Source organism: Adiantum capillus-veneris, chromosome 17 (assembly GCF_014529385.1).
Source record: "Adiantum capillus-veneris isolate H3 chromosome 17, ASM1452938v2, whole genome shotgun sequence".
Lineage (NCBI taxonomy): Eukaryota > Viridiplantae > Streptophyta > Polypodiopsida > Polypodiales > Pteridaceae > Adiantum > Adiantum capillus-veneris.
The window spans coordinates 22,441,743-22,513,831 of record NC_140947.1 but is presented as its reverse complement, the minus strand read 5'-3'; the positions used below and the strand labels follow the sequence as shown (position 1 = coordinate 22,513,831).

At 40.5% G+C, this 72,089-nt stretch overlaps 2 protein-coding genes across 20 annotated transcripts; one reads left to right on the top strand and one right to left on the bottom strand.

Moving 5' to 3' along the window:
- The first annotated feature begins 8,304 nt into the window (after positions 1-8,304).
- On the top strand, positions 8,305-9,133 carry LOC147436913 (uncharacterized). 2 transcript variants are annotated; one of them, XM_086485800.1, is made up of 3 exons: positions 8,305-8,619; positions 8,739-8,823; positions 8,952-9,133. In XM_086485800.1, exons 1-3 carry the CDS (start codon positions 8,534-8,536, stop codon positions 9,102-9,104), a joined length of 324 nt encoding a protein of 107 aa, XP_086341926.1. In that variant the 5' UTR covers positions 8,305-8,533; the 3' UTR covers positions 9,105-9,133. The 2 variants fall into 2 exon arrangements, with proteins under 2 accessions (XP_086341926.1, XP_086341925.1); XM_086485799.1 differs by having other exon boundaries at positions 8,331-8,619; positions 8,739-9,133.
- A 32,637-nt stretch (positions 9,134-41,770) lies between these two features.
- On the bottom strand, positions 41,771-55,928 carry LOC147436912 (uncharacterized). Of its 18 annotated transcripts, none has more exons than XM_086486308.1 (7): positions 55,577-55,928; positions 55,337-55,415; positions 55,100-55,210; positions 47,156-47,985; positions 46,690-47,001; positions 42,706-42,801; positions 41,774-42,555 (listed from the first exon to the last, which is right to left on the bottom strand). In XM_086486308.1, the coding sequence occupies exons 4-6, from the start codon at positions 47,268-47,270 to the stop codon at positions 42,722-42,724; spliced, it is 507 nt and encodes a 168-aa protein (XP_086342434.1). In that variant the 5' UTR covers positions 47,271-47,985; positions 55,100-55,210; positions 55,337-55,415; positions 55,577-55,928; the 3' UTR covers positions 41,774-42,555; positions 42,706-42,721. The 18 variants fall into 18 exon arrangements, 10 of the variants coding, with proteins under 10 accessions (XP_086342434.1, XP_086342435.1, XP_086342433.1 ...); XR_015184779.1 differs by lacking the exons at positions 41,774-42,555; positions 42,706-42,801 and adding exons at positions 42,856-43,169; positions 43,273-43,400 and having other exon boundaries at positions 55,577-55,925; XR_015184778.1 differs by lacking the exons at positions 41,774-42,555; positions 42,706-42,801 and adding exons at positions 42,856-43,149; positions 43,273-43,400 and having other exon boundaries at positions 55,577-55,925.
- Positions 55,929-72,089: the final 16,161 nt, after the last annotated feature.

Here is a 72,089-nt window from a genome sequence, read left to right as displayed (position 1 = left end):
GTTTCATTTTGTAGCTCCTCTGCATGCACCCCATATAGAGTAGTAGCATCTTGATGTTCGTCTGGCACCACCGTAGCGGCTTCTGATTGAGCATCTTCTCTGATCTCCTCCATTGATGCCGTTGTGATTGGCACATGGTAGCCTTCATACGTCCTTGCACTACAAGGGGCTACCTCTATGACATACCACCAGTTTGATGTAGACTTTGTAGGATGAAATATTACCTGCTAGAGCCACATAACTTACATGAGAGCTTTCAAGCACATAACTTGTAAAAGGGGGATGTTAACTATTTACATACTTACTTGTTCACAATGCTCGGGTAGTACGAAAGTGTCTCTTAGGTCAGTCCATTTCTTAGTAGAATCCACCTCAAGAAAACCAGACTCTCCTCTACGCACAGTAGCGTTGCGACCCTCCATGATTATCTTGAACCATTGCACGTCGAACAAGTCGACAAAAAATCCTCTGTAATCGATCCTCAAAATCTCTTGTAGCGTGCCGAAGTAAGTGAGTTCCGCCACCAAAGGATCTGCATCAGAGGAACGTCGTTGACTAGACTGTTCAAATTTTGCCATGATTCCACAATCTTGAGTAAAACGCTTTTTGTCGATCCGTTCCACCCTAAAATATCGACCTTTACACCATGCTGTTGTGTATGACTTATACTACAACGAACAAAGATTATGAGTGGCTGTTCAAACGTTTAGAAATAAAGTCACTAGCTAGTCGTACATTGCAAACTTACCTTGGTCGTGCAACCCCGAGAGTACTCCCACTCTTCCTCAGTCACTTCGTCACCGCATTGTTGTGCGCTTTTCAATTGGTTGTGCAACCATCTTAAGCTCATGAATGCTGGTAGGCTCTCCAGAACCGTCGGATAGTGCATCGGTGGTCGTCTTCCCCGTCTCCACTCGATTCATGCCCTTTGTCGCTCTTGCTTTGCATCCTCATATTGTGAAATCCACTTTTGCATCACTGGGTTGTGAAGCATGCAAAATCGGTTGATTTTAGCCTCTAGATCTTCCGTCATCTTCTTCTCAACACTGAGATTGCACATGACAATCCCAGATATACGCTCATCATCTATGGTTCGCCATAGCGTGTCCCGGGCTTTATCAAATCCGTCTAGCCACTCTCCAATGTACACTAGGGACTCTGATACCAACCAACCTTCTACCATGCTACCCTCCGGACGTGCCTTTTGACGCACATATCCCTTAAGCGTTTTCATGAAACGTTCTAAGAAGAACATCCATCTGGAATGAATTGTGCCAGCTATTTCCACCTCATCAACTATGTGAACAAGAAGATGCACCTGAATGGTTAGCATGGTAGTAGGAAAATGTTTCTCAAACATGCACACAAGCTCCGCAGCATTTAGTTTGGCGAATGGTATGGAGTCTACGTTGATCTCCTTTTGTGAGATCCATTGCACCAGCTTTGCAAGTTTGTAGATTGTGTTACGGATGTCGAGAGACAAACATCCCTCAATGGCAACCGGTAAAATAAATTGTAAAGTATGTGCAGCAATGATATTAAAGTCCACATTTTATGCAATGATATTAAAGTCCACTATGAACGTACCTGACACATTTTATGCCAATCGTGTGACTTCAAACCGGTAAGCTTTCCTTCTTTAGTAAAACACGTTCGGAGCGAGTGCATTACGCCAGTGGGGGTCCGCAAAGATCGAATGGTCTCTTTTACTTTGCGTTCTTGGGCTCCTGTGAAAATCCATGGTGCTTTAGGGAGTTTTATCGATCCATCAGACGCTGTTTGCGGCCAATATTGCTCCATACGATCCACATTTCTAAGGTCAACTCTGGCTCCCAAAGTATCTTTCTTGCCGGTCAGATGGTCCCATAGTAGATTACCCACATTCTTGAATATGTGCATTGGATCGAGTAAGTGATTGATCATGAGTCGGGGCCAGTATGGTAACTCGTACCATAGAGATAGTCTCTTCATCCCTGGAGGCAATCCGTCATCGCACATCTCCTTCTGCTCTAACCATGCTTGTGCAGACATCCTTGGTGGCTCTCTTCCCAAAAAGCCGTCGCGTAACACATGATTCTCTGGAAGATACGCTTGATGACCTTCGTAGATTTGCTTCTTCAGTGAGGGCGCCCTACGTGCATTCAGTCTAGGTCCACATGTGACACATGCTCTGTATCCGCTTGTTTGAAGCCCTACATGTATACACATGATAATAGATCAACTATGGGAAAAAACAAGATTTACAGTGTCTGAGTGAGGAGTGTCAATAGATCACCTGAGCATTCTGTTAGCCCGGGATAGTCATGCATGGTCCACATTAGAATGCCTCTGATCAAAGCATTCCGTCGTCCTGTGTGTCGGCTCATATCCACCACCTCTATGCCAATCCACAATTGTTGTAGCCCTTCCAATAGTGGACCAAGATACACATCCATATTCTCCACTTTATATCGCCCTGGCACAATCAAGCTTAGCCATAGGTGCCCCTTCTTCGTAGTCAACCACGGGGGAATGTTGTAGTTGACGATGACAACGGGCCATACACTGTAAGATGTTGATCTTTGACCAAATGGATTTACGCTATCCATAGCCAGGCCTAAGCGCAAATTTTGAGCTTCCCTGGCAAAATCCGACCATGTTCCATCTATATGTTTCCAGGCTGCGCAATCTGCAGGAATTCGTAGCACACCATCCGAAGATTTATTCTCCTCATGCCATGATGCTAGGGCTGCCATGGACTTACATTCGAAGAAATGCTTGATGCGAGGAAGCAGAGGAAAATGTCGCAAAACCTTTTGTGGAATTTTTGTCCCGTGGAGATCTACTCGATATCTTTCGGAATCACATTTCGGACACTTCCCCATGTCTATGTATTCCCCTCTGAAAAGAATGCAGTCATTAGGACAAGCGTGGATAGAATTGTAATCCATCTCCAAGTTTCGCAAAATCTTTCTTGCTTCATCACGAGAATCTGGCATCACATTGTCAGCTGGTAGTATGTGCTCTTTAAGCAATCTACACAACATAAAAATACGATACAGTCGTGTAAAAATCTATCAGATCATTATACATTTAGAGTTTTATTAAAGTAAACTAATTGTAATAGATCACCTGAAAAGCGTGTGACGCTAGTGTTACTCCATCCAAACTTTGCCTGCATGTGGAGAAGAACCAGGAGTGCTTTCAATCTAGACATACGCGCTCCATTATACAATGGCGTATCGGCTTCACTTTTCATATCATCATAGATAAGCCTTTCTGAATCCATGATCGTCTCGATCATTTCATCAATCTCGGGCTCAAACATTGCCTCGTTGGGAATGTGCTCTGCATGATCATCCCCCGAGCTGTCAGAGGCTACATCTTGTGGCCTCACATATGCTGCTTGACCAAAGCGCCTACGAACACGTCTATTGGGTTGCAAGATTGCTGCTTGTTGGCCAGCGTCAGAGTCCGACGAGTTATGATTGGCAACAACTCGATCTATAATAGATGGATCAAACTCGCCAAATTCGCGAACATGCTGCAAAGAAACACGTCTTGTCCGTCGCACAGCATGCTTGCATTGATTACATTAAGGACATAAGACCCTCGTTGAGAGATAGGTGTTTCGGTTGGACGGACGAACATCCTCGTCACTACTCATAATGACGATAAAAATCTTATAACCTGGACAACAAATTTAATATTCTATTGGCATTCTTCGTCTTATCTCTCTCTCTCTCTCTCTCTCTCTCTCTCTCTCTCTCTCTCTACCTCACATTTTCTAGTCATGTCCAATCCCCGCACACCTCGGTCTAGAGGTGCACGGAGATCAGAACCACCGGGTTATAATCTCGTCTTTATTGGTCAATACCTATATTTGTGGGTACAAGAAATCTACAGACCCACGTCTACATGATACTGCATGTAGTGGACAAAACCCCTTTGCCTCTTCTCTAGCTGTAGCACTTCACAGCATCTTAACATCTTTTCACAGTAGATCTTTTCACTGTTCGTCTAACTCTAAACCCTAAACCGTAAGTAATTCTTGCGTGGACTCGATCTAACGTAAATAAGCGTAAATCTAAATAAACGTAAATCTAACTAAAAATAAACCTAAATCTAATTTAACGTAAGTCTACATCTAACCTAATCTTTAACGTCTTTTGGGATAGTTTCCTACGACGTTAAAACTCTCTTCTTCTTGTGTGTGTGTGTGGGTAAACCTAAATAAACCTAAGTCTAATCTAATATAACATAAATCTAAATCTAACGTAAATTATGTTATATTAAAAACAAAGAACTAAACTAACAGGGATTATAAGAACCTTAAAACTGATTTAACACATAATTTTTCACATAACTCGGCAAGAGTTGGCATTCTCATCACTAAAGATGTGAGAGTTAACTTCCGGCGGTGACGCTGCCTCATCTCCATCCACATCTGACGACAGCAATTGGCCCTTTGGACCGTTCTTGCTCTTGTTACTAACTTTGAAGTTGCTGTTGAATGACTAGAGGTTGTCTAGATGGTCATTGTCGAGGATGTAGTGACTCTTGCCGCCCTGAAGATCCGCCTTCTTCCCTATCTTCTGAAGATATTTCACCAGTACTTTTGGATCGACGGAGCCCACCATGAGTGAAGGCAGCAATACCCTATATTCCATTGAGGGCTTTCTTCACCCGCTTCATGCAGGCATCGCAGTCTATGGAGACCTAAATCTAATCTAATATAACATAAATCTAAATTTAGCGTAAATAAACGTAAATCTAACTAAAAATAAACCTAAATCTAATCTAATTTAACTTAAATAAACCTAAATCTAATTTAACGTAAGTCTACATCTAACCTAATCTTTAACGTCTTTTAGGATAGTTTCCTACGACGTTATAACTCTCTTCTTCTTGTGTGTGTGCGCGTGTGTGAATGTGTGTGCCAATAAAAAGAGATAAATGGTATAACCTTTCTATCACCCATGCCAAGTATGATAGATTGGTTATGCCATTTCCCTCTTGAATAATAGGTCTTGAGTTCAACTCCTCGTCGGCTAGATCTTTAGGTCTTTTAATTTTAATTAGTTTCCTACGACGTTGAATTAGTTTCTCTCTCTTTCTCTCTCAATGTGTGTGCATTTTTTTGTTTATGCATGTTTTCTCTCTCTTTTCCTCTCTCAATGTGTGCGTTTTTTGTTTATGCATGTTCTCTCTCTCTTTTCCTCTCTCAATGTGTGCGTTTTTTGTTTATGCATGCTCTCTCTCTTTTTTCCTCTCTCAATGTGTGTGTGCATTCTTTGTTTATGTATGTGTGTGTGCGTTTTTGTTTATGTTTGCTCTTTCTCTCTCTCTCTCTCTCTCTCTCTCTCTCTCTCTCTCTCTCAAAAACACTATGTGTGTGTGTGTGTGTGAGAGAGAGAGAGAGAGAGAGGGAGAGAGAAAGAGGGGAAGGGAACATGAGAGTGAGGAGAAGGAAGGAGCATACCTGGCTCTCCTTCCTCTCCTCGTGTGTGTGTCTGTGTGTGTGTGTGTGTGGAGAAGAAAGAGAGAGAGAGAGAGAGAGAGAGAGAGAGAGAGGGAGAGCGTTACCTGCTCCTTGCTTGAGGACGCCGAAAAACTCAGATCTGAGATCTGAGTTTTTGGGCGCTCTCTGTTATTTTTTTAGCCCAGCCAGCGTCGCTTTGAGCGTCGCAAATTTACAAGTAAATTTGCGACGCTCATAGCGACGCCGGGAATTTTTTTTTTGAGCGTCGCTAATATGAATAGCCTCTTGTAGTGTAGGTAAGCTTTCAAAGATCTACCATGGAGTGTGAGAACTTCATGTTCGCACTCAGATAGATATGACATTGTCAAGGTTTGAAATTGATTCTCATGTTCCAATGAGAATCAATTGCAAGATTTGATCAATATTATTGATTATCTTAATGTGTGAAAGCGTTAAGCTTGCACTTTAGACACTACATACTAAACACCTTGAGTGAAGTACCAAGTGATTTAAAAGACAGAGTCATCAGCATGCTGCATGACGAGTTTCCCGTTTCAACACGGGATGACTGCTTCAATGAAGACCTGATGAAGGTTTGAATGCGCGAATACTGTAAACACAAGCGTTCCAAAGTGAAAAAAGCAATTAAGCATAGGTGGAACATACCAGACTGGCTGGCCAAAGAAGATTGGAAGAATGCGAAGAAAGCAACACACGAGAATCTTGACAAGTGGAAGCAACAAAAGGAGGCAGCCAAAGCACGAGTAGAGGCAGGGAGCTCGCACCACTTGGGGAGCGGCGGGTGGGCATCATTTGAGGCCGATTTTGTAAGTGTTTTTGCATTGCTCTTTAGGTTGATAGTTTAGGGTTTAGGGGTTTTTAAATTCTAGCATAATGGATTCTTTGTATGTTTTGATAGTGGTTGATGATAGGATGTGACCCCACATCGTATGAGCACGAGTACGCAGGCAGGAAGGGCTTAAACGCCCTGATGGACATTCTGAGTTTTTGTGACGGCATGGTTAGTATTATGGTTTACTCTTCTCTATTTGTTGTATGGTTTTATAGATTATATGTTTATACTTACAGAAAGCTGTCTTATTGTTTTTTTTTTTACAGAATCTGACAGATATGTCGCTTGGACGCGATGAGACGTCTGATTAGACGACGTCAGTCTAGCCGTAGCTAGATAGCATTAGTTTCCTTTTGTCATAGCATATGTATCATGAGATGACGTTTATACGTCTTTTTGTAACTATTAGAAAACCATGTATATTTTTTCAATAATGACAATGGTGTTGTAAGTATTACATTTGCAAAATTTAACAATCAAGTGATTTTGCCTATGATGTGTACAATTGTCATTGATTTACTTTCATCAATTTGCTTTTGTCTGTTTTGTATCTTTATTCTGCAAACAATACTATGGATGATGGAGTTAATGGTTATATTGTCTTGTGCGTGACTACTTTGGGTCTATATCTAAGCTTGCACTTTCTTTCAAAGGTGAATCTGAGCTTATCTTGAATTCATTTAGGTTTACTCTATTATTGAAACATTCATGGTTGAAGGGTGGACGTCCTGCCATCAATTTTTTTTTCTCTCGGGTGTCGCTATAAGTGTCTCTATATAAAGCTTTGCAGTGTTGCTATGAACATCGCTATAGGTGGCCTGTAAACGTCGCTATATAGCGACATCTATAGTAACGCATATAGCGACGCTCATAGCGACGTTCCCGTATCGACGTTGTTAGCGACGGTCTTAGCGACGCTGGGGAGTATAAAAACCCAATGTATTTTCGTCGCTAACAGCATCACAAGTTCACACAACCTCTTGTAGTGACAAATTAATGAAATGAACTTTCGTGAGGTCATTAATTAAAAGGATTCTTTCATAAATTTGAATATTTTGAAAAATTTCAATGAGTGAATATCTCACATTAATTAAAAGGATTCTTTCATAAATTTGAATATTTTGAAAAATTTCAATGAGTTAATATCTCACATCCTGGGATCAAACTCTTATGCATGCACTCCTTAATGCTTTATTCAGGCTAAGACCTTTTCTAGTAAACCAAGAAGAGGAGTCAATGTATTCATGTCAATATTTTGACATAGGTGATTTTAAATGCACATTATATAGGGGGACGTTCTTAACGTGGTTGCCAAACCTCCACACTATCTCACACGGGCATGCTTAAATGGGATCGACGGCTGAGGTGATTTGGGCCGTCAGATGCGCATTTGGTAAATTCGGAGCGTTTAGTAAATTCGGATAGGCTTGTAAATTCGGGTCAATCCGCACCCCATGTCTTGAACCCCCAACCTCCCCACCACGAGCCATGTGCACTAACCACTACGCTCTCATGCATATGTTGAAATATAGCGGATTCGAGTACGTCATATTGTAAATGTGGATTGATCAATAAATTCGGAGCAAATTTGTAAATTCGGGACAACTTCAAATCCGACGGTCCATGATTGACGTGCCCCGCCTTTTCCTCCTCCACCATTGATCCCATTTGACCATGCCCGTGTGATATAGTGTGATATAGTGACGAGGGTCACCAAATATGCAAGTATGTATGGGATAACTTAAATCCATTCATTATTGTTTATGTCTAATCAAATTCCGTTAAAAATAATATGTCACTAATTACGGTTATTGAGTGCATCTTTCAAGCTCATTGTGATATCATGTTTGTGGCGGAAAACAACCGTCAAGTATGTTTGGGATAATCTTTGCAAAAAAGTCAAGTATGTTTGGGATAATCCTAGTTAGCGCTATGAAAAAATAATGACGTGGAGCAAAGGTTTTATTCTACAAGTGATGAAAACACCTTAATGCCTTGTTGGGGGTGCCTTTTTCGTTGCTATTCATGGACGCAATTCGCCTACTGTTGCAATATTGAAGGCGTCTCAACAATAGGGCTTTAGTATCAAAGCATATTTTGAGCAATTCTGACGCAACCCTGTCGGTCCTTTTTTTTAAATCTAAGCTAGCTCAAGAGTCTCTCCATAGTCTGTGTGTGTCTCTGGTCAGGGCCTCATTGTGTGCTTAGACGTCTAGAAAATGCGGAAGGGCGCCATATATATTTTTCTTGTTCTGCTGTCAATAACGACAGTGGCCGTCAACGTATACAACATGGTGATATGCCGGTGATCTCTCTCTCTCTCTCTCTCTCACACGCACACACACGTTGGTACTGAGATGAACCACTGGGCGTGCTCATATCATATGGATCGATAGTTATGTGCGTATACTACTGTGAGTGCAGGATGGCATTAAAGGAGTACAACTCGACGGCCTGTGGTGGAAAGAAAGAGAAAGGACATGGACCGGTGGGCCTGACGTTGTTTCAGGTGCGCCGCCTGCATGGTGTGAAATCGTACTTGATAGGGAGCATGGTGTGCAGCGGGGTGAGTGTGGTGACGGGGGGCTTCCTTCCGCCCATTCCTCATCTGGTGTTGGCCATTACAATGACCGGCAGGCACCCGCGGCTGGTCTGCGCCGACGGAACCTCCTCCTCGCTGGCCCATCACATCCATCACTCGCTCATCGTCATGTGGTTCACTATCGCCGCCGGCGTGGCCCTCATCTGCATCTCCGGCTGTTCTGGCCGCCGGACTCGCCCGGCCGTTGATACCTGATCAGGCCATCTTATGCGCAAGGGTCTCTTAGAGAAGACATGATATATTTTCTTTTTACATCTTTAATCAAATTTTTTGTTTTACTCCAAAAGAAAAGACTTGAAACTTTTTGTTTTTCTTTCAAACTTGCAGAAAAATAGGAGCTATTCATCTTTTTTTTTTCACAAAAGAAGCATTCAAGAAAATTGTAGCCCTAAGGAGTTACCGCACTTTGAACTTGTGAGGAAGGAACTTTCTCTTCTTCCTCCTCCGCCTCCTTGTATGATAGAAGAGACCTCGCCACATTGTCAAGCACTACCTTGTTGTTCCCAATTTTTTTAAAAAATTTATAATATCGAAAATTGGCTTACGAACTCGTCCTTCTTTTTCTTGAACTCAGTCCTATTAAGGACACATGAACACCAAGCAATAGGAAAATTAGAGCAATGAGTTTCTTTTGATTAGCGTGCATGCTGCTTTCCAAAATCTCTAAAGAAAGCAAGGATGTTTTTGCAATAAATAAATGCCATATCACCTCTTGGTGCTTCATTAAAGCCCTAAGATGAACCATCTATATTATTATTAAAGGGGGAGGGATTTCGCCCCCCCTCCCAATTATAAGAGATTTAATATTTACGTAATATTGGATTTTTTATGATCACAATGTCTATTATCATATTCACATAATCACAATTAATGTGATCATAAAAAGGCTGATAAGTGGTGACGTGGTAATCCACCCATCAGGGTATGTGTTTTTCTCGATGGGCCCATCCGAAAACTATAAGAACGCTAAACCGAGCCCAACAAGAAAACAAAAAAACCCGAGTGGACGTACTGAATTGGAAAATGTTAAAGGAAAGTCACATGAATATTTAACGTGATCACGTATTTTGAAATGTGATCACTCAACGTTATTATCACATATTCATGATCACGTTAATAACATCCCTGCGCGACACGCCCCCCCTCCCCCAACAGGTGGCGCCTTTTGGATGCGAGAGAGAGAGAGACAGAGAGAGAGAGATTATCCGACTGACAGAGTAGGGAGGGAGAGGGTATATTAATGGCTATTTAAGTGAGAGGCTTTCAAGTTTCGAGGTAGCCTTTAGATTCACATTTCGCACGAGCAGTGCTTTAAGCGCGCGCGCGCACACACACACACACACACACACACACACACACACACACACACACACACAGAGAGAGAGAGAGAGAGAGAGAGAGAGAGAGAGAGAGAGAGAGGCATGGGTTTGTAATGAGAGGCGAGGCCTCTTCTTAGAGCAGGGCTCTGACATGAGAGGAGGGGGGACCGAAAGAGGTGGCATCCACTGGGTTTTTAATTACACAATCGAAGGTGCATCATCTTCAACGCAGTCGATGAAGAGAGCTTGGGAGCTGATGGGGTTATAGAAATCAATGTTTACGGGGTGGGTGAGCGCATGTCGAAGCCTAAGAGCGGAGCCATGGTGGCCAAGATGAAGGAGGTCAAGTGGCACGGACTGAGGTGATCGTGCAGGTAGCCATGGTTAGTACGGAACTGTTGCAAGTCTAGCTCTTGTGTTGAGTGTCATTTTCTTTAAGCTTTGGAGGCCTTACGAGTCTAGCGGGTTGCTGTTATTGTTGTTGGTGTGTAGCAATGCAAGTGGACTGCTCGTTGTTGTCGGTGCGTAGTATATTGCAATTGAGTTGTTGCTGGTGCCCATGAGTCATGCAATATTGCAAGTGGACGGCGACTAGTAGTACTACAACCTGGCCTTCAATGCCTGCAAACCCAACATACAACAACGTTCCAAAGCACAAGCTCTGCCTCAAATAACAAAATGGTGCAAGCTCGGCCTCGATAGCTAGGGAGAGAGAGAGAGAGAGAGAGAGAGAGAGAGAGAGAGAGAGAGAGAGAGCCACTATGTTCTTCTTCCAGACATTACTCGCCAGAAGGAAAATGCAGATCAAAGTGAAACGCCAGTGTGGCATCTCCGAATGCAGAGAATGGGCTCTTTTGGAAATGTAGAGAATGGGACCTTTTGGAAATGCAGGGCGTGCTAGAGATTCAGCCCTCTACTCAGCACCTTCTCCTTCATTCCCTCTCCATCGGATCCTTATGCCGCTCCGAACAGGACAAGTATTATCTCACGATTAGAGGGTGATAAGGTGTCCTTGAAGAAGCCAATGTTGGTGCTTTGAAAGTTGGTAAAGGAGGAGCCTATGGACGTTGAACCTTCTCCTGCAATTCTAGCAACTCAGTATCCAAAGCAACTCCAAAGAAGTGCAGAGATCAAGGTTATTGGTGTAATTCGACACAAGATACTCTTCAAAACTAGGCCCAAAGCACTTATCTCCAAAGTAGAGTTGAAGGCAAAGAAGCCATACTCATGAGATAATTGAGAACGGGTCAAAGAGGTGACTGCGAATTTGACATATTCTTTAGCTCACCTTGCGGGCACAAGAATCCGGTGGTGGTAGAGAAAGCGGCATTTGAAGCCATCTATCAAATAATGACATATGACTTTATGCACGGACACCATCCAGCCCTAAGGCTTTACCCCTGATTATGCATGGGCATTACGTGCCTGCCATTTAGGTAATCAATTTTTGTTGTAGATTCTGAGGTGGCAAGTTTATTCTCTCAAGCCATGCTGATCAGACACTGAATAAATGAGTCAATCTGTTTCTTTTTTAGAGAGAGAGAGAGAGAGAGAGAGAGAGAGAGAGAGAGAGAGAGAGAGAGAGCGAGCTATTCACCATTTTGTTCTATGTTTTTTTCAAGAGAAACCACACCATTGAAGACAATGGCATCTCGCAAGGAGCTTGACCAGAGGGTGTGTGCTGCCAGAGAGACGGTCGTTCCTGAGGCATCGGAGGCAAGAGCATCTTCTCGGGGGGGTCACCATTTAGTACCTGACTATATAACGTGCGTTCGTGGGGTATTAAAAAAATCCCTCTTTTAACAAGTGTGAATGAATAAAATGACCCCTTATTTTAGTAATTTTTCCCAAAATTGAATATAAAAACCCCTTATTTTAATGTATCTCTGTTAAATTGCCTAAATTTTTTGCATTTTAAAACCCCTCCTTTCGAACTCACGTTATACATTAACGTGATTACATAGTGCACCCCCCGAGAGCACCTTAAGCACCTTACAAAAGGGCACATCAAGGGAGGGCAGACACAAAAAGAGAAGATAGGGATGGAAGGATACCAGGAAATGGGAAAGAAGGGTGGGCTCTTGAACATAAAAGTTGGTAGTCAGGTTGCTGAGGAGAAGGGAGTGCTGATCGATGAGCAAAATATAGGACTCAGTAAAAGAAACGTGACAGTTATGTAATTAGTGCACATATTGTATCTTTTCATTGTGCTCGATAGGAATTGCGATCTTAAGTTTACTACTAGCAACAATTTTTGGCCTATCAATTAGGTTTTGTTAACCTCACGCTCTTGCTTTTGTATAATAGTTAAAATTAAAGTCTGTTATTTAGCTTTGCAAGTTGAGAGAGAGAGAGAGAGAGAGAGAGAGAGAGAGAGAGAGAGAGAGAGAGAGAGAGAGAGAGAGAGAGAGAGAGAGAGAGAGAGAGAGAGAGAGAGAGAGAGAGAGAGAGGTCTCAGTGTAAGCCCGATGACTTAGCTGACTACATCAGCCCCTCTTGATCTTCTTCTTCTTCTTTTCGATGTTCTAGAGCTGCACGCTCGCCACTTTTCCACCTTGCCTGCTGACCAAATACCCTCTCTACTTGCCACTTTCTTGAAGCCCAACAACCTATCGTGATGTAGAAACCGCAACTACGATGCGAGAGAGAGAGAGAGAGAGAGAGAGAGAGAGAGAGAGAGAGAGAGAGAGAGAGAGAGAGAGAGAGAGAGAGAGAGAGAGAGAGAGAGAGAGAGAGAGTGACTTGATATCCATATAGCAATGCACCGCTAGAGTTGGTGCTGCCGAAGAAGGCGGCGACGTTGTACTAGTGCACTAATAATGTTTAAAGCTTGGCTACACACCATACTTTGTGTGTTGTTTTCCTGTTGCTATCATTCATTGGTCTAATTTGTTGAGAGTGAGACCTTCATGGCCGATGATGCAAAGTACACATATACATTTTTTGTGCTTATGTGTATGCTTATGCTTAGGTCATGCAATGTGCTCTTATGTGAGTGTATTTTCATTTTCCTCTTGGGGAAGGTCTTACCATTTATTATGGTAGTATCTAGTGTGTAGACTGTGAGACAGAGGGGACTGGAACATGCTAATCTCCATCCAACCATGCTCTATATAGGCCCTTGGCCTGCTAGACATAGAGGCCCCCTTGATTGGATGTCCACCCTGGCCCTTGGCCCTGCCCGATCCTACCCTTGGAATGACATTACTCCCCCCTTGGAGAAGCGTTTTCATCCTCGAAAACAAGAGTGGTGATACACTAATATTTTCCACAGTGGCATCCGTTATGGATCCATATGTTTGCATGACCGGAACACGGTTCAAAAGGAGGTTCAATGAAACCAAGAGTAGCGGCTTGATTTTCCACATTGTTGTCCATTTGCAACCATCTTGTGCTACCGGTTCCTATCCAATCATAGTGTGTAGACTCCATTTAGAAGGCACATGAGCATGCTAAATGAGTTATCACAACAAAGATGTACCCGAAAGAGTTCCTATCCAATCATAGTGTGTAGACTCCATTTAGAAGGCACATGAGCATGCTAAATGAGTTATCACAACAAAGATGTACCCGAAAGAGTACCTCGTTTTCATGAGAGTAACTTGCTGACGTAACTCATCAGCTATGTTTAAGTCCTTGAATTGTTATCTTCTTGTATCAGTAAACAACCGCACCATTACCGATCGCTAAGGTTGAGAACCTGAATTATACTAGAAGAGACTAAACCTAGTCGCAAACTTGCTTTAATTTATAGTAAGCAAACTCCAACTAGAGCAATACATTATTACTAATTGGATTGCTTGGTGCTAATGTACGCACTTTGCATATTCTTTAGCACAAGATTACGCTTTGTAATCTACCTAATCTGCCTATCCCCTTGGATACTGCCAGGAGCATAGCTGTTGTAATCTGCCTATCCCCTTGGATACTGACAGCAGCATAATTGTACTTGTAATCTGCCTATCCCCTTGGATACTGACAATAGCATAATTGTTGTAATCTACCTATCCCCTTGGATATTGACAATAGCATAAATGTTGTAATCTGCCTATCCCCTTGGATACTGACAATAGCATAACTGTTGTAATCTGCCTATCCCCTTGGATATTGATAGTAATGAGGTGTCTGGGATTCCCCATGGTTTACAAACAGTCTTCCAAATGACTGGTAAAGAGGGATCACAATGTCGGACAACATTGTTAAGAAAATGACAATGTCATGAATAACCATCTTGGTTAAGTGGAAAGATCGACGCAAGCACCCAAACCGAGCCATGACCTCTATTGGTGATTGGTAGATCCACATAAGCACCCAAACTGAGCCATGACCTCTATTGGTGATTGGTAGATCCATTATAATCTCATAGAGATACTGCACATAGAATGCAAAATGCTTCATGCACTAAGGTGATGAATATGCATGCCGCTCCAAATCAGCCTTTGCTAAACACTAGGGCCCATAACACCTAGTGTGCATGCATTTAGCAAAAATCATATCCAAACGTGTATATCCATGATCATCGTTGCCAATACTGATGGCGAAGGTGATTAGCACACATTAGAGAGGAATGTAAATAGTTATGAAAAGAAATTAAATACTTTATGCTACAATCATTTGCAAGCCTTGCTGAAATGTTTGAACCATACTAGAAGGTGAAACATTAAATCACTTCTAGGTACAAACAATGAAACCTTGTCATTAACAGCTCATAGCCTTGCTATATGCATAAACAACCATCCGTTAATGTTGTTTAGCAACACTTGTACCTTAACAAGTCATTCTGAGTATCCGATAAATTTTGGCCACTAAAATTGTTCCTGACACGTCGTGCTGAAAACGGTCTATAAAATGGATTCCACCAGCACCTAGGGATTTTGTCGTGACACATACTTGAAATAGTGGGCGCCAGTGTCAATCCTAGAGACTCATATTTTAACATGTGAAATATGTCTCATGTAAGGGTGTCTGAAAAAAGAACATCCTTCAAGTACAAGATGTACTTGTGCATGGAGGTAACTACAAACACTCTACAATGGGAGTGAGAGGGACCCTCATTAGCCTTGCTCTACATTGGCTAAACCTAACTCCTTGAGTTTCTAGACCATGTTGTATCCCATGTGACAAAATGTGCCAAACAAACCTACAAGTGGGTCTATAACTGCATAATGCAGAAACTTATGGTGGACACTACATCCCAAATTTCTTGGCTCTTACCAACCTTGTCATCTCTTAAAATGGATGAAGGCATAGAAGTTTAGGCATCCGAGTTGGAAAAGTAAACAAAAGCATATTCAAAAAAGTGATCATAACCAAATTAGATGCATACTTGGAGGTTGAACATAGTGTTCACTTACCTGTACTCAAAGGCACCTGCCCAAATTTCCTGCCTACAAGGGCCTAGGAACACTAATTGAAAAATAGTGAAATGCAAGTAGTATTGCACATGTAACCTTGGGTGTTGCTTTTGCAATCCAAACCCTCTTGGTTAAAATCAACATGGTCAAACCTCTTGGTTACTTTGTCGGAAAATTGCTTAACTAGCAACCAACCTTGGCTTGTGTCGTTACCCCCCTTAGGTTCGCCCTTATTACTTTGGGAGTTGAAATTTTTCACTACCCCTTGGTAGTTTGTGGAATTATTTCCTTGAAAGCGTAAGTGTGAAGGTTCCAAGAATTTACCATCAACACCACGTAATAAGTGATTCTATAATCACGAGCGAGGTCTTACCGAAAACCTGTACTCATACAGACGCTCTTAGTGCTATAGATAAAATAGGAGGTCCCGGGAGCTATGATCATTCACATACATTTTCTTGGCCTCTTGCAAGGGGTCATACCACCTAAAAGTGCTAAGACCGGTTACAAGTGCTTAGACCACTGGTAGGACTTACATGCATGTTCTTAGACCCCTTTCAGGTGCAAAGACCAATTGCAAAGTCTCAGACTTGCAGGTGCTAAGCAGAATTACAAGTGCTTAGGCCACTTGTAGGTGCTAAGACCACTGACAATGGCTCATACTTGTAGGTACTAAGACCACTTATAAGTGCTTAGACTACTTGCAAGTGCTAAGACCACTTGCAAGGGCTCAGACTTGTAGGTGCTAGGACCACTTACAAGTTCTCATACCACTTACACGTGCTCAAACCACTTGCAGTTGCAAAGACCGCTTACAAGAGCTCAGACCACTTGCAAGTGCTACCACCAATTACAAGTTCTTAGAACTCTTGGGAGTGCTAAGAGCATTTGGAAGTGCTTGAAATTAGTGATGGTTTTTTCCCATTATGTGTAGGCTTTGGTTGAGGAGATGGATCTTATGAAATGTGAGCTGAGGAAACATTCCTCCTTTAAAGCACTGTAATGAACTGTCAAGCACTTGTAAACATTTGAAAGCATGGTCAAGCACTTAGTAAACCATTATTACACACTCTTAACATGTTAGGGGAGACATATATATCTGAGGCAAATTGAGTATATGAATTGGATGTAGTACATACACACTCTTGCATATCCTCTTTCAAACAACATCTTTCTTGTTTGGGGAGATGCGGGTTTCTACCAATCAGAACTAAAGGACAATTTACTTAATTTTGTTGGTGATGCTGCTTGCCTTGTGCATTTGATGGTGACAAGCATCCAAGGGAATTGATCCTTCCTTTGCTAGCAATGATATTCCTTTGATGGAGGCCAAAAGCTTTGGCAACATCTCTACCGCTCATTTCATTGTCGCCATCACATGCACCATTGAGGTATGTCATGATAGTAGCCCGCTTTAAAAAGAACTCATTATTTGAAAGGGGTGTCTTCAACTCAGATAATGCATGTTAGATGGTACAAAAAATGACTCTCTCAATTGTCCTTGATGTGTGCTGCAACATTGAGAACATTGGATGAGAGGAGAGTTGCTGCAATATCTTTTTTTGAAGGCCGTCAAAGAGCCCATTTGTTTGTTTGCACCAGAACTGAGAAACTACCATGTAGATTTTCTTTGCCTTGTGATCATCAATGTCACCATCCTCACACCTCTGAGCCATCCTATTGTTAAAGCTTCTTTGTTCCCTCGTCTTCGTAGCCTAATAGTTTTGTAGACGAGGTAGAAGTTCCCTCAAGATGTGTTGTGTGTTATACAATGTAGAAAGATGTATGAGACCTGTATCTTTATTCCGTTCACCATGAGATTCCATGTGGAGGAAATTATGAGACTTAGGTTATAGCAAAGAAGACCATTATAGCACAGCCATAGTATTGAGAGAGAGAGAGAGAGAGAGAGAGAGAGAGAGAGAGAGAGAGAGAGAGAGAGAGAGAGAGAGAGATTTCATTATCATCCACTGAGGTCAAATATGACCCATGGGATCAAAACAAGCATTACATTTGGTTTTTCGGAGTAAAGGCATCATATACATTTGAGTTAGGGAATGAGGCTCTATCTGGGGGTGAAGGGAAAATGAAAATGAAAATGGATAAAGGAGAAGAACCTAAGGAGGGTCATGTGGAGGCGAGACTGGCTTGGGAGTTCAGAATTCCTGGATGATGGCTTTACCACCACGGTAGACTACCCATTTACCTTGTTTACGAGCTTCATGCATCTTCTTAAGCTCGCTTGCTTTAAGCTTGAGTTGATTTTGTGGTTAATTCCTCGGCGATCCAAAGCTTTGTCCCCTTGAGGCGATAAGAGTGACGTAGTAGCCTCGTCTGTTCTTCTTTGTTTTTGAAAGTGAGGATGCATTGACCAACTGGCACACACCTATGTGTATCATTGATCCAACAGATAATGTCGGGCTCGATGTTGATTGGTTGCACAATGTCATTGAGCTTGGTGATGGCTTCTTTGAGAGTATCCTCCTCAGTGCACCATGGTGAGCAAAGCCCTCCAATCCGAATCTTGAAACCGAGGGATTCTTGTAGCCGGCATTCTTGTAAGGCTGCTTGTATTTTGCTATCAATCTTCTTATGTATTTCCTGGTGGTATTCTTTTTGGGCTTTCTTGACTGTCTCAGTGAGAGGGGCTTTGACTTCATGTGTCTTTGGAAGCAAAATTTCACTCTCCTTCACCTTCGTCTCAAGCTTGCTCAAGCGTTCTTTGAGTTTAGCATTCTCCAAAAGAAGTTCTTGGATATGATCTTCGAGGGCGGAGAGCCTTGCATCTTGGCGAACGGTGAGATCTTTCTTGGGCGCAGCTACCACCGCAAGAAAACTCTTGCATGCACTGGAAAGCGGTGTGCTAAAGGAGGACATTGAAGTCTAAATTCTATTTTTTGATCCCTCAGAGAATCTAAAATCTCTGTTATGTGGTCAAGTCTCTCGAGAGCTAGAAAAAAGTTGACAACTATGCTTCTTGTTTTTTTTGGGGGGAAGCTATGGGAACAATGTCCTTGGAGGCTTTTGAAAGTGGGTGGTATGCAGCTCGTAAGTAGATAGAGCTAGAGCCAACCTAGTTGAAGGTCCCCGTAGTAGGTCGGGTGGTCCAATGAGCTACAGAAGGCAACAAAATCATAGAAGACGAACAAGCTACAGGTATGTTGGGTGGGCGGCCAATGAGCTCCAGAGGACGAGTGGGCTGCAGGTAGGTCGGGTGGGCAGCTGAGAATGACAACTCGCGAGATTTGAACCAGTAGGTCGAAAAGCTTCGGCGGGGGGGGGGGGGGGGGAGAGAGAGAGAGAGAGAGAGAGAGAGAGAGAGAGAGAGAGAGAGAGAGAGAGAGTCATGGCAGGCCTACAAATTGTGTGGTGGATCACGTTAGAGAGGGAGAGAATGAGCGCATGAGGGATGTAGACGGAGTGGAAGAGAGAGACAATATTTAACAACATTTAACGGGCACACCATTGCCTTAATGGTATTTTGTCTTGTTTCCATTTATCTTTTGGAATTTTTAAGCAACCTCCCTTCCCCCCTACCAAGAAGGATTTTACTTTTTTCTGTCATAATTCAAATTTAAGCAAGAAGACCCCCCTCTCTCCTCCCAATGAAGTGACCAAGATACTCCTTTTTGGTACCACATATACATGCTTTCGCCCAAATATATAGGGCCTTCAAAGGCCAAGAAAGAGGATATATAGTGGTTGGCCGATCAAACAATAGTGGAAGTTTTAGTTACAAATAAAACCATTGAGAGGCTCTGAACATGGACTGGGATATGGATCATGCCCTCCCAAGCATATTGCGGGAGGTCAAGTGCAAGCAACCAAAGACAAGGCTAGTTTACAACTTTTTCAATGAGGTACCTATCAAACTGAGACTTCCAAATATTTTCAAGCTTTGGTAAAGTCAAATAGCAGTGGTTGAGGTTTAAAATCACTGGTATAAAAATTCATGAACAACTAAACATTAGGAAAAATATGAACCTTGTAAGAGAAACCAATCAAAATTTGGGGGCATGGATAGCCCATATCTACGTACCTCAAAACTATATCACGTAACATATCTATGGAAAGAGCTAGGCAATGCGATCCAAATTCACTATTGTCCGACAAATTTGAGGTTAGTTTGCTCAAGTTGTGGCCATTAAAAAAAAAAAGCAAAAAATTGGTGGGACCGGCCACATGCCCAATCTCATTGGTGTACAAAGTATATTCCAAAATTATCTTGACCCTAAATGGCCCATTTGGGGTTCATATTCTCCCTAATGAGACTGTTGAGAATTGCACTGTTTTCCTTTACCCCAAAAATCAGATTGACTTTTGTAAAGAATTGGTTTGTTGGGGATCCAAGAATGACGTACTGCATCACCTTCTTGCCTTTTGTAGTGGAGCCAAGACAAAAGCCACCTAGCTAATCATTTGGAACACTCACAAAACACCACACAAAGTAGGTTGGAGACATTGGAGTGATGCACACAACTCCATATATACATTGTGAAATTATCCAAGCACCACATCAGGAAGCGAAGGGCTCTAGGATGGATAAAAACATGTTAAACTGTTCATATGTTAACTCTTAATTCTCTTGGTGTGCAACAGGATCGCATCACCTACCCGAAAATGTGACACCAACACTCCATTTCAAGTCAAGAATAACAATCCTTGGATTCCTTCTCTATGGGAGGGTGTCCTTGATGAGTCCTTGATTAAGGTTAGGCTTATCAATTGACAAGGGTAGTGGCATGCAATCAATGAATATTTCCTCCACTAGGAGGACTACTAGCTATCAAGGCACCCTTTTACCTTTCTTCGGTGGTGGTGGCCATTGCAAACATACTAGTAGTTCCTCATCTTCAACTATTATTGGCATGCTAAATTGAGTAAATTTTGCCAATGGCTCCAAAAGTGGTTGGGGAGGGATGCGATGCAATAGACAATTATTAAACTTTTGACAACCACACCATATTATACCATTTGCAGAGCAATCATGTGCAACATATAAATGTGTAGGCACCCACATGACTAGCACACATCAACTTGCATGTAACACTTAAGACATTTATACACCTTCTTACTCATTGATGCAAATGGAAATTTTGCAGTATAGGTAATGTCTACATAAAAAAGTGTTCAATTTGATAGAATCAAGAACATCCCAAGAGTACTATGATACCCAAAACAACTAGATGGGAAAACTCATAGTTTCTTGCAAAAGCACATGTTTTGACTACATGATTGGGCCAACCATCATGTCTACATTCAAATGTTTTTTTTTTTTGTAAGACGCTTGACTTCCCAAGTGCCCAGTTGGCCTAATAGATGGCGTAGTGGGGAGTAATCTCCTACGTCAACTATTTCCATGTCAAAGAATTTTCTTTTGAGGTCTTCTAGGAACTCAACCTATAGCTTCATTTGTCTCTGCCAAAACCTCCTCTTGTTGGTCTACTTTCTTTGTTGCATTGCACCCCACTAGTTTCTCCTCTTCATTGTCTTCCTCTGCACCTGCAACATTTAGTTCTTAAACCATTTTCTCCATTTCTTCAACTCTGATTATATCTGCAATCTTAGTTGTAGAGGTAGTCATATCCATGCTTATTGTTGCAGGCATCAGATTGACCATATTGGTGGAAATAGGATTGTAGGGAAACACACATAGCTTGGAGAAGATGAAGAAGCTTAAGGCATACAACAAAGAGTATATTGCTTAGTGCATAATGGAAAGATAATTTAGCCCTAGAGTGATGGGCCTATATACAATTCATGGGGGAAAATACCTCTTAGTGAGGGGAAAAATGCCCCGATGGTCCTAAGTGTGTTCTCACACATCACTACCACATGTATATGGTAACAAATACCCTCTAAGAGTGATGCAACGAACAAGAGCTGGCACATAGTGTATAGGAAAGTGACATGACTTGAGTGCATGATCAATCCATAAAGGGAAGCAAGCCCAAAGATTTGCAAACAGCTTCAAAATTTTCATGCGGCAATGCCTTTGTGAACAGATCTCCAAGGTTGTCCTGTGTTGGCACATAAGCCAAGATGATATCTCCCGCTAAGAATCTCTCTTTGACATAGTGATAATACACCTCAATGTGCTTTGTGCGAGCATGAAAAAATGGGTTCCTTGCAACTGTCAATGGGCTCTGAATGTCAGTGTCCTATCCAACACCTAAATCAGCCATAAAAGGCGTCTGAGCCACACACACTCAATTGTAGCTATGAATACGACCTTATACTCAGCCTCACAAAACTGGAAGTGTCCACAATAGGTCTCTTATGTCATAAAAACAAGCCCCCTTGGGATTTAGAAAATGCCAATATGTAAAGTTCCATTGAAGTAGCAAAAACTCCGCTTGACAACCTACCAATCCTTAGACTCTGGGCTATGCATAAATCTACGGACCTGTGAGACTAAAAACTGAATATCGGGCCTCGTATGGAATACATAAATAAGACATCCACGATAAAGAAGGACACTGGTAAGATCACAAAAATCATGAAAAATCAATTCAAACCTGTTTCCATGGGACTCAACAATAGTTTTGCATTCCTCAAGTCCAAACTTATATAGTAATGTCTCTATGTAGCTTGTTTGACACAAGGCTATACCACCATTAGTGACTACTAAAACTGTATGCCAAAATAATGATGCAAATTTCCCAAATCTTTCATCTTGTAAGTAGCATTCAAATCATCCTTGAATTCAACAATGTATGTCTCATTTGGACTAGTAAATAGAAAATCATCTACATATAGAACAACGATGAGAAATGCATCACCCTCATGCTTTACATACCAAGTGATTTTTATTTTTATTGGACAGTTACAAAAGCCTTGTTCAACCAAATGAGTGTGATCTTTCTCATACCAAGCATGAGGAGACTGCTTCAACCCATACAAAGCTTTCTTACATTTGCACACTTTATCTTCTTGTTCTTTCTTGATAAAACTACAAGGCTTCGTTACATAAACTTTCCCAAATATATCACCATTTAAGAAATTAGTAACAGACTTTCAATGAATCAATTTCACTTTGAACTCTATCATTGTGTCTATACTCTCTTCCTTTATGCTATTGCCATTGGTGTAACCTAACCCTAATCTCCATCTCTCCAACCCTAAAACTAACACCATGGTTAAGCTAAGACTTCACCCTCCATAGCCTCATGCTATCAATTGGACATTAGGGAGTACACTTTTGCATCGACTAACCCATCACATGTAGCATAAGTGGTGCCTAGTAAAGATGGTGGGATCCCTAGCTGTAGTACTTTGGATGCTATGCAACTAGTGCAGTATACCCGCTATAATCTCCCGATCCTAGTTGGTAAGATCAATATCCTAGCTATCCACACACCCAAAGAACCTCTTCACTCATTATATTTTGGCTACAGATAAGTCACATGCCATGTGCCTTGAGCACCACTCCACAACCTATCTAGTATCTCTAAATCATTCATTGTCTCAACAAAGCCAATATCAATGAAGAGAGCACTTGACACAAGTTCCTACACCATCATGCTTTCCCTTCCCATGCCCCAGCTTATAGAAGCTCCAAATGGGCTCCAAATGCAAGGTATGCCACTATTATGGGGCCACTTGTATAACCAAAAGAGCTGAGGTACACTTTTATATTGCATTACCACAATCATTCGACCAAATATAGCGATAAGAGTATGAGATGTGATACACACAAAGGAAAAGATCATACTATTGAAAATAGTGTTGCACAAATTATGCACTGTGGGAGCGATCATCATCACTAATGTAGATATGGTACTCACATATGATCACCCGTGACTCCTCAGAGCTATCCACCTCATCAATTGCCATCTCTGCATGATGGTAAGATATACAAACAAGGATTTCCACCTACAATAGAAAATATAATTTTATCCTACCATTATTATTTGTACCTACTCAAAGAAGTAATATTAAATTTGGATCCCTTGCTATGGGGGGCAAAGGTGTAGTTCTTTGTGAAATCTACTACAAAGACCTTAATACCGATGGGAAAGGAGGCAAGTCAAGCACGAATCTAATGATGTTTCCACTTTGCATGATGCACATGCTGCACATATGGATACACAGAGGACCTAAAAGCCTCCCTGAAGAAGGGATGTGTTGAACTAAGACGTGTAAGTTAGAACCTTTGAGATGTACCACCTCAAGATGGGAGTAAGTTAGAACCTTTGAGCTAGATGTACCACCTCAAGACGGGAGTAAGTCATGAAAGATCCCCACATTGGACATACTTGCTTTCCATACACAACATCTCATGGTAGGATGCCCCATCTACACGCTCAAACAACAAAGCATTGGAAAGGTCATGAGGTCCCATTGGGACCTATTCAACATGCCCAAAAAAAGCGCCCAACACATCATACATTATCTAAAACTGCACATGATATTTTCAACAACAATTCTCTCTCCCGTGCATAAATTGAACGTATCAAGGCGTGCATGCCTTGAAAGGGAACTAATCAATTGTGTTCTTGGGGTGGTCATCCTCGAGTGCATGAAAGATGTGACTCTGTGTAATCTTACGAATCATAGCACCGTGCTCTATATATCGCTTGGCCAACCCTATGTCAAATTGCTTTCTTGAAGTTTGGCAAGGTGTGAAAATTCTCCTCCCAAAATCGACATATGAGCTCCCTCATGTGTCAATCTAGAATGTGTTAGCATCATGGAGCATGCCAATTGCTCGCCCAAATCTCCTCAATATGTCCCAAATCAAGTTGTTGTCTCTTAAGGCATGCTGCATGCAACGTGGGACTATAAATAGACAAAAAATGAGAAGTGGCTTGAGAAGTACCTGTGATGGATGTAGCTTCCACCACTACGGCGAGTGTACAATGAGCTACAAGTGCATTTCTATAATCTTTCTTGGATAGTGTGATGTAGGAGTGCTTGACACTATGTGCAATTGCCTCCATAGCCCGACGGGTTCGCATACTATAAATCTCGATAGTTGTGCGGCCTCAATGACACAAGGGTGTTGCAGAAAATGTTCAAGCACCTACGTACATGAGGAAATATCAATGTCACTAAAGTACATCTCTGCAATGATGAATGCCAATATGTGGATGATGTACTAAGTGAGCACCTCATCATCAAAAGAGGAGGCTTGAAGTAAATTAGGGTCCACACTTGCCTCCATGCCAACTCTAGAGGGTGCTCCAAGAGCAATCAAGCGAGATTTACTAGGCAACTCCGTTGCATCGATGGACTATTGAAATTCTCCACATCCTGGAGATACCATATGAATCTTGCCAAAGGCACCAAATATGGGAGATGTGAGTTTGACAATGGATATTGCATCTACTGGTGGGACTATATATGTTGTACATGGACCAAGGAAGGGGATGAAGGTGAATAAGTAGGTGAAAGAGGGAGAGAAGAAGTGTCACAATCATATGGTGATGCTTGAATGGGAACAACCTTAGAATCCTCAATCTTAGGGAGGATAATGGGATCATGTGGCACAACCGTATGTCATCTTGCTCTTGAGAAATACTTGTATTCTCAACCTTTTTGTCTAAGTTTTTTGTGAGAGCAATATCTTCCACGTTTTGAACTTTGTGTATGGGGTCCTTGTGTTGTCTATCGTGCTTTCAAGACCTTCATGACTATGAACCCATACTTAATGGTGTTAGAATAGCTAGTGATTGAATCAAGGAGGCATGAAGGGCTACAAAACTCACTCGTGCATAAATGAAGTGAACTCAAAAGAAGGGTTTATATACATTTTCTCCCTAACGTAATCTAAAAAGGGTAAATCTTGATAAGATTACATCAATCCCATTATAGGAAACCAATTTAGATAGAATACTAATTATCTCATGAATTATATGACATAAGTAAACAAAAATTGAGTTTTGAAAAAAAATTATCTAAATGTTTTATTTGTCATCTAATAATATTTCAAATAAATAGAATATTGATATTGTGGTGTGTGGACGTGTAGCTAGTGTCCAACCACCTAGTGTGGGAGGACTTATGGTAGATGTTGGTAGAATCCCATATTGGCATGTACTCTTTCTATGCTCAATATAAGGAACCGCCCAATGCTATGCAAAGGGACTCAATTTGGTTCACTCTCTCGTCCACATGTGAGTACATCATATTGGTGGAGACAGCTGGCAAGGGTTAGTTAAAAAACCCTTTCTTGTTTTTCTTGGGAAGCCAAAGATGGGGATCTTCTCATGGGATATAGGGTAGCCAGAGCCTTATGCGATTCCGAGGGATAGCACCACTCTCTCATCTCTCTCTCTCTGCCTGTGTTAATGTTAAAGCCACTCTCTATTTTCCCGGACCTACTCTCACCATCAACATGAACCTGTCTGTAGTCGTAGCTGTATCCCCAACCCAATTATTGATCCTTGCATTATTGTTGCATGTCTACACACCAAAATTGACTTCAACTGCCATAGCTAGATTTTGAGCTCCTGCACCAAAATTCCTCACGTACTTTAATGCTCTTTGACAATCTGGTTCTGAATGATGCCCCTATGATATTTACAGCAACAATCTTTGCATGTTCATCTGTTGAGGACATCAACATGTACCATCACAGTAGCTACCATCAGCATATGTTGTCATCCTGGTATCATAAGCTTTGCCTTGTTTCCATGCCTCTAAATAAGGTGAAGAAAACCGCTCTCAAGAAGGCAAAGTCTGCTACACCAAAGAGCAAATTGAAAAGTGCTCATCCCAGCTATCTTCAAATGCATGAGCTTGGAGGCCATTGCCGCACTAAAGGAGAGGACTGTTTCCAGTCAATATGCCTTGATGGTTATTAATCTATGGGGTTGCGGGTGCTTGCCCACTTATCAAGGATTTAATTTTTATGTAATTACCACAAATTTTGTGTGATCACAAGGTCTTATTGACATATTTACATAATTACACTTAACATGATCACAAACAATACGATCAAGGGCGACCTAGAAACCCACTAAAATCTCAATGGGATTTTATATTTCCCCTTCGGGCCCGCCAAGCTATTTAGTTCTCCTTGCGAGCCTGCCGAGGAAACTAAAAATCCCGGCAAGCCCTCATAATTATATATATAGGGCCCCGAATGGGCCCGCTGGGCGTTATTCCTTGAGCTATCTTCAGAGAAAGAGAGAGAGAGAGAGAGAGAGAGAGAGAGAGAGGGAGAGAGGGGGCCGTGTGGGAGCGTGCTCTATGTCGTAGTGCGCGGCGTGGAGTACCTCACCACATGACCCGGGTTTAGTGTTGTGTGTGTGTATACGTTGTGTGGTAGCGTGCCTTTTGTCACACTGCACGGTAGTCATAAAGTACCTTACCACACAATGGGAGTATGTGCGTAAGTTGTTCTACGAAACAATGCTTACCACGGGGGCATCACCTTAGTGACGCGGGGAACAGGGATTTCACTGACGTAATCAAATCGTGTGATTACGTTAATAACTTTAATATTAACACAAGAAAATCACGTAATCACGTTAATTGTTAACGTGATCTTGATGGTGACCTGTAGAAACCAATAGAGCCGGTAGGCCCGTCGAGCTTTTTCATTTTCCCAGCGGGTCCCATAGGCCTTTTACATTTTCCTGGCGGGGCCCGCCGGGCTTTAGGGTTTTCCCGACGGGCCCGTCGGGAAAATGAAAAAGCCCGGTGGGCCCGACTATATATAGTAAACCTCTTCTTACTTTGGCATTTTAACTAGGCAAATCCCTGGGGAGTGTATCCGAGTGCCGGATATAGTCATCTCCTTGTGAATTGACCTAAGGTTACAGAGTCACATGTCCTTTTTTTTTGGGCTGAACGCGATTCTTAATTCGGTAACCACTTCTAAAAATATTTAAACTTTTCACCGAACATAAAGGTACGAAACCAAAACAATTGAGAATTTGGAGAGTCCAAAACAATTGAGAATTTGGAGAGTCATGCTCATTGTGACGAAGCCATTGGTCCATAAAAGGGCTGAACTTGGTTTTAGAAGATGAGCATATTTAAATAACGAGTTGATAGTCAAGGGTCGGATGTCCTGTACTAGTGTACTGGGTATATAAAGATCCTTGAAGTACTCTTGCATTTTTCACGATCATATATTTGAATTGATATACATTTCCATTGCACAATATGAGAGCTATAATCCTTGATTGGGTTGAATTAGCTTTTATATATTGAATTAGATGCATAAGGGGGCTACAATCCTTGATTGGGTACAAGTAGTCCTTAATTGTGTAATTGTATCGAAGATTTCATTGCCTTGTTTTATGCATTGGTTTATATAGGGAGTGAATTATGTATTATAATTAAAAGATTGTTAATGCATGAGATGGTCAATCATCGACATTGTTTCTCTCATGTGTATTTTGCAAATAATTATCATCATTTCAATGTAAATGTTGAGGATTCTTTGTAGCATGTGACAATAGTTGTGTCTTATTGTTTTCAGATTGCAGAGGATGTATAACTAATCATTATATTTATAATTTCATTGACAATTTCATATTATTTTTGTATCCATAATGCCATGTAGAGAGTGCATTGCAATGTGTATGTTCGCTCAGAACATATGTGGTCTATATGTGGAATGGAAGAGTGCATTGCAAATCTCATATTGTGTAGATTTGACTGCTTTCTTAGTGATTGTTTTTCTAATATATATTGAAAAGTTTTAATTATTTATTTTAACTGAACATCTAGTTCTTATGTCTGCAGTATTAAATTGAAATCAATGCAGAAAAATGTCAGCACAAGTGATACGAAGAAGGCAAAGAATTAAAAAGCCCTTAGCAAACATGGTTTTGAATCTCAAATCATAAAAATTATCTCCTAGATTCGGCCTGACAAACAGACTTAGCATTGGAGTATAACTTGGCCTAAACAAGTAGAAGGTTTAGCTAGACAATTTCTTCAGAATCCTTACAAAGTTGTCATTGGTTCATAAGCTCTAAAAGACAGTCATTCAATTGTACAGATTTTATATTTTTGAGAATGAGAAATACTCAAAATTGCCAAATTTACAGAAGCAAATGATGGATGGAAGTAAAGTGATCATATTTATGGAAACAAAAAGAGGTTGTGATAAAAAACTTCCAATGGATGAATTTGCAGCTTTATCTATCCATGATGATAAGAGTCAAGCTAAATGAGATTGGCTTCTTTTTGAATTTAGATCTAGCAATAGCCCTATAATGACAACAACAGATGTTGCAACTCGGGGTTTGGATGTGAAGGACATAAAGCACAAGAAAGAAAAACGACAACAAAGACCACACCGACATTGACAATGAGGTCATGTCAGGGACGACATGAATTCGGAGGAAGGGAGTGTTGACCCATGGGTCAACAACATGACATAACTCAATTTCCATACCAAAGTCTTATTTTTTGATAGTTATGAAATGATGCGGATTATGGTTAAAAACATCATTTATAATGAGTACTTATTCTAGTTGTAGAAGCCGAGGTGCAATGGTACTTCCAGATTGTAAATACAAATCCATTTGATTCCTTGAACTCTATTTTGATTTAAATGGTAGCCTTAGTATATAACGTACCTAGGTCATTTTGTAAAGAGAACTTAATCATAATCAAAGTTTTAAGCTGTCATTGACCGTGTGTGAGAGATAAAGAGAGAGAGTGTGTGCTTCATCCTAACTCTACTTCTTGCTTGCTCATCGCATTGGATATTCAACTGCACCATCACGATTGTGTGTGTATGTGTGTGTGTGTGTGTGTGTGTGTGTGTGTGTGTGTGGCTCAATAAAAAACACCCAACGGGCCCGATTTGCAAGGGGACAAATAGTGTTGAGTTTGCTGCACATTGTGCCATTGCGTTCATTGCAAGGGGACATAGGTAGAGTAATGCTCTCCACCATTCATCATCCACCACTTCCATGCAGGTTGCTCTTTGGCCATTACTTGTACAAAATTATACGCAAAAGGACATCCTTTTAATCTAAGTGCACTCATTTCTTTGATGCAATCAATTCGGTCTTGAACATTGGAGTAGAACATGTTAACCACGTGATAGAAAGCACTGACCACCTTTGTATTGGACATCAGATCTAAATTCCAATACTCAAGATCGAGCATGTATGCAATGCTATGGAGTGGACTATGAGTGCTCTTCCACCTTGCATGAAAATACTTGGCCAAAATTCTTCGCTGTTTGCTAGAGAATGGTAGTCGCCACTCCTTCTCTACTATAGACTCTTTCAACACTTTGAGACTTTCAAGACTCTGTTGGACTGACCACCATGTCATCCACACTTTGCCCAAATTTGGCGCCCTTTGATCAAGGTTGCGAATTGCAAACATAACAGGCATTATTACATGGTATGCATCCATTACGCTTCTCCACCAGGCAACCTTGCTTACGTCGCTACGTAGACATATAATTTTATCTTTCAATTTTTCTTTCTGCTCAAGCTGCCATTCATCAAAGGCCGTGCAATTGAATGTGTCAATCACAACACACTTATTGCAGAGAAGTGATTCCAATGTATAAAAGTGTGTGCAAAACTGAGTTTCAGCAAGAAGATTCAACATCACTAACATGCACATTCTATACAAATTGAGCACTCTTTGTCGTTTCAAGATAAATTTCACAACCTGACACGCTGTGTCAATTATTTTGGCAAACCATGTGGTTTCTTTGCTACTACACCAATCCTTTAGCACCAAGATTAAGCTGTGTGTATTACAACCATTGGCCAAAATATGTAGAAAGTACTTCTCTATTAATTTACTAGGTTTTTACAATTCTTTGCGTTTTTCATGACTACTTGAATGACATGTTCAGCACCAATTTCTTTAATTACATTAATCAAGACCCCAAAAATTTATTTGTCACTTTTAATTGCACAAGAACTATCAATAGCCTTTATAAACGTTTCTCCCCTTGGACAAAACATTACATTGATCAACGGTCTTCTTTGAACATTTGACCAGCCATCACTCACAATTGTGCATCCTGAAAGTGAAATATTCTTAAGTATTATTTTGCCAACACGCTCTTTGACTTTGATGTAACATTTGTCCAAAAAAACATGTGATAAGAAGGAGCTAAAAATCATGGGCCAAACTCACTGAGTGCAATTTGTGCTTCTTCATGAGAGTGCACTCAAAAGCTTTGATGTAATGATTTTTGACGCATTTGATCAAGTCCACCTTCATTGTGATACTTAAAAGGAACGCTGCTTGAAATTTCATCCCCTTGCGCAGATTGATCTCCAAGGTTAGTTGGCAGCACCATAGAATCTGTGCATTTAAGATTTGGCTCTGACAGCTCTTGAGTTGCAGTCACATAGTATATATCTGTTGTCTCTTGCCACCCTTTTTGGCGAGCTCTTCTCTCAAGGCTTTGCAATTGTAGGTGCCTAAGGATGTTCACATTTCTTACAAATCTTTTTCATGCTACCCAGAAAATGGTCCCTAATACGTGGTGCACCGCCTGATTTTGTTATGAGACAAAATTTACATTACTAGTCCATATATCGGCCACATATGTTGTGAGCATAATCCCACTCTTTGCCATGAGATTTTTTATTCTTTGGCTTCTTCGTACCACTTGTGCCCACATTTTGTTCCATTGCTTTAAAAATAAAAGTGAAGACAAATGAACCAGATATTCAGTTTTTAAAACATTTGCCTTATTATATTAAAAAACCATTCACTATGAAAGTAAGCAAAAAGCACATTATGAGATTTTCAATGCACGCTAGTCAATCAATATATCGATCACCTATGTTGTGAGCAAGCGCACACACAGCCATACACTCTATGCACAACATAATAACTACAACAATGGTATGAATTTTTCAATGCAATTATTATTATGATTATATTTTATATGTCCACTTTGATTTGCAAACAATAAGACACATATATTTCAAATGCTACAAAGAATAATCAACTTCTACACTGAATGATGTCAGTTGTTTGCAAAAAAAAAAAATGAAAGCAGTAAAATATATGATTGGTCATTTTATGCACTAATTATTTATCATAATACATATGCACTCTCTATATAAACCAATGCATAAACTAACGCAAATAAATCTTCAATATAATCACACAATTGAGGACTACTTGTACCGAGTGAAGTATTGTAGCCCCCTTATGTAACCAATTCAATATATAAAAGCTATTTTCACCCAATTAAGGATTTTAGCTCTTATATTGTGGAGTGACAACGTATATCAACTCAAATCTATGATGGTGAAAAATGCAAGACTTCAAGGATCTTTATATGGCCAGTACACTAGTACAGGACATCCCACCCTTGACTATCGACTCATCATTTATATATGCTAATCTTCTAAAACCAATTAAAGCCCTCATTTGAACCAATGGCTTTGCCGCAATGAGCATGACTCTCTAAATTTTCAATTGTTTTGGTTTCGTACTTTTATGTTCGGTAAAGGAGTTAAATTTTTTTAGAAGTGGTTACCGAATTAAGAATCATGTTCGGTCCAAAAAAGGGACCTGTGACTCTGTAACCTTAGGTCAGTTCACAAGGAGATGACTATACCCGGCACTCGGATACACTCCCCAAGGATTTGCCTAGCTAAAGGACCGCGGTTAGCACACTATTTACTATATATAATTACTCCTACCAGGCTTTTTCATTTTCTCGGCGGCCCGCCGGGGAAATGAAAAAGCCCAACGTGGATCCGCAGGGAAAAATCAAAACTTCGACGGGCTAACCAACTCTATGGGTTTCACACTCAATGCCCGTTCTGAACGCGAGTGAAAGTGGCCACCAAGTCATCTACAAAAGGAGGTGCTCTCAATAAGATTCCTCAAAGAAATCATTTGGTCTCAAAACCGAGTTCATTAACTTCCCCTCATTTAGTTTTTCTCAGTTTTCATCATGTTCCGTTTGGCATTTTTCCTTAACTCTAAGCAGTAGTTTGTGCTCAATAAAACTCATATAAACCCTTATGGAGATGGATGTATGTCGCAAAAATATCGTGCCCAATTGTCCCTCCTTGTCTTGTCCATTACGTTGGGATATCGACCTAATGTTTGCATAAGCGAGATGCATGAGTTCCATGCTCTGATGATGATAGGCATGATGTCGAGTCTAGCCCCTAAGTTCAGTCCCTAGCCCCTATGTCATTGTATGATCACTCTCGACGGATGAGGTGTTGGAGTTGATCCCTTCATGTCAAGTTCATTATTAGCCCAAAAATGTAAAAAATATGTCCATCTTTTTTTCTCCCTAAGCGGGGAGATGTGGTGCCCGGGGGATTCACTTTATCTACAAAAAAGGACACCACCTGCGAGCGGACAACTTTGATAAAACCCCTATATACGACTCATATTAAGGAATATGACCCCCTTTTCTATGCTTATACGACAATCAATGAAAAAACCTATCATACCCCTATCTTACATATAAAATTTAGGTCTCACATTATCTAACTAAGTAAAACTAGTCAAAGAGTGTCTAGCATAGTGACTCACAATGTTCTAAGGAACCACTTCTGTTGATAACTAAATGTACCCTCAATGTGTGTTAGTTTGACTTTCAAGCTATGTGCCCGATCACTCTGCACTCTGGCTACTCATCCAATTTTGACCCATTCAAAGTTAGTGTAACTCAACCTTGACCTGCTGTAAATTAGCCCTTATCTATGACCGGCTTGATGCAAAATTTGATGTGTGACTAGATTAAAAGCTTCCCAAAATTCATCCTAGTTCTAGTATACGTCGATGACCAATCATTACAAGAATCAACCCGTGTCAGATCCCCCCTCCCTTGTTTTTAAGCTTGGGAGATAAATTGTTGGGGGCCTGCCCTTAACTTATACGCTTATGTAACTTGTAAAAAAAAAACTCTCCCCCACACTTATGTGGTGTGGTAAGTTCTCCATGGTGAATCCCCCAAGGTGTGGTGTGTAGGCGTGTAGGTAGTGTCCAACCACCTAGTGTGGGAGGACTCATGGTAGATGCTGGCAGAATCCCATCTTGGCATGTACTCTCTCTATGCTCAATATAAGGAGCTGCCCAATGCTATGCACGGGGACTCAGTTTGGTTTAGTCTCTCGTCCACATGTGAGTACATCACAATATTAATTTATACTATTATAAAAATAATAATTAAATAAAAAACATGATTGATCTACTTTCAGTGGAATTTGAATAATTATGTTTAATTATCTTGATTTTTTAATTATTTAAAGTAGACAAGTTTAAGTTAAAATAAATAACGTGGTTGTTGAGGTGGCCATACATGGATGACATGGTCACCTATGTGACAAGGTGGTGTGAATGATTGATGACATGGACTACATAGGTGGAAAGATGAGGTGGTGGATGGGATTCCATCAGCTACTATGCCATATGATGACGTGTCAAAATGGTGACATGGATTGATCCGGTGAAAAAAAGGATAGATGATAAATTAGAGACGTGGTGATGTGGCATGCTTGGTGGCTTGTGAGGTGCCGAGTGATGTGGCAAGCCATGCAAGTACCATGGATAGTATGTGAGGTGGTGGATGACATGGCATTTAAGGTGAGGTGGTATGCAAGGTGGAACTTGAGTATGGTGGGTGAGTTAGCAACTAAAGTGACATGGTAAGTCAATTGTTGAGGTCAGATTGTTTATTGTGGTGTTGTGGAAGATGAGATGAGGTGATGATATGGACTTTTGGTGATTGGCGGCTAGCCAACAAGGATTGGGAGAGTAGGATCAAACCATGGTGGATGGACAAGTGTCAAAATTCCTAAGCTTTTTACTTTACCAAACCTAAGGAGGCACACCTCAAGTTAATGTTGCAAGTGAAAAAAAAATAGTGAAAAAATGTCTTATCCTAATTCAAATTGACTTAAATGTTTTTAATGAGGACCTTATTGTAAGATTCATAGTAACATAGATTAAAATCAAAATGACTCTATCAAGATCCTCTAACATACCATATTTGTTAGAAGTTTCGAAAAACTCTGTCAAGATCCTCTAAGAAATCTTTGCTATTTTGATCTAGATCTATAAAAAAAAGAATCATTGAAGTTTTAATTTTTTTGCATGGTCATATTCTTTGGGTCATAATCTATCAAATAACCATTGTATCTTGAAAAATAAGCTCTACATCATTAGATATCTAGTGTTAAAATTTAAGTTTTTGTTAACTAAAATTCTAACAAAGAAAGATGAAGAATAAGTACGTAGATATCCAAAAATTATCAATAAATCAAGTTAAATTGCTTATCAAGTCAATAGGTCATGTGTAAAAGGGAAAGTACAGCAAAGAAGCACACTTAAAGTTATAAGTAATTGTTCATCAAGGGCACAATGTTGTGAGAGCACATGTCAGGCTGAACCAGAGTAGTCCTTGCACTCTAAATTTTCCATTTTGGTGTAAATACTTGAAGATTAGAACTTTCCATTGTGTTTAGAACTATGCGTTTTATATGGCCACCAGATATTGCCTCTTAAAAGTAAGTGCACGCAAGTCAAATGTACGTAGGAGTGGAGAAATCATTCAATGACTTCCATGTGGTTCCATAATTGGTCCAATACTTCTAGCTTAAAATTTTATGAGTGGTTGATCACACACAACATACATTACAAAACATTCAGTGGTTCAAAGCCCTTTTAAGGCTCCATTTCCATTGCTCCTTATCCAAGGACAAAGTGGCTCAAGCTAACAAATTTCAATTGAAGATGAAGGGGAACACGACGATAAAAACTTCATGAATGAAGGACAATCCCATTGACAAAAGCATCGTTATCTCTATCTACACACATCTATTTTATGTTATGACACACAATATCAAAATTTTGTCATGGGTACTATGTCTCTTTGTACGGGTTTAGACATTGCTGCACATAATGAATGGCATGATGCATGAATGTATCCCCGGGGAGTGCACTATGTAAAAATTTCATATAGCACGTGCGAACAAGAGGTATTTAAATAATCTCTTACCTATATATTTTCAAGTATTATATGTACCCCTTATGTATGCAATTTTGTAAAAAAACTAGCCCTTATGTATGAAAATTTTCACTATCTCATTTAAAAAACCCTTTATGTAAGTATATATATATTTTAAATGTACCTAATTATAAATCCTAGTGGACACCCTGGAAATGTATCCAAATGTGAACCCAAGTGTGATGCATCCAACTAGAACCACGTCTTGATGAATCCAAATGTGAACTCATGCCTATTCCTAAAGATGTTATTGTGAACCATGAGTCAATGTATCCATTGAGAACTAGCCATGATGTATCCATGCATACCTAGGATGAATCTAGGTTTAAGGGGGCAATTGTAAGGTAAACCCTATCTTCATCCATGTATCCTCTTTTATGTGCACAACCCCTCTTACATGTCTACAACCATATGTAAAGCAACAACCATCATCTCATGCATGTGAGACACCTACAAGCCTAAGTGGTGGGTTGTGTGTCAAGAAGCTAACTGTCACTTTATGCCTATATAAGACTCTCATTGTACATGAATATCCATCTTGTAATATTAAGCATCCCTTTCATTATGAATGCATGTCTTTTTAAATCCACCATAGCCTTATAAATTTAACACCTTGATCCAGGATGTATGCAACATGAAAAATGTATGCACAAACAAGTCTTGCGCTGAGGTATGTTGTGGTACTAATGTGGTTTCTAATCCCTCCCTCATGCAAGCTATGGCTCAAACAAAAAATGTTGAGAATGTGGATGTAGAGGAGTTGAAGGAACGGGAGTGATGATCCAAGAACATTGTTATTCATGGAATTTCCAAAGAGAAGTTAGAGACATCTCCTTCTCTTGCCATTGTTATTGAAGATTTCTTCAAAGCCCACTTTGACATGTCATGAGTTATGGTTTATGGAGCACATAGAGTGGGTAAGCAACGAGCTCCTCGCTTGGAAGAATGGCCAATTGTATGCACCATGTCGGAAATGACCAAACAAAAGATTATCCTTGATAAGAGTTGGATCTATTTGAGGGATACAAATTTTTTTATATATGAATATTGCACTATTAAGAAACAAAATATGCCTCACAGGGAAAATGAGGAGAGAAATAAGAAAAACAAGGAGATTTTTCATGAAGAAAATGTGCTCAAGGAGGAGGCAAGTCCATCGAGCAAATAGGAATGTGCAACCTATGACGCCAAGTTACAATTGAAAATATGCTTTTGAAATTGCAATGGAAATCCATGGAATGCAGGAGTTGGCATAGATGAACTAACAAGCAAAGCCAATGTTGTACGTCTTGTTGAACTTTTGGGATCATGATACACAAAGGATTAATGGGTTGGAGGATTACAATGTACATTTATTGATGTGGTCAAAGAATATCAAGCAACAAAAAGGACAAGGAGGGATATCATGTATGATTAAGGAAGAATTGAAAGATTTTGTATCAATTGTGAAAGATGATAAGCACAAACTTTATGTATGGCTGAAAATTATGACACCCAAAAGAGCAGGCATTTCTGTAGCCGATTGCTACATTCCTCATCATGATTCCCCTTTTTATGCTTGCATGGATAGCGATCATCCATTTTTTTGGTTTAAAGGAGGACATTGCTGCTTATTTTAAAGACAAAGGTGATGTTATTTTCTTTGGAGATATGAATGCTCGCACAAAAACATCGCAACATGATACTCAACAATTTGATATGCCATTCATTTGAAGGGAGTTGGAAGAAGTTCACTTGTATGATCGTACTTCAATGCATGGAAAAGAGCCTAATCACTATGGAAAGTTACTTTTACACATGTGCAATAGCATGAGTATGCTCATTGACAATGGTGTATTTTTGTGGAGTGGAACTAATGGATTTACATATAGAAAACATAATGGGGATAATGTGATTGACTATATGCTACTCTCCAAAGCCATCATGTATTGCATAAAGAGTTTTACGCTTGGCCAATGACCATCGAACCTTATATATTAAACTTGCATGTGGAGAAGCAACTAAGCATGATAATCTCAGCCAAAGAAAGGGAGGAGAAGTTATCACTATGTATGGATTTCAAACGGGTACAAATGTACATTGAAATGGTTTAGAAAAAGTTATGGATGACAAACCTAAACATGATGCGCCATTGGAAACTAAATGGTAAGCCTTCTATTTGTTCTTGTGCCAAAGAATGCTTTTCCATAAAGCATGTCCATGTCAACAACAATAGATTACGCAAAAGGTGGTTTGATAAAGAATGTCAAGATGCTCAAAAGTCCTTGATAAAGCTTGATGCAACTTTGGACAAAGACAACTATCAAATTCATTTGCATACATACAAGGCATATGATTCAAAAGAAGAGAAAAAGATGGAAAGTAAATCATCAATTTTTTCAAATCCAAGAAAATGCACGTGTATATGGAAGATGTTGGAGAAACTTGAGGGGCAAGCGGGTTGAGAGTTTTGGTCACTTGAGTCTTGTGGATATGTACACACATTGTAGGCAACTGTATGAGCAACCAAATGCTAGAAAAATGCCATTTTATGGCTCCCTCCCATGTATGCCCTCTTTATTTACTATTGAGGATGTGTGTGATGGGCTTGAAACGTTGGCCACTCGCAAAGCGAGATATCTTCAAGGTATCAAGCCGGAAATAATTAAATGGATAGGAGATTTTACACATGAGTGGATGTGTGATATGTTCAAACTTGCACTTCAACAAGGTATGCCTTATGATTGGCATACTAATTGGGTCAAGCCTTTGCCTAAAGGAGGGGATGTAAATAATGTAAACAAGTACCGTACTCTAATGATTAGGTATCTTATGGCAAAGTTGTTTGGGTGCATAATGGAGATAAAATTGAATGATTGGGTTGAAGAGAATGGCAAGCTTGCAAAAGAACAAGTGGAGTTTTGTTGAAGCCATTGCACCATTGATCATCTTGTTACTCTTTGTGTTTTCATTGAGGGAAGTCGGTTGAAAGGAAAGAAATTGTATTGTTGCTTTGTAGACTTTTAGAAAGACTTTGATATGATTCCACATAACAATAGTTGCCCTTGAGAACTTTTTCTTGCATAGTGGGCTGATTGTGAATGAATCCAAAACAAAGATTATTCTTGTGAAAAGCAACCATAAGGAGAATCCATGCATTGTGTACAACAATGAGACACTTGAGGTTGTTGAGAGCTTTAAGTACCTTGGCCTTGAGGTTCCGTCCAATCACAAGTGGCATGAATTCACTATGTGTCGTTTGGAAGCACAAAAGAGAGCGTGCTACGTATTTGAGAACATGTGTAATGCAAGAAACATCAAGGGTTGGGTTCTCAAGAAGTACTTTTTGACAAATTGGTGACACCGGTTCTTCTTTATGGAGTAGAAGTGTAGGGCAGGAGCATCTCAAAGTCTACTTGGAAAGAGTTTGAGAATGTCCAAAAGTGTTTTCTTACAAACTTTCTCCAAGGTAAGACACAAATATGCTCCTACTTCTTGAATCGGGATCTCTTCCAATTGAGGTTATGGGCATGGAAAGGGTTGTGGAGTACATGATAAAGATGCATCAAAACCCCTCACATTGACTTCCTATGATTGCATGGGAAGCAAGAAAAAAAGTTCAAAAGACAAATAAAAGCAAGATCTTGAGCACGGGATGGATGCAAGATATAAAGAAGTGGTTTGGAAGATGGGATGCATTACACTTGCTACATGATGCCACGGGTCATGCTTCATACATTACACCACCCATATTTACCCCCAGCTATCAAACCATGTTCTTTGTAGAAATAAGAAACCATACTCACCCTTACATGCTTGAGCCTATCCCCTTGTCATTGATACACACTATCGCAGCCATTCAACTTACCTCCCACTCCCTTTGATGAGAAACAGGGTGTTGAGGCAATGGAGAAGAGTCAAATGGACTGTTCACATTATGCTCACTACAAGTTCAAGAGTCTGAGTACCACACACTACTATAGTGCACAGCTTTTGGTCACTTCTGAACTAGCTTCCCTCACATTTTCAGCCATGACTTAGACCTACACACTTTCCTCTCCCAGTCACAATGTGACCTCTCCATTGCGACTCTCATCACCATAGATTTAAAGCATCGAGAATCACTTAGTGGCCACACACTACATCACATGTAATTTTGGTCCCATAGGTTAGATTTGACCTTTGAGGAAGATAATAAAATCTCTATCTCTCTCTCTCTCTCTCTCTCTCTCTCTCTCTCTCTCTCTCTCTCGTGTTAAGCTGGCAATTAATGCAAGACACACACACACACACACACACACACACACACACACACACACACACACACACACACACACACACACACAGAGGGGGGAGGGGGGGGGGGGGGGAAGCTCGGGGGGTGCACCTTAAGTAGTTCATATATATAACGTGCGTTCGTAGGATTGTATAAAAACCCCTCTTTTAACTTTTTTCCCTATTTACCATACCCCTCCTGTGGATTTTTTGCTCAATTTTTATATACTTCCAATTAATTTAAATATAAAGAGAAAGTGTTTTTCTAAATCCATCCTGTACAATCAAATGCAACTAAAATCAAATGTCAATCACAATAGTTTTTGCTACATGTGAAATTTGATGTTTTGACATTCTTAAAACTTCACATTGCAATGATATTGACGTAATCAAAGTACTAGGAGTTTTCAATCTTGGTAATATATTAAAGTGCCATTCAATTTCATATTGAATACTTCACACAAAAGGGATTGTTTTTAGTTGCTAACTATTCTCAATATACAATTTATACATATATCAACATAGTTAGAATGCTTATTTACTAGTTGGTAATAGATTGAACTAGCATCCTTAAATCATGATGCATTTTGGTTGGTTGACCTTTACTATCATTGAAAAATCACATATACATACATGAAGACTCATGAAAAACTTATGGTTTGAACTTTGAAAATTTGATAAAGCCTTCTTAAAATAGACTATCACTATGCATTACAATATGAAACATAGAAGGTTATGAGAAGCAAAAGTGCATGGGTTCTCTTCCTCTATGCAAAATGAGTCTTCAAAAATAATCTATGCATCTTGTTTTTTTATAGATATATGGTGAAAATGTAACATCATTCTAGCTCTCGAAGTTTTTTGATTTGATCAAAATCTCTCTTTTTTAAATCAAGAAAATTTTGTTGAAGCAGCATAGGACATATGTACCACTCAACATGGAAGATTTTACAATATCAATGAGTCACAACTTGGACAAAAAAATTCACACTTTGGAATCTACATGGGTGCTAATGTCTTAACTATTTGCCTAGACGAATCCACAAAAAAGCCCAAACTCACCCATAAAGCAAAGTGCAGCTATAAGTTCATGGTAGTTAGCCACAAGACTACACAACCATCAACTCCATCATGAGTGAAAAAAATACTACGACATCCCCACTGACATCATTAGTGGCCACCAATAGAGGGTGTAAGACCAAGCATGAATACTCTTTCTCTCTCTCTCTCTCTCTCTCTCTCTCTCTCTCTCTCTCTCTCACACACACACACACACACACACACGTGTGCACGCACATGTGTGAAAATACCCATATGATGCTCTACAAACTAATTTTTGCCATTGCTTTCTTGCGTCTCACCCATACTGATGCTTAACATAAAGAAAAACATTATATAAAGATAAATGAACAAGAAGCAAACCAGTAAAGATACAAACGACAGAGTATACACACTATTAAACATGGAAAGATTTAAGCAATACCAATATACTACATTTCAAATGAAAATTGTACACTAGAATTGCCGCTATTATGACAAAAACATCATGCCTAGATGAATCCACAAAGAAAAATTTAGTTTTAAGCTCATGGTAGTCAAGTACATGACTATATAAATAATGACCATCAGTTTCACCATGCATAGTATTGACAAACTACTATGAGGTCCTCGTCATTTACATCATCAACGCACAATAGCGGGGGAAGAACCATGTATGACACCCTACCCATGCACACATGAGCATACATACAATTATGAAGCTCTAAAAACTTGAGTTTCTGTCATTGCTTCAGATATGCAAGGCAAACTCAACCATAATGAAGCCAAGCAATAAAGAAAAACATTAAACCAACAAGACTAAAAATGATAGGGCATATACAACACTTAACATTTACAAATTTTAGCAATATCAACTAGTCAAAAATCTACCAATGTGTGTCCATGTCCATCAACTAAGCTTTAAATATACCCTGATGCTTTACCTTGGTGACATTTGTGCATCCAAATGCAAAGCATGTGCTTTGTGCTCACATTCAACATATGCTCCATTCATGCATTCCATACAACATCATCTTGATTGTAGGGGAGTTGGCTAAAAATGCTTCTTCCATTCTTCTACAAATGGCATTCATATGGATCAATTATATGGTCATTTTCAAGTCCAAGAATAAAGAGATAGTTATACCAAAGGTTCCCATGATCTAGTCTCTTCAAACTTGCACAAGCCTTGAGAACATATGGAACTATAATCTCATTCGGTTGCATGCCATTCAATTGCATGTCCTCAAAAACCTCCATGTCCTCAAAAATCTCATTGGGCTGCATGCCATTCAACTGCATGTCCTCAAAAATCTCCAAGCATTTCATGTCATAACCATGCAAAGCATATTTAGAGATAATTACGGACCATGACACCACATCTCAAGTTAGCAAACTTTCAAAGATTGTGTGTGCATCCTCTAGACTAGCATACCTTATATACATGTTCATCAAGCTCAGATTGACACCTAAAATAGATTCTGATAAAAAACAGTCTCCCTACTAGTTCTATCGTGACGATCTCTTGTTCAATACCCTCCTTTTGCTCTTGGAAGAGATGATGAATATAATCGAGCTTACTGTCCAAGAACTATCTTTCCAAATATCTGGTGTTGAGCTAGCCTCAACCATACTGCATCAAAAATCTTTTCCCTTCAACATTGCCAAAAGCTAGACTGTAGATCGCCATTTCTCAAGCATAGGTAAGGTCATCTTGGCTCAGCTTTCAAATCTGCACCTAATGAAGAACCAGCAAGGTGGACACAATTGTTACAAAGTTGGCGTAATTTTTACCGAGACACTCAACTATGAAAATAAAAATAAAAAAATATTTCAACATTTTTCATGTACCTCTAGTCAAAAAAGAGTGAACAGGTAGAGTCTACACCTAATTTCCCACCCAGTTATCGCTGCCATAATTGAGTCAAACACTCTTGCATCCTTGGAGATATCCAACATCTACCAAGTGTTGATGTGCCATAACCTGGCATTCACCAAGCAACATGTCAAACCACATAACCCAACATCTCATCCAGTAAGAGGTCCATATCCATCATTCATAGTGTGAAAGCAAGTCGCTAATGGGAAACGACTAAAATTACATTCATACATGTCTTTTGAGTGAAAAAAGAACTATATCCATAGTTTCCTTTTGAAGTCTGCAAAATACTCTCATAAGTATAGAATAGCAATATCTGACTCTTTATTTGCTAGACATCAGATGGCTTCTTGCCAAATATGTGTGCCGTTCACAAAACGTTGCCCATGTTTTTGGAACCTTGTCGTTCTACAAAATGTTTCCCTTGGACAATCAAGATCCAAAATGGATAATCTGCAATCACAAAAAAACAACTCCAATGTACATCTATGTTAGATGGCACTATCTAGACAACCATTTAAAGTACGCTATCATCTACATTGAAAATCAAAGATCATTCAAAATGATAGTACTTACTCTATCTTGGCATTTCATTCTTATGCATAACTTGTAGCCACTACTTCTTTATGAGGACATTATTATATTTTGTAAGTACACAAAAGTAATACACCTTTTCCCTCATTGGATGTCCTATGGTTTCTTGCCTACAAGAAAAACATCAAAAAAAGTTCTTATGTCATGTTGGCAACCACAAACAAGATAGATACAAGGTATAATTTGATTACTTACATGAAATGCACAATCATCAATCAACTCCCATCACAAAATCATTAAACAACTTATAGTCATTTGAATCCAGTTCACACTTATCACTTGTTGCATTGTATGTTAAATTTGCCAATGCAATAATGGACTCGATTGCCACCATGTTCAAATCAGTCAGGTCATACGTATACATCCGAGTCCCTTTCACCTTTTGGTACCAACCAAGTTGAACTTCAATTCCTTGAGGTCGTGTTGTCAAATCTAATCCTCGCTTGTAGTCTACATACCTGTTTCCTATCTTTTTTCGCATCTTTTGTACCCTCCCAAGATACCAAGTGTTGTTAATTGTGCCCATCTTCTTCCTGCCTGTGGCTTTTCTAGACCTCTTTGAAGTTTGTCCTCGCTCACTTGTATCGTCATCAAAATAAACAGCACAATCAGACCCTATTCCAAGCAAGGTCACATTGCTGGCTGATGGTGATTTTGAGTCGTTGCTAAAATAAACTCCTTGCTTCACCCTTGTCAACTTGTCCTTTGATAATGTTGAATTTTCATTAAGCTGGCTTACTAATGTAGACTTGAAAATAGTTTTTCCATCAACCTCCACGACTGGGCTGATTTTGTTTTGGTGTATATGATCACTTTCTTCATCTAAAAGTCCATCCACCTCATGTCGAATCTCACTCAAAGCTATGATATCATCATTCTCATCACTATCCTCGTGTAGCAGCTCATGATCATCAATTGTAGGCCCTTCTAAATCATTATGTTCACCAGCATCGCTCATTTCGTCTTCACTCATTTCACCATCTAATTTCGACCATGTTAAATCTGCATCATCCCAAGGCTCCAACCACCACTTCATCTCGTCTACCTTGTTGGGCTTTAGACCCAATGACTCACATAGGCTTTGAGCTTGATGTAGACCCTCTTTTAATGCATGTATTACCTTTGCATCAGAAGACACGCTGTCATAGTTCCCAAGGTCTGCTTGAAGACCACCTTCATGTTTATTCAAATCTTTCCAAATATGTTCCTGTTTTTTATGAGCTCTTGCAAAAGTAAGTCCATTTGAACTGCACTCATGCATGGCTATGTTGTTTAGGCTACCAATGCTATGCAAAAGATCTCCAAAGTCAAAAGCTCTCTCTTGCCCAATCATACCTCCTATTTTGCTGAAAAAAATTTCTGCTGCATCTGATCCAATAAGATGTAAAGGACACTTCATATTTGGATAGAAGTCCCGAAACATCTTTATCAAGAGCACTACAAAATGGCATGATAGCTGAACATCAGTGTCAGCCTCTTTACTAATGAAGTTTTTCTTCAAGGTGTAAGTGGGATGGTGATGAATCCATGATTTCCAAAGCTTGAAGAAGAATACTACTTTAGAGGCAAGCACAATTCTCTCTCGCAAGTTCAAAGATGGTGACAAGAAAATGTCAATATAGTCGCCTACAACCTGTAAGTATGACTCCGTCCCTTGCATGCTTCTCTCTTTCTTTTTCAATTGCCTCTTACAATTTTGAACCTGTCTACTTGCAATTCTTTGAGCTGCCCCCCAATTTTGGCGATCATTTCGTTGAATATCTCCATCGCGTAGCTTATGCTCATCAATGGGGAAAGAACTATACACCATAGCAACATGGTTGAGTGTAATCCAAACACGCCCTATTGCAAGTTGACGAGTAGGACTATCAAGTGGAGATATAAGCTTCTTTCCATTATGCACAAAATCTTGATCATGCAAACCATATACATCATCGTCTATCAATCTGCTTTTGAGCTTCCATCCACACCAATCGATGAAGAACTGCTGATCACTAGTCCTCAACCATAAGCTTACGGCGTCTGCTATCACCATCTGAAGCATGTCCAATTATAGGTCCGATGGTGTCTTTTAGACTTGAATTCCACAGTCTTTCAATATGACTCCATTGAGCCTTGATGAAAATGCTATCAAAGCGATTGCAAGTGCAATGCACAACTAGCACAAGACGGGGAAGGCTCTCATGAAGAGGATTGACTATGAGAAGACTAGCATAATTTCCAATCTCATGGTTTTGAAAGGCATTGATGATTTTCTCATATCCTTGTGACCCTTCTCCACCAATCGTGATAATGTCATTTGAGCAACATTGATGATTCTCTCCTTTACTTCCACAAAATCCTATGAGAGTGTCATCCTTTGCATTCCACCTGCGAAAACATGGTGGTAGTCTTAATACATTTCATTTCAGCCCACTACATACAAGCATTTGATGAAAATTTTCAAGATTTGGTTATGAAGTATCTTACCTTATCCTGCACTTTATAGTGGTCTCGTCTTCTACAATGATAATTGGGATCCTTGAAGCTATCCCATGTTTGCTCTTCACATCTGATAGAATCTTTCCAACAGCATCAAAGATGTATTCATGCTCCCCTGATTGAAATTGGGTTGCTTTTTTGCGGCTTTGCGTTTAGTGGTGAAGATGGATGGCCCCCCAAGATTTTAACTCAAGAAATCATGCAAGCGAGGCCCACCCCATAGTTTCACAACTTCAAAGATTGTCTTTGTGGACTCGGTGAATCTTTTCCCCCTTTTGGGTCTCAAAAGATTTCTTGCAATATCTTGAAAGAAGTTCCATAGAGCTGATTTTCCTCCAAACTTTCCCTGTCTATGAGCCTCATGAATATTATTGCAAAAGCGCCGCACGCCTTTCCTAATCGCAGATTCATCATTTGCTTCTTTCAAAGATCGAACTCTCACAGAGAGCATCACAATTCTCACCTTCAACCACCACATGTTTCTCTTTGTTTCTTTTAGTTTTCTTTTTGTCTCAAGCATTACATGCCTCAACTCTTTGTTGGAAAGATAATCTAATCTCCTTCCTTTCCCGGTCTGCCTATCTCCTCTCTTTTCAAGAGCATTATTCTCTCTATAAAGCCTCATTGAAAATCATCACATTGGGATCTTCTTGCAATGGTCACACATATAATCTTGAAAGGGTATGTTTGATGCCGAGATCCGTAAACAATCTATGTGTCTAAAACATCCATCTACCATAAAGGTCATGGACCCATCATGCAATGTCATTTTGGTATAGGGCTCACAAAACCATTCATGTCCCATCAACTGATCTTGTAAGAAGGGCTTTATACAAATGTCATTACCATTAATATTCAATGTGTGCCTCCAAAGTCCCCAACATAACGTCAAATGCGATGAAAACAAGCATGAATCACCTGAGGCATTTGGAGGCTGCCCTTTGCATTGTGTGAGGAAAGAAGACAAAGATTGTTGGCGAGCATCTTTTCCAGGAAGCTTTTTAGGTCGTCCACGTGTCCCAGACAAGAACATAGATGAATGATCCGATGGCTTTTTGGACCATGCTGTGATGTGAGATTTTGCTTGGATATGTTGTGTTAAGATGGTTTGCAAGTCACTACCTCGAGGACACAAATGTAGCCACTTTCCATCATACTGGCATTCCAGTTTGACAATACTTTTGTCCTTATATCCATTTAAAGTAGCTTCAACCAGCTGAAATTTAGCTCCTACATGAACAAACAAAAGAGTATCTTTAAACAAAATTTGACAAATCCTTTGAAAGAGCTGGTCTTCTCCACACTTCTAAACATTTTATTGGAAACAAGACATTATTCATCATCATTGAAGAAGAAGATTAAAACCAGGACATTATGCAATTACCTTCATGTGTGCTGTTGAACTGATTCATCTCCTCAATGGCTGCCAATATTGTCAATGCATCATCGCAAACATCTTCTTCCTTGTTTGTACCCTTGTTCATTGTTTCTACTTCCATTTTTAGCCCTCTATTGCTTAAGTATCGTTTTTGATGTCCTATACTCTCTAGAATGTGATATCTCAAGAAATTGGAGAAGCATGAGTATGCTGATTGCTTTCCTCCACCTGTTCCGGTTCCATAAGCACTCCTACACTCATGACACCACACTCAGATCACTGGATTATTATTGACATCCTCGGTAGCAAGCTCAAAATTATCATCCCTAGGTGGATTCCGCTCCCTCAATTTCTTTCGAGTCTTCTCACATTGAGCCTTCCAAAGCGCAAGAGATGATCTTGTTAACAAAAGACTTTTAAGCATGTTATTGCCTTGCACTTCACCACCTTCAAAATTTTGCACCCTTTCACATCCTTCTTCCACTACATCCATAGCACTATCTTCCTTGGTATCATTCACGCTTCTACAAACACGTTTGGACAATCCACTTTGCTCACCTGTGCTTACCAACCTTTTGATACCAACGGTCTTGTTTTCTATTTGCCAACGCTCCTCTTGTGTCGAATTCAATGTGCAAAGTTCATCATCATCTTCATCTTTGATGACAAAATCAAATTCTTGACTGACAATGCCATCTTGCACAATTTCTTGGCGGATAGCACTATAAGTACAATCAAGGTCTGCTCTAACATAGCCCAAAAGATTCTACTCATCAACTCCATACTCAAAGACCTTGATGCGAGCTTTTGATGCCATATCAAATTAAACCTGTAACCTTGTCAAAAACAAACATTCATTTAATTTGTTAATGCTCAAAAAGCAAGAAACAAAGTTAATACATGTGCATAATTGCATAATTGTTGTCGCTAGTTGATAATATGGAAAGTGAAACCCTAATCAATTGGTTAAAATCCTAATCTTAGAAAACCCAACCTTAATTTTGAAACTAAAACCCTAATCTATTAAAACCCTAATCCTAACCCTAATTTCAATGTTCAAACCCTAACCCTAAACCTAATTTGGTGACATGGCATGGCAAGAAAGCATTGAAGCAATAGATAAAAGCAATAGCATAAGAATCAAATAAAAGCTCTTGCACCAAGAAGCTGATAAAAACATTAGTGAAAAAGTATCTACGTAAAAAACTCTCTCACAGCTAGAAGGGCACCTTTGGGGCTGATTTGGATGGTGATATATGGCTGATCTCAATATTTACTTATACATGCTGAAAACGCACGTCTTATGGGCTGATTTAGGCTGATATGGTGGGCTAAATATGGCTGATCTGAATGTTGACTTATAGATGCTAAAAATATAGCTCTTGGGCTGATTTAGGCGAATGTTGACTTATAGATGCTGAAAACACAGATCTTATGGACTGATTTAGGCTGATCTGAATGTGACTTATAGATGCTGAAAACATAGATCTTATGGGCTGATTTAGGCTGATATGATGGGCTGAATATGGCTGATGAATGGCTAAGAATTTCCTCCTAACCCTAGGTCTACAGATGGCAATGAGAGAGGAAGGGGGGGAAATGCTAGCATGGGGGTGGCCTGATGATTGCCAATGATAGCTAGCATGCTCTCTATCTCATACAGCTAGTAGGTGGTGAGCATAGTGAGACCTCACCAAATCTTGTTGATCCTTGTGATGCATGTGAAGAGGGTTGATCTTAGCTGATTTGAGCTACATTTTCAGCTTGTGGAGTTTGTTAGGTGTGTTAGAAGAGATAAGAGCACACAAGATATATGCTTTGCACAAACTCGCAATCTAACTGTTGATGTGTTATGGTTCCTTCAATCTAACTCGCAGGCTAGTCTAAATCTTGACTTACACCTGCTGAAAACGTAGATCATATGGGCTGATTTAGGGCTGAATATGGCTGTAGGTATGGCTGAGAGTCGCCTCCTAACCCTAGGCGATGGGGATAGAGCATGATGATGTTGATGATAGACAAGGAGCAACAGATGAAGGGAGCCAAAGCGTAAGCATTATGGTAGCCAAGAGAGCATGATGGCAGTCAAAGGGAAAATGCAGGTAGATTTTGGTCTACAGATGGTAATGAGAGAGGAAGGCAAAAAATGCTAGCATAGGGGCAACATGATGATTGCCAATGATAGCCAGCATTCTCTCTACTTCATCCAACTAGAAGTGTTTGTCATGTGAAGAATCTATATCTGCTTACTTTTCCCCTTGCACAAGAGGCAAGGCATACTACACCTCATTTTGTCCCAGTAACCTCTCCAATAGTGCTTGCATCAGCTAGGAAGTTATTGCATACTTTAACAGGAAAGTGGTGGAGCAACCATCGTTTTTGCTTGGCAAAGAGGTTACCTATACCTTTTCAGCTAGAAGGTGGTGGAGTAGTCAACATTTTTGCTTAGCCAAGGGGTCATCCATTTTTGCTTGGCCAAGGGGTCATCCATTTCCATCTTGTCATCACCTAAAGCGGGCTGTTTTGCAAGCTGTTTCTTAGCCCTTAGAAGCTCCTACAATAGGTTTTGGTAAGCGGTAGGTAGAAGGAAGGAGGGTTGATACCGAATCTACCCTACCCTTTGTGCTTTCGCACATCTCAACAGGGTGCATACCTTCAAAGGGGCCTACGTTTTCAAATTTGCCAGCCTCATGGCATCGTCCCATCTAGAGGCAATGGGACACTTCCACTCCGTGCGTGAACCTCATGTGGTGAGTTGCATGTGGATGATCACCTCGTCTCCTCGTAAAAACCTAGGATGAAAAACACAAGGTAGAACCCTTGTTGGCCATCACTGCCGATGGCATTGGCCTGCTATTGGGGATGACAAACGCTGGGGAGAATGGGAGAATGTGGGGCTGATCTACAGCAAAAACGCTGGCTAATCTGGACCAAAAACGCTGGTTGATCTGAGCCAAAGATGCTAGCTGATCTTCTAGACTCTTTGCCGATCGCCCCTCCTAGGGCTTCCCCCTAGGGGCACCCTGCACCCAAGGGCCTCTGTGGCATGTGCACACTGCTCTCCCCAAGTATCCCTACCCACTCAAATGTACACCATGCAATATCTCAAATGCGGACTCTACTAACTCAAATGGGAAATGTCGTAGTGGTAACTCTTCGAATGAAGCACCTCTGGGACTCATTTGATGCACCTTTGGATCCGTCTTGATGTGGGATTTCTAATGTCCGCCAAGTGAAGATCTGGGGCTGATTTGAACTCTTGATGTGAGACAAATGAAGGGCTGAAAGCTGGCTGCAAAAACGCAAGTTTGGCATGCAAAACGCACCAGATCTGATGCAAGATATAGAGCTGAGAACACAGCTGATGATGAAGCCAATGATGGGCAGCAATGGGAGCACTCAATGTGGCAAGGGAATGGCCGAGCAGAGGTTGAATGGGCTGCTAGAAAGTCCGAGATGCAATAGAGCGACGAGCGTTAGCAGATCTGTGCCACATCCAATGAGGGAAGGGGCTAAAAAGTGAAAACACTCGGCTAATCTATTGCCAAATGGAAGCGCTAGGCTGATCTGTAACTTGGGAGCAAAAATGCTGGGCTGAATCTGGCAATGGATGCTCCTCTGCAAAAACACTAGGCTGATCTGTGCTTTGCAAAAGCGCTATGCTCCTCAAGTGCTTGCGATCTCAACTGATACAAATTGCTAGCTCTCTTGCTTCCCTTTAAAGGTGAGGTATACTGCTTGAGAGGTTTTTAGGGCTTAGGTAGGGCAAAAACTTTGTCAAAGTCTATCACCTCGTTTGGATGATCATTGAGTCTCCTCATAGATGCCCTGACATGAAAAACGCAAGGTAGAACCCTTGCTGCCCATCACTGCTGTTGGTGGCATTGCCCTACTATTGAGAATGACAAACGCTGGGGCTGAATGGGAGAATGTGGGGCTGATCTGTAGCGAAATTGCTGGTTGATCTAGACCAAAAATGATGGCTAGTCTGAAATAAAAAACGTTGGCTAATCTGGAACCTTTGCCCATCGCCCCTCCTAGGGCTGCCCCTAAGTGCCCTGCACCCAAGGGCCTCTGTGCACACTACTCTCCCCAAGTACCCCTACCAACTCCTCTATACTCCCAAGAGTCTGGGGCGGGCGACTATCCACCAACCCAACAAACACATCCTGACATGTGAAAACAACCTCACACTGGCCGAGTACAGCCACAAATCAGCCCTCACTCCCTAACACATCCCTGGGAAAAACTATGACTAACTGGACGAATACAGAGAGAGCATGAACTCTAACATCTTCATTGGCCTGGGGCATCGGATACCTATCTACATCTGCTATGTGTACTTTTGTTGATTGCACATAGATGATTTCTCTAGGCAAAGAGGGCATCCATCAAGTATTGTCATCTACTAAATAGAGGTGGTTTTGCAAGCTTTTTTTCAGCCTTTGGAAGCCGCTACGTAGTGTTTTGGCAAGCGGTGGGCAGGAGGAAAAGGGGGTGATACTAAATCTAACTCTCTATGTGTGTTTTCTCATGTCATGAGAGTGCATACTTTAAAAGGGGGCTACGCTTTCCAAGTGTGTACTCTGATACATGCTTCCACTAGGTGGACCTTCATTATCCTATGGCATCGAATATCTTTCTACATAATTACTTGTACCTTTGTTGATTGCACTTGGGTGATTTCTCATCTAGTAGAATTTGGTGAGACCTTGCTAAAGCTTGCCGAACTTTGTAGTGTGTTTGAAGAGGTCTAATATTTGCTGATTTGAGCTGGAATTTTAGCCAACATTTTGTGGAGTTTGTTGCATTTCTTACACGGAGAAGCTCCATATGTCTATGTTTCCCCTTGCAGAGAGAACGAGGCATATTGTGCTATGTTTCCATCATGGTAACCTCTTCAAAAGTGCGTACCTTTCCAACCAAAAAGGGCTTGCATTATTGGATTGGAATAACTGAGGTAATCGGCATTTTTTTCTTGGCCACGGGCCATCCATTTCCTTATTGTTATCACCTAAAGAGGGCTATTTTGCAAGCTATTTTTCAGCCCTTAGAAGCCCCTAAAGGTCAGCCAGCATTTTCTCATCAATTCAGCCATCGTTTTTTTATCAGTTCAGCCACTAGCATTTTGTTTCAGTTTATTCCAGCATTTTAGAGTTCAGCAGATCAGAGCATGAAGCATTCAGTTTTCAGTCTTTAGCCTTGTCATCATCAGGCATCATCGTCTCGCAGTGCCTAAGTACCAACTGTTCCCTAGTACCCGCAGTACCCCAGTACCCATAGCATCAGTAGCGTCAAATAACAGTAGCATCTTAGCCTCTCATCATTTAGCATCATTGTACTAGCATTTGTGTAAGTCAATAAAGCAAGTACTTGCTCTGGCAACGGAGCAAGGGCGGCCTTGAGGGTGGTTGGGACCTGACATGTGGTGTCGTCTCTCTTTTCTCTCTTTGTGTCTCTCTCTTTCATTCAGTTCAATTCAGTTCTTTCAAGTGAAGTAAAGTAATCCTTGTGTTTGTGTGGAGTACTAGATCCAAGCTAAATCCTTAAACACTTCTGTTGCACCTGACATTGGTATCAAAGGTCTGGACGTGCTTCAGCTTTGCGAACTCAAGGAAAGAATCAAGAACCCAAGGACCTCTCTCAATTTTTTTTCTATAGAAGAAGCTTCACATCCCTGCACCTGACATTGGTATTAGAGCTTTGTGTGTGCTTCGGCTTCGCGAACTCAAGGGAAGAACCACCAAGGACCCAAGCAGAACCGAGAACCCAAAGAACCGCTCTCAGTTTTTTGTCCTTAAAGAAGCTTCGTGTCCCTACCCTGGACTTATTAGCCTCTCAGCACCCTCAATATCAAGCATCCATTACAAGCTCCCATCTTCATCGCTATGTCTTTGAACAAAGATCGACATCGGATACACAAAAATCTAGATCTTGAATACAAGATTTACTTGCCTTGTGTGCAGATATGGAAGGAGTTGGAGAAAGGATCCCTAAACCTCTTCTGCATTTGCATTCGCATATAGTGTGTATCCACTTCCGTCGACAAGCAACCCTTCCATCACATGTGCACTTCACTTGGGCTACATGGACATGCTTCTGCTATAGTCTAGCATTAGTCTTAGCCTAGGACCTAGCCTGGCACCCTTGTGAGCTTATAGCAAGACGTGCTTACACAATATAGTCACTTAATCATATAGGCATGTGAACCACCTCTTATAGAGTCACTTAATAATAATAAGAGACTCAAGTAGTTTAATAGATTGTAAGCTGATCATACAGATTGCTCAACCAAAGCTTTATGTGGGTATATGGCCGGCGTGGGGCAGCACAAGAAGGGCAAAAAGCGAAGGGAAAACTCATTGCTCAGCCAACATTTTCTCATCAATTCAGCCAATGTTTTCTCATCAATTCAGCCAGCATTTTTTGATCAGTTTAGCTAGCGTTTAGTTTCAGTTCAGTCCAATGTTTCAGAGTCCAGCAAATCAGTGCATGAAGCATTTAGTTTTTAGCCTTTAGCCTTGTCATCATCGACCTCATCATCGTCGCCGCACTCTCACCGTAGTGCCTAAGTACCAGTAGTTCCCGAGTACCCGCAATACCCTACTACCCGTAGCATCAGTAGCGTCAAGTAACAGTAGCATCTCAGTATCTCATCATTTAGCATCATTGTGCCAGTATTTGTGCAAGTCAATAAAGCAAGTACTTGCTCTGACAATAGAGCAAGGGGGCCCTTGAGGGTGGTTGGGACCCAACATGCGGCGTCGTCTCTCTTTTCTTGTCCTTTGCCTCTCTCTCTTTCATTCAGTTCAGTTCAATTCTTTCAAGTGAAGTAAAGTAACCTTTGTGTTTGTGCAGAGTACTAGATCCGAGCTAAATCCTTAAACACTTTCGCTGCACCTGACAATTGACATTGGCACAAGTACTTTCATAAGACGACCTAAAATTGAATAGTGGCTTTGTGGCACCATTTGGTGCAACTTACAAGCCCAGTTAGTAGAAATTGAAGAGCAAGAGTTACAAGCAAATGAAGCGAGAGTTAGCCTCTAACCCCACCTATACCACAATGACTTGCATTTTATATAACACTACCCCTTTGAGCATGCGGCATCCCCTTTCTTGCCTCTGTCTATCCTAGAGTGCCAATGTTTTTGCACCAACACTCTACAAACCCCATCTAATAGCAGTTGCACTCTCATAAGCATTCTACAGATCAGCTAGCCTAAGATTTTTCCATCAGTAGCCCTCTTTCCACATAGGTGCCCCCTTTTTCTTTTGTCGAAAACTTCCCTTAGGTGCTACATTTTGTAGAAATACCTCATCCAGTAGAACAACCATTTCAGCCCTCTCGATCAGCCCGTTCCATCATCAAACATGGCCCTAGTTGACCCATACAAAATCAGTCCTACAAAAGTCCATTTTCAGCCAAGTAGAAGTCTCATTCTAGTTTTGGCATGTGGTGGGAGAATACATACCACAACATGGTTTTAGTATGAGAATGTTTCAAGGATCTTCATGTTCTAAGAGGTCTCTACTTCAACCTTCATGCAAGATGAGGAATTGGTGATTTTATGGCTTGACTTCTAAAAAGAGCTATGATTATGTTGATCGGAGCTTTCTCAAGAAGATTATGCTGAGGATGAGGCTCTTTTAAGCCCCAGATTCTTCATGTTGTAGCACTATGCACTATTGCACATATCTAGGTGCTTATGGTAGGAGGTCGGGGAGGGAGATCTTTATTGATCGGAGATCAAAGAGACTAGCATACAATTTTGTAGTCTTACAAATTGTTCAAGACCCTTCTAAGTTTGACTATGTAATGTTAAACATCAAAATGTTGAGTTTCTCAGAATCGAAAAACAAATGTTTAAACTCCCATTCTTACAAACTTAATTGAGCAAACTTAACATTATCAAAACATAGACAAACAAAGCAAGTAAGTACACTTACCTGAAAAATAGCATAGGGATTCTTGTAAAGCTTGCACCTCGTAAGATTAATAATTAACGTAATGTCCAAGAAAACCCTCGGCACGCCAAGCGTAAGTAGATGCTCTTTGATCTAAAATAATCACAAACACGATGAAGTTTTAGAGTTAAAAAACTCAAAGTACAAAGCAATCAAGCCAAAACAGAGACCTACAGTCAAGCATTGCATTTATCCGAGACTTGAGCACAGCCCACAAACCTCTCCACAAAGCAACTATGTATTGCAACTTGCACCCACAAAAGACCAATGAGTGTATTCTAGATCACTAAGAGAAAACCTGAAATTGAAAAAAACAATTGTGTTGAGATGACACAAAAAAATGCTAAACATTTGATCTAGTAGATAGTAGATGACAATGTTGCTGGAGAAAAATGCCAAGAGAGGGCAGTTAACGAAAGGCTTGCGATGTTGCTGTTAGGGTAGAGTAAGGGTACGGACCTGAAGGAGCTGATGGCAAGAGCGCTGGAGGATCAAAAATTCCCCATCGAGAGCTATGCATAGACAACTACAAATCGCAGCATCGTGTTTGAGAAAATGTTGGCGCCAAAGTCTCACGCACAGTAAAAGAACCTTTGCTCTTGAAAAAACGCTAAAGTCAAGGCCAAGCACACATGGCCGCCTATTGTACAAGAGAAAGCTTATGTCACATGAAGATCCGACAAGAATATACTCTTTTCAATCAACAAAAAGCTGATGGTTGGAGCGAGGGACCAATCACAATGTGAAGTAGTGTGTGAGAGAGTGTGTGTGGATGGAGCTTGGGGGGCGAGGGGAGGTTCAAGAGGTTGATGGCCGTGACTTGGAATACCACACAGATGTGACGGTGTTGGGTAGGTGGTTGTGTGTGACAAGCAAGAGGAAAGGCAAGCGTAGGTCCTGGGAAAAAGACTCAATTATCACATGATAGGGAGGTCCTGGGAAAAATCAAATAAACAGACCCCTCTTGTGAATTTTAATAAGCATATTATAAAAACCCCAATGAATTTATGTTAATGTGAGAAATTATAAAACCCCTTCTTTCGAACTCACGTGGTATATTGACGTGACTATAAAGTGCACTCCCCGAGGGGGAAAGGAAGGGGGAAGGAGAGAGAGAGAGAGAGAGAGAGAGAGAGAGAGAGGGATGGATCAAATGAGTGAAAGAGAGGAGAGAGGTTAAGATAATAATTAATTGGATGATCTATTAAATCAATATCTTCAAATAATTATGGGTATACAAGCCTACAACGAGGCTTTTATATAGGGGAATTTATAGCACTTATCCTTTGACTTCCTCTCTCCCACTCTCTTTCCCTCCCCCTTCTCTCATTTCTCTCTCTCTCTCTCTCTCTCTCTCTCTCTCTCTCTCTCTCTATCATCAAGTGGGTTCTTAGTGCCCACTTGACGATCCATAGAGCAAGAGAAAGGGGGGGGAGTGGGCGGGGGAGGGGGAGGGGGAGGGAAGAATTGAGAGAAGAGGGAGAGTGGGAGAGAAGAAAGGAAAAATTAATTTTTTATTAAGTCCCTCTTTAATCCAATCAAGCTGTTGGAAATAGGGTTGTAGGGAGACATAGACAACTTGGAGAAGATGAACAAGTTCAAGGCACACAACAGAGAGTATGAATTTCTTATTGCACAATGGAAAGATAAGTTATCCCTAGAATGAATGGGCGTATATGCAATGCATGAGGGGGAAAACCTCCTAGTGAGGGAAAAAGTGCCCCAACCGTCCTAAGTTTGTTCACACACTCACTATCACAAATATATGGTAGCAAATCCCTGTTGAGAGTGATGCAGTGAACAAGAGCTGGCACATAGTGTATAGGGAAGTGACATGCCTTCACGACATGATCAATCCACAATAGGGAGTAAGCCCAAAGATTTGTGGAAAGCTTCAAACTTCTCACGAGGCAATGCCTTTGTGAAAAGATCTACAAGGTTTTCTTGTGTTGGCACATACGCCAAGTTGATCTCTCCTACTGAGAATTTCTCTCTGACATAGTGATATTGCAACTCAATGTGCTTTGTGTGAGCATGAAAAATGGAGTTCCTCGCAACTGCCAATGCGCTCTGAGTGTCGATGTAGACAATGTTGGTGATGTCCTATCCAACACCAAAATCAGTCAACATAAGCCTTCTGAGCCATACAAATCCTCTTGACAATCCACCAATGCTTAGACCCTGGGCTATGCATAAATTTCTTAACCTATGAAATTGAAAACTAAAAATTGGGCCTCATATTGCATACTTAATAAGGCATCCAACAACACTCTAGTTAAGAGTGACATTCGTAGGGTCACCAGCATCGTGAAGGCTCGATTTCAAACCAGTGTGGAATTAGCAATAGGTTTGCAGTCCTCAAGTCCAAACTTACAGAGTAATGTTTCTAGGTTGCATGTTTGACACAAGGCAATACCACCATCACATTGCTTAAATCATATACCCAAGTAATGATGCAAAAGTCCCAAGTCTTTCATTTTGAAAGTAGCATTCAAATCAGCCTTAAATTCAGAAATATCTATCTCATTTGGGCCAGTAATAAGTAAATCATCCACATACATAACAACAATGAGAAATATATCACCCTCATGCTTTACATACAAAGTGCTTTCTGTTGGACCATTATGAAAGCCTCACTTAACCAAATGAGTTTCAACTTTCTCATACCAAGCACAAGGAGATTGATTCAACCCATAAAAAGCTTTCATACATTTGCACACTTTATCTTCTTGTCCTTTTACGCAATACATAAACATCCTCAAATATATCACCATTCAAGAAAGTCGTAACAATATCTAATCAATGTACATCTCATCCAAAATGAGCTGCCAATGCACATAGAAAATAAACAGTAGTCATACGACAAGTGAGAGCAAAGTCTCTTCATAATCTATGCATATTTTATGTGGTTTTACAACAAGTCAAGCCTTGTAGCAATTAGTTTCATCATCGGGCTTACATTCAACTTGTAAACCCACTTTGTACCAATGGCCTTTTTTCCATGAGGAAAATTACATAAAGTCAATGTGTAATTTTCTATAAGTGCATCATATTTTGGTTGCATGGAAGCCATCCAATTTTCAAAATTATATGCTTCATCAAAAGATAGAGGCTTCTTAACATCACACAAACTAGAAATAGCCAAAGCATAACAATTTGATGCATAAGATGCATGGCAAGAACGTGAACAAGTACGACTAGGCATAGGTGCATTGAATTTACTATACAAAGTATGCACAACCATTTTGGCATATCTCTGGCTTGCTCATTCTCAAATCCTTTTGACATCAAGTACATCATGTACATTTGCATCATAAATAGGCTAACCCGTAGCATTTTTAAAAAGTCCCATAGGTTGTACATTTGCCTCATTGGAATTTACATTCAAGTTTTCACCATTAAAAAGAGGCATCAAACTATCATAAATGTCCTGTGAGCTTACATTACTGTCTCTGTGAGCTTACATTACTGTCTCTAGTACATGACAAAAAAGGCTAAACAAAATCTTTCATAAACATAACATCTCATGAAACCAAGATACGTTTTGTTTACATATGTTATAACATGTAACCTTTGCTTTCAATATTGTAACTAACAAAAATGGATTTAACAGCCTTATCATCCAAATTTTTTTGCTATGTTTGTGGCACCAAAGCATAAGCTAAACAACAAAAAAAGCGCTTGTGATTAATAGATGGCTTCCTATCATGACGTGCTTCATAAGGAGTCACAGACTACAAAGCTTTTGTAGGACACCTATTGATTACATAAGTAGCACACATGATGGTCTCAAGTCAAAATAAATGTGGCAAATCTTGACTCTTGATCGTCATTGTGCCATCTCCGTAAGCAACCTATTTTTCCTTTTAGAAACACCATTTTCTTGAGGTGTATATAGCACTATACATTGGTGTTTTATCCCACGACTAGCCAGAAATGCATTAAACTCATGAGACATATACTGAATGGAGGGCACCCATAGTACATATAGAGACAATTTCAGCCTTGACCAAAAATTTCTTGAAGCACATGAACACTTTGGACTTAGCTTTAAGTGGCTATACCCATGCATTCCTGGAGTAATCATCAATGATAGTCACAAAGTACATGTAATTGCCTAGGGATGGAGTTTGCATAGGCCCACAAACATCACTACACATAAGTTGTAGCCTACATGTAGCCCTTACTCAACCATCCTTTGGAAACTTTGGATGCTGCATCTTACCCAAAATATAGCCTTCACAAACATGCTTCACAGGTGCTTCAAGAGGTAGCAAAGAAGCAACCATATTAGATTTTTGCAAACTAGCAAACTCACAAATTCGGATGCCCAAAACATGTATGCCAAAGTTTAACATCTAAAATAGCCTTTGAATCCACAATTGCATTTGAAAAATTATGCCTGCACTTGTCATATAAAGTGAGCTTATACAAAACACGGCACAAAATGCTAGATGTAACAATTTCATCATTCAATAGAACTAAGATCATCAATTGTACATCTGTCATCCGCAAATTTGTTGACAACAAGACCAAGTCTAACAAGTGTAGATAAAAACAAAAGGTTCTTTTTTATCTCAAATACATAAAGTGTATCAACATGTGTGAAAGAACTTCCATTCATAGCACTCATCATAATCTTTCCAAATCCCTTGACTAGATAAGAGGCATTGTTGGCACAAGTGACTGTATTCCCATGAGGAACAACCTTGAGAGAGGTAAGCTAGTCATGATGTGATGGAATGTGCTTTGTAGCTCCATTGTCAAAGTACCACACATGTGAATTTGTAGCAAAATTGACATACATGCATCATGGACAGAAGGATTTTAAGTTCACTCTACACTAAATGCCTACTTTGCATCTACATCAGCATCACAATATCCTTTCACAAAAGATTCTACAATAGTTGCACTTGTAGTGGAACTAGCCTCTTTTACCTTCAATTTAGAAAATTGCTTAATCAAGTGAGCATTATCCTTGCAATATGGCAGTACATCTTCTTTTTTCCCTTTTCACCAGAATTCCTAGATGAGAGGTGCTGCCAGCAGAAGCATTAGGAAGAGGTTATTTTCTACTCACCAAAGAACCATGAGAAGTGGATACATTGTTGTTACCACCTTTTCTTTGAACAACAACAAAAGAATGTCTGATTGCATTTTGTTTAGTTCCATCCTTTCTTGAAAGTGATGACTCTTGCAATATCAATTTTCATAATGCATCAAACTTGATAGCATCATGATTTCCTTGGGTCATTATCTCCAAGTATTAACAAAAGTCTGGTAAGAATTTGGCAATGCATCGAGAACAATCTGCACAAGTGAACTGTTAGAAATGACTTAGCCTATAGAAAAAATTTGCTCATTACTATCCTTGATACCAGCAAGGAAAGTATCCATGTCATCTTCCTCATACATAATCTTCAATGCTAGCTCTTTACGCAACAATGCAATTGTAGCCTCATTGTGACTTGCATAAAGACTAGCTAGAATATCCCAAGCTCGTTTTGCTATTTTAGCTGAATGAATGTGATGAGTAATAGTGCACTTCACAAATAACGCAATCAATGCATGAGCCTATGCATCTCTAATATCCTAACGAGACTACTCAACCACAACGAGACTACTCAACCACAAGCAAGACAACTCTATCAGTAATAGTTCAGTCACCAAAACTTGTAGCATCCTCAACAGATACTATATCCACAGAAGGAGGATGTTTATCAATGCCTTCATAGCATTCCGAATTCCCTTTGACACAAGAAATGTTTGCATCATGTAAGTCCACATTGGGTAGTTTTCCCCATCCAATTTATCCTCAGCAGGCAAACATCTTGTCAGCCATGCCAGTGACTGCACCTGATGTGAAAATAGACCGAAAAGAGAAAAAAAAAGTACCAACACCACGTGCTATGTAGCAGAAACCAAGGAAGACTGTAAGGAACTTGTTCTGTAGGAGATTGCACTACCAAAAATTCTGCACAAAAGGACAAAATTGCTTTCACGGTACTATTTGTAGTGGAAACGGAGGCCAAAATGAGTTTGAATGAAAATTCTAAGCAAAGCAAGCTCTTTGGGCTATCTCCAATGCTCACCAAAGCTCATCCAGATCTAAGAAAGTGACTAGGCATGTGTTGGAAATGCTGGCAATTATGCCCAAGAGGATGCAAACTATTTGATACCAATTGTTGGAAATAGGGTTATAGGGAAACACACACATCTTGGAGAAGATGAAGAAGCTTAAGGCAAACAACATAGAGTATGTATTTCTTAGTGCACAGTGGAAAGATAAGCTAGACCTAGAATGAATGGGCTTATATAAAATGCAAAGGGAAAAAAAACTCCTAGTGAGAGAAAAAATGCCCCGACTGTCCTAAGTGTATTAGCACACATCACTACCACAAAAATACGGTAACGCAAGACCTAAGATGACTTCTCTCACACCGCATCTCTCCCTAAAGTTCTCTCTCTCTCTCTCTCTCTCTCTCTCTCTCTCTCTCCCATTTGTGTGCGGTGGACACTTAGGACCCGCTCCAAGCACGAGAGAGAGAGAGAGAGAGAGAGAGAGAGAGAGAGAGAGAGAGAGAGAGGGGGGGGGGGGGGGGGGATATGCATTGATCAATTGGAAGAAATGGTACTTAACTTTATGCAAGAAGAAGGCATTGAAGAGGTCACTATTTACAATGCGATAATCATGCCTTTGTTGTATGCGGATGATGTAGTGTTTCTAGAACACACTTTACAGGATGCATGAAAGCTTATTGTTGTCCTTGAGAATTTTGTTTTTCATAGTGGGCTGATTGTGAATGAATCCAAAACAAAGGGTATGCTTGTGAAAACCGGCCATAAGGAGAATCCATGTATTGTGTACAACAATGACACACTTGAACTTGTTGAAAGCTTTAAGTACCTTGGCATTGAGGCTCCAGCCAATCATAAGTGGCATAAATGTGCTATGCATTGTTTGGAAGTGGGAAAAAGAGCGTACTAAAAATTTGAGAATATGTGTAATGCAGGAAACATCAAGTATTGGAATCTCAAGAAGTACCTTTTAATGTTGGGTGCGAAGCTAGGGTGGATGCCACCGACGGTAGGCCATGGCATGCTTGAGCAAAGTGCAAAAAAGGAAGGAGAGAGAGAGAGAGAGAGAGAGAGAGAGAGAGACCTTTCGTCCAACCTCCAGTTTATCTTGATTGTAACCAAGTGGTTTATCTCAAGACATGTAATCCTAACAAATGGAGCAAATTTATTGACTCAATTCCTAATGCTTTGTTGGACCCATAACTTTGACAAGTTTAATTCTACATGGATTTGAACAAATAGATGATGTGCGCCACCACTGGATGGCGTTACAATTACCCATGACAAGGCTTGAAGTTAATCTCTTTTCAACAATATTTGTGACTCACCAAAAATATTGTTTGACAATTGAGGGTATTTTAGCCCAAACATTGGAGGATTAAGCTCATCTAAGTTTTTTGACTTAGAGAAGAAATTTAATCTCACTTGCTCACTGAGTACTTTTTGTTATATGTGTATGATAGGTAAAGATGGTATATTTTTGACTCATTAAGTGTCCTTTGACACTTTGTGTCCCCCTTTTTGAACCATTTGCAATACATTTAAGAACACTTACATATTACCACTATACTTGGTGGGCAGCAGGATTCCACTTTGTGGGCCATCTTCCCACCATGTGGATCTTACACTTAGGATGGGGGAGGGTCACACACATGTTGGGGTAAAGGCGTTACACCTTTTGCCATGTCCAAACGTCCTATGTTCACGGCTACCCACCCACATGTGTACATGCTCTTATTCATTATACATATATGAATAAGGAGCACCTCACTCACTACCAGTTCCTAAGGTTGTTCCACCCACAATGGCCTTGTGCTCTGCCCCTTCCTTGCATGCACCACACCACGCACGCATCCATGCACACATGCACTCACAAGTGGTATTAGAGATTTGGCTCGATGGCGGCGGCAGTCTCTCAACGACGATGAGACGGAGCTGAAAAGGAGCTCGATGCTTTGCGGCACCAAATCGGGTTGATTCGGGGCGGACCCAGCACGGATCGGGCGAGATCGATGAGAACGCGGCATACCTACGCACTCAGTCCCTCTTGGGCATGTGAGGAATCGTGAGAGAAGCTTTGGCATCTCTATAGAAATAGGGGAAAGCAAGCTTCTGCAAAAAATCAAGCTTGAGGCTTGTGCACAAGGCTTGAGAGATCTTGGCCTTGAGAGAGATTTGAGGGAATCTATGGTGCACAGAACCGGTAGGTCGGCATCAAGCTTGAAAAGGAAAATTTATGGTGCACAAAACCGGGTAGCTTGGCATCAAGCTTGCAAAGGAAGTTTGGAGGAGCATTCAAAGGCAAATTGGGGCAGCAAAGGCTTGAAGGATACGGAGCTTCAAGGCAAGGAAGCTTTGCAGGCAAGACAATCGAGCTTGAAGCTGAGCATCCGGATCAAGCTCATGTGCAAAGGCTTGGAGGTGCGGCTCTTGAGCAACATTGAGCATTCGGGCAGGAATTTTGGGGACAAGTGACATTGTGCAATTGGGGGTAGCCAGGCCCGTGAGCAACAACAAGAGTCGAGAGGGAAGATCCAAATCAAGCAGGATTGGGGGATTTTGAGCAGATCAACTCCTCTAAGTGCTATCAGGATCGCCAGTCGATCGTGCAGGCATTTTGACAGAGAACAGGAATCGAATTTTTTTTATAAATTTCAAACTTATGCGTGTGTGTGTGCCCTCGACAAACCCTCCCGATCCTTCGACCCTCGACTCCTCGATTTCTCACACACACCTCGACACTCTCTCAACCATCCGACCAGCTTGAGAGAGAGAGAGAGAGAGAGAGAGAGAGAGAGAGAGAGAGAGAGAGAGAGAGAGAGAGAGAGAGAGAGAAAGCAGAGATTTTTTTTAGAGAGAAAGTGACCGCATGAGAGAGAGAGAGCTTCAGAGACAGAGAGTGGCATCGGCCCGATTTCGGCGATCTTCTCGGTGATTTTCTTCTACATCTCAACCTTGGAGACTCCCGTCCGATGGTTGGAGGCAACCTCGACATCGCTTTTGACACCGATTTTGACGATCGTCTTGGCATTCCTCCTCTACGGCCTTGAGCATCGGCTATTGGCATCAGTTTTTGACATTGATTTAGCGGCTCCGCTTTAGCAAATTTTCTCAACATTTCAGTATTTTTCCTCTACAACTCGGCATCGACGCCTTGGTGCATCGGTTTTAACACCGACCATGTGGCTATTTGACTAGCGAGCTTCTGCCTGACGACAGAAGATGACATCAAGGACGGTTTTCCCCGACCTGACATAGCAGGCGAGCATAGAGCGAGAGCGGCATCGGCTCTCCTCTAGCGCCCATTCCTTTTCTATAGGGTTGTGTGTTGGAAGAAAGTTTCAAACTAGATATCCAACTAAGCCTATGGTAAAAAGGCCTTGGTATTTGTTTATATGATCAAAATTATATAAGTGTATCCAACATGGAGTGCTTGCAAAAAATAACAAATTAAAAAAAAAAACCATTCGTGATACTATGGGAGAGAGTTATCTCTCAAAGACATTAAGATCAGCCAAGAACTAGATAGAGAGTGAGACATTCTCTTCAATATCTAATTACAAGATCAGAGTGTAGAACATATATCCCTATATAATGAAAAACTTCAAGATATTATAAGAGTGTAGTCCGTTGGAGAAGTTGTTACTAATCCTAGTTAAGCGAGTGTTAAGCGAGAGAGTCCAACAATTACCTACAACCATCCAAAAAAGACAGGAAGTTAGCACTTTGACATGCCTTTTGTGGGAAGATAGGTGCCGACACTCTCGCAAAAAACGATACTAGCCACCAACTCAATAGGCTTCCCACATGGGATTTAAGACACATATGAAAAGGATTGTTCTCTAAATAAAGAATAATGGCATGCTCATAAACAACCATAGAAAACTTCACGTATCAAATCAAAACACATTACAAAACAACCCATTAAGAGATTAAACTTTTTGAACAAAAACATTACACTCGAGAACACTTGCTGCATCAACCTTAAATGATAGATCTTATCTCTCTCTCTCTCTCTCACACACGCGCGCACACACACACACACACACCATCTACCAAAGTCAAATGTTTTTATTCACTCAAACCTTTTGAAAGTAATGTGTCTTATATCCTATTATATACCGCAGTCTAGAGATGGAGCCACCTTGTTGATGTGGGCAACTTGCACGTAGCAACACGTAAAGCTGAAAGGTCACGGAAAAACAAGGATGTTGGTCGAGTTCCTATGGCTGCAATGTTAATTGCAATGCATAATGTATGTAAATTGTGATGCCAATACGATCTCAACTATTTTCAGTGAATGTGAGGGGAGGGCATCTCTACATTTTCAATCACCTACAGTTTCAACTTGAAGGCATGTGGTACTTGTGTCAAATGAGATGTACTTTAGAGTTCCTCCTGGGAGGTCGTCTCTTGAAACACACTACTTTCAAGGTATGCCCAATAGCGGCACGACCAGCAAGCACTAGGTTGATTTTAGCAGACGTGAGGCGAGGACGTCTCGCCCGATGCAATCACCTATGCTTGCATTTTGAAGGCATAGAGCCCTACATAAGATGCTAAAAAGGATTTTGTGGTTGGCAGGTTGATAGGTATACCAAACATGGTGTATTGCGCAGAAAGCACAAAAATTGTTGGAGGAGCTTCATGTCTAGATTGTCATGAATTGAAGGTAAAAATTCATAGCTCAAGATGGCACACCCGGTCAAGCCACATGACCATGTGACAAATTGAGACTATATGTATAATTATATGCAAAATGAAGACATTGTTATGTGTGACACACAGACCCAAGGTATGCGAGATGTGTCTGTTATCTTTTTTATTATAAAAACAGACATAAATAATGTTTTCGTAAAAAATTACATTATTTTGGTAAAAAAGTATAGCTAAAGATAACACACCTCGTCAAACCATATGACCATGTGAAAAATTGAGACTATAGAATTTATAATTACATTAAAAAAAATATAAGAATCTTAAAATTTATAACTCTTTTTATCATAAAAAGAGACACACATTACCATTTGGTAAGAATGGATAGCTCAAGATAACACATCCAATCAAACCATATAACTATGTGAAAAATTAAAACTATTCTAATTATAAATATATAAATCCATTTTAATTTTGGATTATCCGAATACCTACATGTACATGTACAATAGATAAATCTTGCTAAAAGCTTAAGCAACTCTTTACAAGAAGAATCTCTTTAGATTTTAATACATTCTACTCTACACACGAAATGATCACTTTTGCTACTTCAAAAAAACTTGAAAAGAAAGAAATATCTAAGTCTTTGAAAACAAACATACACGTCACACATCAGGCTTGAGACTTAATGTACATTCTTTATTGAATTAATTCAACACTACCACTCAAAATTGTGAGAGTATGAAAAAAAGGGTTGACAAAAACATATGAAACTCTTTGAGACTAAAGCATATATATAAAGAACTTTAAGGCACGTCAAGCATGTAAAACACAAGGTTTACAAGCTCCAATTCAAAGCATTTCCAAGTTTCCAAGTTCTTTTTTTTATCATTGGCAATAAACATCCAAAACTCTGAATTATTTAGTGAGCGTATGGTCCTGTATAATACAAATCCTATACCAAGCTAGATAAATTTTAAATCTTTTACTAAGGTATATGAGCCTTTCACTAAGGTAGATGAAGTCGTTAAGTAAAACATCAACAAACATAGTGTACATCGTTTATTGAAATAATACATTCTAATTTTTACAAACTATCACTAAGCCAATTCTCTTGCAAAATTCCGACTAGATTTTGAGTTTGCCTTGAAAAAATTTGACAAAATATAGCAAGATTTAGTGTTATTACCGACAAATGCTTCAAATGACGATCTAAAAATTGAAATAGTTTCAAAATTATTGTTTATCCCTTTTCTTTCGATCAAGAAAAATGTTTTTGGCAAGCCCTATAGTCTGCACCAACCTTTAAGGTCACTAAAGTAGCTTCAATCTAACAAGTTTTTTTTATAAAAAAAACTAATGAAGCTGAAGCTTGGCCTGAACAGTGATATGTCACGACTCACATTTCAATTTTGCTAGAGAGTGAAGACTCACAAGTCACGAGTTTGAAATTTTGATGCTTGAGTGTGAGAGTCGGGACTTGGTTGAGGGCTTAAGAGTCAAGCTCTCTGTCAAGCGTGAGTTGTGATCGCAAGAGGCAGCAGGTTGGGAGTGGGGACGAGATGAGAGCTCGCTAGGCAGGCTAGTAGCAGGACTTGACCTCATGCTGCATATGCAACCTCGCTGGGCGGGACTCACGACCCACAGTAGGTCGGAATTGACAACAGCACTGTAGCAGGTACGGACACTAGACAGCAGGTCTCGATAGCGAACAACATCACAGCAGTGGCAGTCTGCAGAGATGAACTCAGACAAATCGACAATAGGGAGGGTGTGAGCAAGGCTTGAGCGACGAGCGTCAAGCAATGAATCATGAGTCATGAGCATGCTCCTGCTTGCAGCTTGTGGCTTGCCGTGTGAGAGATAGTGAGAAGTGAGCATTGATTCGTGAGAGTTTAGTGAGGGTCCTAGGTTGTAGTTTGTAGATGCGTTCACACAGGACACGGCCACAGACAAACTTCAAATTAAGTTCAAAGGTAAAATTATCATAAAACTTTAAACCATGGTCCATCACTAAGACCTTCTGAACTTTGAATTTGGTTTTTGAAGTGAAATTTGAAAGCCAACCCTTCAAATGATGGATTGCACAAATTGTCTTCCTTCACAATTGAAAGGTAACTTCAAATTGATCCCTTCAAATGTAGGGTTTGTCATGAGTCAACCCTTCCTCCGCAAGGTTGACAACCATTTAAAGGGTAGAAGGGCGTCAAAAACTATCGCTGTTTAAAATTGTGAGGCCCTTTACCAATAAGGCAAGTAGGTGGCAATTAATCTCTCTCTCTCTCTCTCTCTCTCTCTCTCAAAACAACTTAGCTAATGCTCTCCCTCTCTCCCCCCCTCAATGTAACCCAAGTAGTTGTATGTAGCCCCCCCCCCCCCTCCCTTATGTATACAATATGAGTATGAAATAATGAGGGGCTACCCCTATTGTATATGCTTATGTACAAAATCCAAAAACCCCCCTCTTGTACACTCACGTGGTACCGTACGAAAAAACACAGTGAATCCCCTGGGAAGGAGGTATGTGATTGAGGCCTTTGGAAAGGAGGAATCTCACAGAGAAATTCTAAATAATAGAGAGATCTATGGTACATACATGCATTCCAAGAATGCATAATTCCATTGTAAACCCATTCCATAAATGACAATCACATGACAAGGGTTTTCCTTTCTTGTTAGAACTTGGCTAACCCTCCTTTGTGAGCAAGGGTCAGGGAGGGAATGTTTTCAATGAGTTCAAATAACTCTGCCACCCCTTCCTTAGAGTTGTTGACAAGTTGGGCAAAGGTATGGACCCATTTATCAAACAACATGGTTTGAACCAAAGAGTCCGCTATCTTCTAGCCAAGGAAATTTGAAAACCATAGTTGAGAAGGTAACCCTCACCTGCACCCATGGAAACAACACGACTTTTAGTTAGCATTGGCCCGTATGCAGGTGATGCATGGGTATCCCACATGTTATAGATGTCACCCAACTTAATTTCTTTCAAATATAAATAATAAGAAAGGTAAAGCTAATCATATATTCAGAAATGGTTTCATTTACAAGGGGTAAAACCATAAGGAGCCCCTTGTGCTTTACAAGCTCTCATGAGATAAGTCCGGAGACGAGTTTTATGAGACAATTTAGCCTCGAAGTGGGCCAGCTATACCTGTTTCTTGCCTTTACAGTGTTTGGCATTAATTGCCGCTATTATTTTATGGGTCAATGATAGTACTCATTTGTGCAGTCAATCTATACTTTTGAATCACCTGTAACATAAAAAGACATTAGCACACAAGTCCTACACCCCTTTAGTAAGAGTCAAAGATCACATGTACGGTACTAATTATAAGAGTTAATCCCCAAAATCATAATACATATAGATGGGATATACCATATTTTTTCATTTGTTCAAAAAGCTAGGGATGTATGCTGCAAAGGCCCATAACATCGATGCAATAAGCTACCACTTACGACTTCATGAGCAACCCATTTACACCATAATTACCATATTCCACAACCCATCATAACCATATTCAACCACAATCCATCATAACCTTGTTCACAACTAAGCACTCATTCGGCCCAAATAAGCAATATTGCCCAAGATCCATATACACAATAGCATGAGGAATATTACCATACCATACCAACCGATGAATTACAACCCATCAAACAGTTCGGACAACAGTCCATTTCAAAACCATACGTCACATGAGATTGAGTCGGACCAGCCAGCTCCACAATAGCTTGCTTATCCTTGCCTTTTGCCACATATCCGACACTTAACATTACCCCTTTTCAGGTAAAACCTTCACAGTCCTCATGTATAGACAACTACTCACAAGTACTCACACACACCACCAATGCTAAGCGAGCATGTAAATCTCACCTTTTATAGGTTTGGAGTAGGTAGTGTTGGAATTAGGGTTGCAGAGAAACACACACAGCTTGGAGAAGACGAAGGAAGCTCAAGGCACACAATAGAGAGTGTGTTACTTAGTGTGCAATGGAAAGATAGATAGCCCTAGAGTGATGGGCGTATATACAATGCACGGGGGAAAAAACTTCCTAAAGAGGGAAAAAATGCCCGGGCGGTCCTAGTGTGTTCACACACATCACTACCACATGTATATGGTAACAAATCCCCCCTGGAGTGATGCGGTGAACGAGAGCTGGCACATGAGTAAAGGGAAGTGCCATGCCCTGAGGACAGGATCACTCCACAAAGGGGAGTAAGCCCAAAGTTTTGCGGAAAGCTTCAAGCTTCTCACGAGACAATGCCTTTGTGAAAAGATCTGCAAGGTTGTCCTGTGTTGGCACATAAGCCAAGCTGATCTCTCCTGCTGAGAGCCTCTCCCTGACATAGTGGTAATGCACCTCAATGTGCTTTGTGCGAGCATGAAAAACTGGGTTCCTCGCAACTGCCAATGCGCTCTGATTGTCAGTGTAGATAGTGTTGGCAGTGTCCTGTCCAACACCCAAGTCAGCCATAAGGGTTCTGAGCCATACACACTCAACCGTAGCTATGAAGACTGCCCTGTACTCAGCCTCACAACTCGAAGTGGCCACAGTAGGTTGCTTCTTGCTCAACCATGATATACATGAACTGCCAAGCATGAAACAAAAACCACTTGTGGACACTCGCGTGTCAAAACAACTAGCCCAATCTGAGTCCGAAAAAGCATGTAGGTCTGGCGGCAATGATCCCCCCTTGGGATAAAACAAGCCAAGATGTAAAGTGCCACTAAGGTAGCGGAAAATCCTCTTGACAGCATGCCAATGCTTAGACCCTGGGCTATGCATAAATCTGCTGACCTGTGAGACTGTTAACTGAATATCTGGCCTCGTGTTGCATACATAAATGAGGCAGCCAACAACAGTTTGGTAAAGAGTGACATCAGCAGGATCGCCAGCATCATGTAGACTCAACTTCAAACCTGTTTCCATGGGAGTGGCAATAGGTTTGCAATCCTCAAGTCCAAACTTACATAGCAATGTCTCTATGTAACTTTTCTGACACAAGGCAATACCACCATCACACTGCTTAAACTGTATATATACCCAAGTAATGATGCAACAGCCCCAAATCTTTCATCTTGAAAGTAGCATTCAAATCAGCCTTAAATTCAGCAATATGTCTCTCATTTGGTCCAGTGATCAGCAAATCATCAACATAAAGAACCACAATGAGAAATACATCATCCTCATGCTTTACATACAATGTGCTTTCTGTTGGACTGTTACGAAAGCCTCGTTTAACCAAATGAGTGTCAGCTTTCTCATACCAAGCACGAGGAGATTGCTTCAACCCATACAAAGCCTTCTTACATTTGCACACTTTGTCCTCTTGTCCTTTTATGACAAAACCGCGAGGCTGCGTTACATAAACTTCCTCAAATATGTCACCATTCAAGAAAGCAGTAACAATGTCTGATTGATGTACATCCCAACCAAAATGAGCTGCCAATGCACATAGAAAACGCACAGTAGTCATACGACAAGTGGGAGCAAAAGTCTCTTCATAATCTATGCCTTTTTGTTGTGCATAACCCTTTGCAACAAGTCGAGCCTTATGGCGATCGATCTCACCATCTGGCTTGCGTTTCAACTTGTAAACCCACTTTGTACCAATGGCCTTTTTGCCAGGAGGCAAATCACATAAAGTCCATGTGTCATTCTCTATAAGTGCATCATATTCTGATTTCATGGCAGCAATCCAATTTTCTGAATTCTGTGCTTCATCAAAAGACAGAGGCTCCTCAACATCATGTAAACTAGACACAGCCAAAGCATAACAATCTGATGCATAAGATGCATGGCGAGAGCCTGAACGAGTACGACTAGATAAAGGTGCATCCAATTTACTGTCACGCAAAGTGTGCACCAGCCATTTTGGCATACCTCTAGCCTGCTCATTTTCAGCCCTTTCCTCATCAAGTACATCATGTACATCTGCATCAGTAATAGGCTGTTCTAAAACATTTTCAGAAACCCCCATAGGCTGTACATTTGCCTCATTGGAACTTACATTCGTATTTCCACCACTGAAAAGAGGCAACAAAGTGTCATAAATGTCCTGTGAGCTTACATTATTGTCTCTAGTACTTGACAGCAAGGGCTGAACAGAGTCTTCCACAAACACTACATCCCGTGAAACCAGAATACATTTTGTTTGCGGATGATATAACCTGTAACCTTTGCTTTCAGCACTATAACCAACAAAAATACATTTGACAGCCTTATCATCCAA

What these genes read in the sequence shown, in the direction of transcription:
- LOC147436912 (XM_086486300.1), bottom strand. Translation starts at nt 45,334, where the DNA reads ATGCTTCAGATGGTGATAGCAGACGCCGTAAGCTTATGGTTGAGGACT.